Here is a 72089-nt window from a genome sequence, read left to right on the forward strand (position 1 = left end):
TACTATGTTTCTTTTCACCTTGAGTTGATCCGCAGCAGAAGGCTAGGGGCCTCCACAGCCAATCAAACGCCAGTTCAGAGGTGGCATTGCGCGCACATGCCCAAAGAGCGAGGTGACATCACTTCTGAACTTGTGTTTGTTTGTGGAGGACAAGCCTTCCACTGTGGTTCAACGTACACTCTAAGAAATGTCCCTGGGTCATCTTTCCCGCCACGCATTGTGAGAGCCAATCACTGCGCACAAAATAGCGAGCACAGCAAGTGGCAACGCTGATAATATGCTTAGACGCAAAAGTGAAGCTTGAGGTGGAACACTGAGCACGACGTTGCATCGTGCTCAGTGTCCCGCCTCGGGCTTCACTTTTGCGTCTATGCATATTTTTAGCGAAGCCATTTGCTGAGCTTGCTTTTTTTGTGTGCAGTGATTGGCTCTCACAGTGCTCTGTGGGAAAGCTGACGCACGGGCATTTTTAAGCAGATCCGGGTGTCCGACACAGGTCCCACAGCTGTCCCCTGCAGGACATGGCATCCCAAAATTGTTCCCGTGAGACTGCCCTGGGACGTCCCTGGGAACCCTTTTGGACTACGCAGGGAGCTTGCAGAGTCTCATTCGGGACATCGGGACAATTTCACCCAGCAACTTGACGCCGCAACACCAGCAACACAGATCGCCCGCCTTCACACGCAGCAACCGAATTGCTTCAACTTGCCATCATACATAAAATTGAAAGAATAAAACACGAAAGACAAGCACAGGACAACCACAAGTGGTTGTCCTGTGCTTGTCCTTCGTGTTTTATTCTTTCAATTTTATGTATTCATGTTCAACCCGCTCGCCTTCACCAGTCCTTGCCATTATCATGAAATTTGATTTTTCTTGCACCATTTAGACGCACAGCTACGCACTAAAAACGTGTTTTTATATCTTTGAATTGCGTTGAAAATACTAACTTGTCTTTCCAAAAACGATCCATTTCAAACCAGAACCAAGTCTTTAGCTGTCATCATCACCACCAAAGGGGTGTCACGTGAAAATATTGCGTCCCTGATTGGCAGCAGCTGCTTCAAACGTCTTCGAATTGCTCCAAGTTGCTCGCTTGTTCGAGCTGGACCAGATCAGATCAGAACGCAACAAAATGGCGGACGCACGCACATTTTCGCGGCTCCAGATATTCTTGGTTTTCGCCACGATCCTGAAGTTACGAATCGACAACTGTACAAGTGTCGGGGCTCGTGATGGCTCCAAGTACTCTGCCAGCCATCCTCAAGGCGGCCTATCCCACAGTTGGACCCGTGCTCCCTTGTCCCTTTCAAGCTGGGCTGCCGTTAGGTTTATGCCGGCTAGGCCTAGTGGGCCCGATTGCTTTAATCGGGCTGCTCAGGAACGCCGCCGGTACTTCGCCGGTGACTTCACAAGTCCTTCACGTCTGCATCACCTCGTCTGGTGCATTCTGCTCACCGGTGACGTTGCGTCCAATCCCGGTCCCCGGCAATCTGTCTGTCCCTGCTGCACCAAGCGCGTGCGGGATAACCAGGCTGCGCTCTGCTGCCACTCCTGCACAGGCTGGTTTCATCACGGCTGCGTTCACCTGTCATTAGCCCATTATCGTCGGTTGGGTTCTTCCAGCGACCCGTGGTTCTGCTTGGTCTGTTCGCTACCCCAGTTTTCTGATGACTTCTTTGAAGCTCCTCTGCCTCCACCTGCGACTTTGCCCAAAGTCACCGGCCCCCCCCCGTCACCCGCGGCGACGGCGGTGTTCGCCGGCCTCCTCGAAAGGACAGTGGACGTGCGCCGAGAGCAAAAGATGTGAACAAGGCACTCACCCTGTGTTACACCAACTGTCGCAGCCTCAAGAACAAACTGCAAGATTTTCATGCCACCGCAAGTTTACTGCCTGACAATGCGATTCTTCTGCTTACGGAAACCTGGCTTGACTCGAGCGTGCACGACGGTGAGCTGCTAGGCACACCGCATGGCATTTTTCGGAGGGACAGGGAGTGCAGGGGGGGAGGGGTACTGGTCGCCACTCCGTGCGGCCTCACAGTTGATAGAAGGTACGACCTTGAACACCCCGACCTGGAGGCGATCTTCCTCGAGCTTCACTTGCCTCATGGCACTGTTCTACTCGGGTGTGTGTATTGCCCGCCTTCGACGCGGAACTCTGCCTACCAATTACTTGACGCTTCGGTAACTCGTGCCCTGCTGAAACACTATTGGGACATCCTGCTTATCGGGGATTTCAACTCTCACATCGACTGGTGGAACAATGATGAACCGGTTCCTGGTGACACCTTAGACGACCTGCTCCTAAGCGCAACGTCATCAGCTGGACTCTTCCAGGTCTGCCGCAGCCCCACCTACCTGCCACGGAACAGCTTCCTGGACTTGGTGTTCACCACCGATCTCACAAAGATCCTTTCCTGTGACGTCTATCCTGAATTTAGTGGAAGTGATCACATGGCTGTGGAGGTATCGTTTGCCCCCTCTCTGCCCCGGAAGGGCCACTTTGCCCGCACCATATGGAGGTTCCTCAAGACGGATCACGCTCACCATGCCAGCCTGACCCACTTTGCGCCTTGGGGTATGACAACTATAGGCAGCGACTATCTCTCAAACTTCGACCTGTGGTGTGACTTTGCCTGTGCCATTCAGCATGATTCCGTCCCCCACTCACTTCGGTCAACCCGGCGGAAGAGGGCTCCTTGGATAACAGATGACATTATCAAAGCCGCCAGTCGCAAAAGGGCGCTTTTCAAAAAGGCGGCATGGTTGCAATGTGCAGAAACGCTAAAGGCAGCGAAAGATCTTCAGCGAGCACTGAAGTCTTCTATTCACACTGCTCACTCCAATTACGCCAGCAACATTGCTCTTAAGGCCAAAGAGGACCCGAAGCAGTTCTGGTCTTACATGAGCAGGCTGCAGACCAGCAGCAGCAAGCCATGCTCCTTGACCGATAATGGGAGCGTAGCGTCCTCCCATGACGTTGCACAACTGTTCGCTCGGCACTTCTCTAGTGTTTTCAATGCTGCTTCATCTCCACCCTGCATCGACTTTCTGGTACAAGACAGTGAGGAGAGTGTTTTGCAAATCCAACACTAAAATTGCTTGATTTTTTTTTTTTTTTTAATTTGTGATTGTTTGTTTTTTTGGTTGCTTGATTGTTGTTTCTCTGATTGCTTGTTTTCTGTTTTTATTGTTTGTTTCCTGGGGGGATGGCCAGCAGGCGCTCTCGCGTACGGGCTTTCGCCTATCTGCTCTCGCCTCGCACGACCCCCAGGACACAGTCTGCTCTTTGTGCTAATAAAGATTATTCTCATTATTATTATCTCAGCAATTCGTGTCGATCTAGGGAAAGCTAGGGAACAACCCGCCAGAAACCTCAAAATTGCTGGAAAAGTTGCCCCGTCTGAAGCGGGCCGTTTAATTAGGGAATATGCGTAGACCGGCATTTCCCCCTCCACTAGGCCCTCCGCAACGAAGAAGTTGGTACTGCGCCTGCGCGCCGATAGCAGAGTAGACGGCGAAAGCGATCTACGAAAACTCCCTATTGATTTGCGCGGCACACAAGTGCCGCGCAAAATGTGTGTCGAAACCGGCACACAAGTGCCGGTTTCGACTGAAATTCGGGCAACGCTGCCCCAGACGTGCCTGAAACTCAGTTCAATCGCCAGGAAAATATCCGAAATTGCCTTCATTGTCGCTTTAAACGAAACTTATAACGTCGGTACTGTTATTAAAGATCAATAACCACTTATTTGTGCGCGGTATTTTGTTAAAATTTAGACATAAAACTATAAGGTCACGTGTCTAGTGGTCAAAAATGTGACACATGGCGGCGTGCAGCCAAATGGGGGTCGCTTTCAGTTGCCAGTTTAACGAGATCGGTGTTCTTATGTCCGCGCGTTCTCGTCGCCTCTTCTTCCTTCATTTCGAAGAATCGTAAATAAAACTGCGCCCGCTTCGCATGCGGTGGTAAGGAAGTAAAACAGTCACCTGGGGACGGCGAAACAGACGTGGGGGAACGCTGCGACGTGGGGGAACGCTGCGACGCCGGGAAAGTTTTGTCCAGTCCATCTGGCCCTCCAACACGCCAACTTGCGGAATGTCAGCTTCAAGGACACCACATCATTTGGACGCGACAGCACATACCTCGAGCGAAGATTGTTGCAGTCGACTTACGAGCACACCAAATAACCGCAATGTTGAACCTCGCGCCAGATCAACACCGCAAACACGTACGAATTTGCGAAAGCTTGTGCTAAATTCTACGAGGCGGCCAACAGCCAAGAAGACAGCGTTGCCTCACTTCTACACAAAACTTTCTGATCTCGAGGAAAATATATATCATACACTAGTTGCTTTCAAATTTTAAAAATTAACAACATAAAAGCAAGCATACAAGCTTTTATTCGCGCACAAGAAGGGTGGTGAGCCCATTTTCTCCTATGAATTACAACGATCACTTTTAAACGGCGGTGGCAGTGGTGGCGGCGGCGGCGGCGGCGGCGGCGCCGCAACTGCCGCGTCGCTGCCATCGCTGGCTTCTCCCTCTGGCGTCTCCCTCTTACGTCCATCCATAGAGCAGATTCGTTGGTGTACCCCATTGCCGCTGTCCTTTTGAGCGCTGGAGTCGTGTATACCGAAACCGAAACACTCTGGGCTCTTCTGACCAATCATCAGTAAGGACGAGGGCAAACGACCGTTTTTGTCTTTGTTTTTGTTTGCGCTCGGCAATCCTTGCTTTAAAACCGTTCCGCGCGTGTTGAAATATAAAGTGCAGACTTTACGGCAGTACGGAGTACGGAGCTGCGCGCAGATAAGACGCTTTCAGCGAGTCAGTTACTCGAGTTGCCACCAGTCGGCGCGCCCTTCGCGCGCTTTCCGGGCCGCCATAGCCGACCTTCAGTTTCTCGCCGTTGCTCCGCGTTGTGTGATGCACAGGCCACTAACGGAGCTTCCTTTTCGTGTTCTTTTACGTTGCGCGTTGAAACCTTGGATTTTCTTTAGGCCTTTTCGATATTTAGGACTTTCATTTAATCATTTGATATTTATATTTCGACATTAGCTCTTGTATTTTCCTATTTATGAAATGGAATCGGACAGCGAATGAGTCGACGATACAAAACTTTGAGGCTTCAATGACCATGTAAGTTCATCCCATTCTTACGTTTTTGTCGCTAATAAAGGGCAGTCAACACTATTGCGACATATGTAAATTGCAACTGACGCAGTAAGGCTATCACAGATCGTGCTTCTCGCTGCATGTGCGCGCTCGTTTCCGTAAAGCCAACCTGCACGTAAGCGATTTAGCGCGCGACAAGACGAGCGACGGAGTTTTCTCACCGTCGCCCGTCGCATCGCCCGGTTTGGGGATTTCTAGAAAACGCCGCTCACCATCTTGGTTGCCTGCTGCCGTCGCTTCCATGCAGTTTGCCTCGTCGCGCGACTGACTGAGCGACAGCGAAGCGGGTCGCCGTCGCTTATCTGGTCGCTCGCCAAATCACTTACATGCGGTTTATACTCAATTAATTTCCATGCACACACCATTGAACCATTGGCGCCTCGATATTAAGTATAAACCGCATGCAAGCGATTCGGCGAGCAACGAGACAAGCGACGGTGACCCGCTTCGCTGTCGCTCGGGCAGTCGCGCGACGAGGCAAACCGCATGGAAGCGACGGCAGCAGGCAACCAAGACGGTGAGCGACGTTTTCTAGAAACCCAAAAAACCGAGCGATGCAACAGGCGGCAGTGAGAAATCTTCGTCGCTGACTCTCGTTGTTGTCGCCGTCGCTCGTCTCGTCGCACGCTTAATCGTTTACATGCGGGTCGGCCTTACGGAAACTAGCGCGCACATGCAGCGAGAGGCACGACTGGATAGTCAGTTGAAATTTGCATATGTCGCAATGCTGTTGACTGCTCTTTATTACCGAAAAAAACGTTAGGATGGGATGAACTTACATGGTCTCTGAAGCCACAATCTTGCATCGTCGATCCATTCGCTGTCCGATTTCATTTCATAAATAAGAAAATACAAGAGCTATGTTGAAATATAGATATCATATGATTAAATAAAAGCCCGAAATATCGAAAAGACCTAAATAAACCACACGATTTCAACGCGGAACGTAAAAGAACGCGAAAACAAAGCTCCGGTAGTGGCCGGTGCAGCACACAACGCGGAGGAACGGCGAGAAACTGAAGGGCGGCTATGGCGGCAGGGTCACGTGACGTCAAGATGGCGGCGCCCATGAAATGTTGCCTGAAAGGGTCTATACTCTATTTCATCTTATGATGTACCGCAGTAAAGGCTACAAGCGCGAGCTCCTTGCTTTGGGGCACATGTCGGCGGCACAAGCTCTCGTGCATTAGGGGCAGCTGCCACAGCTACGAGCTCGGTCTTCCTAGGGTGCCTTCATGTGCGCTTTGCTTAGGGTGGAGACATCTGGCCATTTTGTCTCACACTTTTATTTTTATTTTTTGTTCAGAAGCGCGTGAAAGAACGTGTCCCTGCACGCGCCCGTGGCGCTGACTGTACTACGGTGACATTTTGTTTTCGTCGATTTCTTTGCATTTTACCCGTGAGCGCGTACTGTCGGCATCGGGTACTACAAAGGGTGGCATCACCCTAAACAGAAGGAAATTGAGGCACCCTAGGTCTTCCAGCCTTCACCGCGGTACAACGTAAGGTGAAACAGAGTATAGTTCGACAGAGATTTTGCCGAGTGTGTTGCGTGCCTCATGACAACTCTTCTTTAAGAAAACAAAAAACAAAAAAAACTTGGAGCGTTTATTTTGTGGGTTTCCAACAACACCTCTATACCGGGGGGGGGGGGGGGGGGGGGGGGGGGGGGGTTGGCCAGGCTGACCCGGTCTGAGAGCCGCAAACAAAATCTCGAGACTTCCCAAGAGGCGCGTGTGTGTGTGTGTGTGTGTGTGGGGGGGGGGGGGGGGGGGGGGAGTTGCGAGCCGCAGTTTGAAACGCGGAGAGCCGCGGCTTGGCCATCCCTGCTCTATATCAAAGTTTTTTGTCAGCGTTCGAAACTGGAAGCATTGAAATATATTATCTTTCTCAATCTTTCCATTAAAGCATCGATATGGATTGCGTATGCACATCGCCAGGACTTTGGAAGCCTGCCGATGAGCAAGCTGCGCCAGTGTCTTCAGTGCAGCGAGCACGCCGGTGCTACCGCTTGTGCAAGTTGTAGGAAGATTCGTTGGCGGAAAAACGCATACCCAACCGTTCTTGTTACGAATCTGTTGCTGCAAGGATCAGTTCCTCCTGGTGAGTTGTCAGAGCAATCTTCAGTTCATTTTACAGCTTCGTGTCTATATCTTAGGATAGAGTATGATATGGTGCTGTTCTGTTAGCTTGTACCAAAGTAACGTTGGCTTGTACATTAAAGTAATTAATTTCGTTTTACATATTTGACAACGTTTGCTGCCTGCTGCAGTTCTTGGCTCCCCTTGGAGGGCGGTGAACTGCCAGCGGAGTTTGTAAATACGTGTTTGAAATAGCGCAACTCATTTGACCTTTAATGAAGTTTGAACGTGCTGATTGAAAAGGTTTACTCCGACTTAACATAACAAATTAATAACAAAAGGTACAGACGTTAACAACAAAAGATACAGACGGGTACAGACGTTAATAACAAAAGATACAGACGGGGGTCGTATACAAAGTGCAGTGCGGGGATTGTGACGCGACCTACATCGGCGAAACGGGCAGAAAGAGGGCAACGAGATTGAAAGAACACAAAAGGGACGTTGCCAAGGCCACCCATGCCACGCGGTCCAAGACGGAACTTGTCGAACACTGCTGGACGACAGGACACAGTTTCGACCTGGACAATGCGACGACGCTGGCCCGAGAACAAAGGTGGGGGCAAAGAAAATTCGTCGAGTCCTGGTTCATTCGCCGTGACTCATCGGTGTGCAACACCAACCGTGGCCCCCTGCCGGACGTTTACGGGGACGTGTGTGATAAGTAGACTGGTCGACCTCACCTCATTTGTGTCAGTGTATACTGAAGATGCCACCTGCATAGGTGGCGAAACGTCTGTACCTTTTGTTATTAATTTGTTATGTTAAGTCGGAGTAAACCTTTTCAATCATGAATTCACCCGGCTTTTGGAACATTTTTGCATTTGAACGTGCTGTTTCTGTATTATTGCACTGGTAATATGACGCGAAGCGCACTTGCTCGTCTGCTCGACCGGTGCCGTGCTGGCACTGCACCGGTCGAGCAGAAGGCACCAATCCAACAAACAAACCACACAAAAAAAAAAAAAAGAAGAAAGAGGAGGAGGAGGCGAGGGGGGCACCGTCCCAGAGTGGAGACAACTCTGTCGTCTGCTAGCGGAGCCGCCATATTGCCGCCTTCTTCGCCCGTCGAGTCTATGTGGAACAGGGCTTATACAGCCGTTTGTGAGCTCTCTACGCAGTTAATGAGCATTCTCACCCGTGAAATGGAGCGCGACCACTTCAAGACACGTAACGTCACGTGTTCAGTAAAGTATGTTTTTGATTTCCCATTTAAAATTACGATTTAGTCCGCATATAGCGCAAATGTGCTCGCAAAAGTTCCGTCGGCTGCCGCTCACATTCTGGTCCACTTCTCACAGATGGTAGATCTCTGCAAGTACATTTGATACCGACTATGTTCGTTATCATCTGCTGCAACCCCTACCCATGTTTGGCCTTCCATTGAATGAGGAAAAGTAAAGCGATCAACGAACGAGGCGCAGATATGAGCATATGTGTTCTGCTTTCTATCGCCTCTTATTCGCCTATATTGTTATTGCGATACGTTCTGGGTTAGCATTCAGAGCTTCTGAAATAACTACACAAGAAGAGACGTCCGATAAGGACCTGTTGTAATTTTTGTTTGTTTTTTAATCGGAAGGAACCAAATTTAGAAACCGAAACTAAGTCAATATCGCTGGAATTCTGAGTATACTTGGACGGGCTGTGCTTCCAAAAGCTCTGAAACAGAAATCGTTCATTTGATGAAAGAAAAAAAAACACTTAATAGTCGGCAGGGTTTAAAGGTAATTTGACAAGCAAACATTTCCATTTTTTTATGGCTCATTTAGAATTCAAAAGTCCCTCACCTGTTGGTGAAGCAGTACTAAAACCCTCAAAACTTACCAATATATATATATATAGGGTGTTTCAGAGAACTCAGGACAAATCGCTCCTGCGAAAACTACTCATCGGAACAAAGAAAAAGGCTTAATTGTGTCGTTTTGGTCCCGGGCCAGGGGCCCATTTAGAAAAATTATTAAAGTCCGGGATAATATAGTTGTTAATTATTTTTGCGTAATTAATTTTTTAATATTGTGCTTAAGGGCATGGTTTCAATTAGAAAATTGCTCAGCATCGTCGAAAAACAGTAAATCAACAAATTGCAGAACGATAGAAGGTAATTAGACATAAGGAAGATACATAGAAAGGGGGACGGACAACGAAGACTTCCAACTAGCAACAACATTTATTGACCCGAAGTTTGCATATATAGGTGAAGGAGGGGAGGGTGAAAGACGCTACACTGGAAAGTGGGAAAGCGATGGGAGAGAGTGCAGAGCCAGGGAAATGAGGGACGATCCCGTGGGGTAGGCATCTAATCGCTCGGAGCCGCTGAAACGAGGGACGTCAGCTCTGGCCCCAGGAAGTTTATCTCCCTCCTGGATAAGCCTATGGACGGGGATCCGAAGTTGCTGTGACTGTAGTGCATGGCGAAGGCCTCCATGATCTCTCGTCCGTATCTTGAGGCGTGACCTCCAATCCTGGTGGTCGAGGGAAGGTCGGCCGAACAGGGTTCGCTGCACTCAGAGGTGTGTTTGGCAATCGGGTGGTAACAAATCTCCGAAGTGTCGGAGGCGGCTTTCTTGATCTCGTTTGCATGTTCCCTCACCCGATCGTTTAGGCATCGGCCCGTCTGTCCGATGTATTTAGCACCGCAGGACATGGGAATCGAATACACGCACTCTTTGCAGCAGGTTACATAATTGGTCTGGTGCTTTTTCTGGCACGGGGGCGCTGGACCGGGGTTGTTGACCTTTCTACAAATAGAAGCTAATTTGAACTTGCAGGAAAATACAACGTTGGTGTTGAAGCCGAGCGCAATAGATTTCAGGCGATGTGAGGTGTTGTGTATGTAGGGGATGCACGCGAAGCGTGACTTAGGAGGGAGGGGTTTGGACTTCTGCCCCGCGACAAGTCTTTTGATTGTTGTTTCAATCAGGTCTCTCGGGTATCCTGCCTTTATGAGGCGACTAATCTGCTTGGATAGGCTGGGGGCGGAAAGGTGCTGACAGGATTTAACCTTTGCCGAAGCAACTAGATTTCGAACGATCCCATTTTTTACATTCCTTGAGTGTGAGCTGTTGAAAGGAAGAACGGGCTTAGAGGACCTCTGCTGGTGAGCCCAGCAGATACCTTTGCTAGTTGGGACCAACCTGAGATCCAGGAACTGTAAGCCCTCAGGGGAGGGGGCCTCTTTGGTGAACGTAAGCCCATGTGAGTTCTTCTGGAACACGGTCTCTATGGCTGCAGAGTCGGAGATGGTGGAGTGTGGGATGAGATAATCGTCAACATAACGAAAAACCTTCGCATCGGGAAAATCTCGTTGAAGGTCCGCCTGAACTTTGGCGTCAACATAAAACAGGTAAATTTCGCTGAGGACGGGAGCCAAGCAAGACCCGATACAAACGCCGGCCCTTTGTATGTACACTTTACCCTCATATTCAACAAGCGTTGATTGGAGATACAGTTGTGTCAATTCGAGAAATGAGGACAGCGAGACGCCACATGAATTTTGAAAGTCTATGACACCTGTCTCGTGGATGGCGTCAGAAATGAAGCCCAGGAGGGTCTTCACGTCTAGGCTATAGTGGAGATCTACAACATCGAGCGAGAACGCTCTTACAGCTTCAGTGCCGGCGTGTAACTCGTCCAGCACGGGAAGGAGATCTTCCGAATTCCTTAGTCTGAAAGGTTGGGGGAGCTCTAACGTGCCGAGATGTTTCTGCAGAAACTTCGCCAAAGGCCTCTGCCAACACCCCGTCTCGGATACAATGCTGCGGAACGGCACGCCTGGTTTGTGGGTTTTAGCGGAAAAGAAAATAGAGAGGTATTGCTTCGCTGGGGCAAGAACGGCACTTTTTAAAGAAAGGAGGTTAGATGAATCGCACATTGCCTTCACCCTGGACCTGAGGGATCCGGATGGCCGCGTTTTGAGGCCGATAAAGTTCTTCTTTAGGGCCTCGTCGGATTTCTCTTGCATTTGTTGTTTGTTCAGGATGACGAACTGACCCGTTTTGTCAGCTTGAAGTAAACGCAGCTCACCGGCCTGAAGTTCTTTGATGACTGGCGTAGAGGCGTTTTTGGCTCTCCTGCTCCCCCCGTGGAAGCACACAGCCCTTGTTCCAGCACCGACGAAGTCTTGACGGCTATCCTCCGGGATCTTGGCGGCGATCTCGTACACCGACGCCAGTTCGTCGACTCTGGAGCTGTTCACGGGCGGGGCAAATTTAGGTCCATGGGCGAGCAGGCTTTCCGTGGCCGGAGACAACGTAACCCCTGACAAGTTGATGGGGGGCTCTGGTTGGGCCTTGGTTGACACGTCTCCACCGTTCCTCAGGTGACGGAGAAAATGGTTCCAGGAGTCTGACAGCAGGGTGCTGGCCGACTCCTGTAGAAACCTGAAGGCTGCCTGGCGATCATAGTTGGGTCCCAGGTGTCCGCACATCACGGAGGGAAGGAGTTGTTGCTTCGGCAAAGGTTAAATCCTGTCAGCACCTTTCCGCCCCCAGCCTATCCAAGCAGATTAGTCGCCTCATAAAGGCAGGATACCCGAGAGACCTGATTGAAACAACAATCAAAAGACTTGTCGCGGGGCAGAAGTCCAAACCCCTCCCTCCTAAGTCACGCTTCGCGTGCATCCCCTACATACACAACACCTCACATCGCCTGAAATCTATTGCGCTCGGCTTCAACACCAACGTTGTATTTTCCTGCAAGTTCAAATTAGCTTCTATTTGTAGAAAGGTCAACAACCCCGGTCCAGCGCCCCCGTGCCAGAAAAAGCACCAGACCAATTATGTAACCTGCTGCAAAGAGTGCGTGTATTCGATTCCCATGTCCTGCGGTGCTAAATACATCGGACAGACGGGCCGATGCCTAAACGATCGGGTGAGGGAACATGCAAACGAGATCAAGAAAGCCGCCTCCGACACTTCGGAGATTTGTTACCACCCGATTGCCAAACACACCTCTGAGTGCAGCGAACCCTGTTCGGCCGACCTTCCCTCGACCACCAGGATTGGAGGTCACGCCTCAAGATACGGACGAGAGATCATGGAGGCCTTCGCCATGCACTACAGTCACAGCAACTTCGGATCCCCGTCCATAGGCTTATCCAGGAGGGAGATAAACTTCCTGGGGCCAGAGCTGACGTCCCTCGTTTCAGCGGCTCCGAGCGATTAGATGCCTACCCCACGGGATCGTCCCTCATTTCCCTGGCTCTGCACTCTCTCCCATCGCTTTCCCACTTTCCAGTGTAGCGTCTTTCACCCTCCCCTCCTTCACCTATATATGCAAACTTCGGGTCAATAAATGTTGTTGCTAGTTGGAAGTCTTCGTTGTCCGTCCCCCTTTCTATGTATCTTCCTTATGTCTAATTACCGTTACCAACACGCTCGTTTTGTACTTAGATAGAAAGTACGCGCATCATTTTACGGCTTTCTGAAAAACCGCACAAATTCGCCGGGTTTTTAAGTTTCGGTTTACTATCGGAGTGCATCTCGGCCAGGGCGGCACCGCGCCCCGTGGAGAAATAGTGCAACCAGCCTCTGCTGCGTCGCGCGATGACAGCGCAGCAGAGGTTGGTTGCACTATCTCTCCACGGAAAGCCGTAAAATGATGCGCGTGCCTTCTATTGTTCTGCACTTTGTTGATTTACTGTTTTTCGACGATGCTCAGCAATTTTATAATTGAAACCATGCCCTTAAACACAATATTAAAAAAATAATTATGCAAAAATAATTAACAACTTAGTTATCCCGGACTTTAATAATTTTTTTCCCGGGACCAACACGACACAAGCCTTTTTTTGTTGCGATAAGTAGTTTTCGCAGGAGCGATTTGGCATGAGTTCTCTAAAACACCCTATATATATATATATATATATATATATATATATATATATATATATATATATATATATATATATATGTGTGTGTGTGTGTGTGTGTGTGTGCTTGTCTATTCTATGTGCGCGCTGGTGCCCTGTAGGCACCAGCGCACACACAGAAGTGCACGCACAAATCCAGACAGATTTAAGTTTTTCTCATACATTCGGCTAAACGACCGCAGTAGGTATCTATAAATTTTGTTTGCTGGCCTGTTTTCTGAAAGGACCTTCCGCAGACAGAAATCAGAATATTTTATTTGTTTGCTATTACAATATTTTTGTTCGCCTGTTCCCTTAAAATGCACTGATGCTGACAGAAATCAATAGATGAAACGTTTACTTCACAAATATCTTTAAATAAGTAAGATGTTAGATTAGGTAGGTTTATACTACTGAGCCCTAATATAAGAAAAAGCTTTATATTTAACATACGTGCTCCCGTTTTCATATGGAAGGTAATTCTCACCACAGAGTATCAGCACCTGCAACAGGGTGGTATTGAAGAACGTTTCACAACATGCAAAAGTCTTATAAAGCAAATTTAAAGTGGAGAGGACGGAGATCATTATGGTGGTGCACTCACTAAAGGATTCATTACAACACTTGTTTAATTGACATTTTGACGGCAAAGATATTGGCAGTTATTAAATTTAGAGCAGTGTTTAGACATGGCAGAGCAGAGACTAAGGAAATGGAAATAAAAAAGGCATAGGATGTGGAGATCTCGAACAACATAGAGATTTATTTGACACAGCAGCTTGATATATACAAAAAAACAGAACTCATAGATGCCTGTAAAGGAAAACACAGAAATCCACTTAAAAATTAAAAAAAAAAAATCAATCACACACTCTCCACAAGACAAGTGGCACCAAACATTAACAAACCAGCTTGCTGAAACATGCAGTAGTGCAAAAATAAATCTGTGACTGCACAACACAGATGTACAAAAACAGGACTCACACTACCAAACATATACATCCCACAAGAAAAATGACAACATATCTAAATAAACCAACTTACAGGAACACTTAGTAGAAAAAATAAATCTGGAACTCCAGGAAACCGAAACTTTGTTGCCATTGTTCAATGAAAGCAGAACTCCACAACACAGCCATCACACACTAAAAACAAAAACAAAAAAAAAAAAAAACACTGGCCTGGGGTCCTAATCTGGACACTTGGCGAAGAAGTCGACGAGAAATCCGGCGCCACGCTTGACCTCGGCGTCGGCCAATCCAGGCTGCCGGAATTCTCGCCGACTTTTTCGCCAAGTGTCCAGATTAGGGGCCCTGCTTGTGCTGCAGCCTGTGGCTTAGAGCCATGCCACAAAGTGACTCCTAAGGCACTCGAGAAAGTTCCATCACACTGTCAATTCAGTTGTCAAGCTGGACCTCTAACAAAACAGAAGGGAATTCAAAAATAAATAAAGGCACTGCGATTGGCGACACGCTGAGCAAGCAGACTAAAGGCATGACGCCAAGGACGCAACCGCTTTGCGGACGCGGATCCGCTTCCAGTGTGGATGAGCGGTTACCGCGGCGGAGGTGGCGTAGGCTCACTCGGCTGGTGAGGCGACGGAGGCGACGGGTAATAAATAATCACCGGACGCCGCTTGAACGAAACTGGAGAAGCGTCGGCGCGCTGGAAGTTGGGGCGTTTGTGCACGCAGCGCTGCCGTCGTCGCTCTGTGTGCGCGCTTTTCAAGTGCAGATGGCGGTGTTCCGTTGACCGCCTGTGGTTGTGGAAGCTCTAACACATGTTTCTATCTGATACTGGTATTAATCAAGCGCTTTAGCGCATGCGGACGGTAGACCAGATAGACGGCGGCTTGAGTCCGTTGGTCGACGCGTGACAGATGACAGGGTTTCATTTCATTTAATTTATTTTCATCCTTTAGGGCATTGCATAAGGCGGGGGGGGGGAGGGGGGGGGTACAATGTGTCGAATTATACGATACTAACACAGAAACAATAAAAAAATATTAAAAAATAAACACAGCAGAAGTTATATATACGCCCACTCAATTAAAAATGGCCTAGTCGAAGATTATAAAACTCCGCTGAATCAGTGGCGCTAACGATAGAGGATGGCGGCTAGTTCTATTCAGCGGTGGCCTGAGGGATGAATGATTCGTGAAACGCATTAGTTTTACCGGAGATTCGTTTAATTGGACATGAGTTTTTCAGGCGGGATGATGTTTTATCCGGAGGTAAGAGGAGGGCGCTTGGTAAAAAAGTCCCTTGATAATGCTTTTATAAAAGCATTATCAAGGGGGCGCTTGCCCCCCCCCCCCCCCCCCCCCCCCCCCCCGGTTGGTACGCCCATGTTGGTTGTCGTTACTTGTATATATATACAAGTAACGACAACCAACATGGGCGTACCAACCCGGGGGGGGGGGCGTTTGCCCCCCCCCCTGAAACAGCCGCCATTGGGCAGGGCTAACACTGGCCGGCGGCGCTCAAGGGATACAAAGGGCACCGCCCCAGCCCCTGGGGGGGGGGGGGGGGGAATCTGGTTTGCCGCCCCCCCCCCCCCTCAAAAACAAGTTGGTACGCCACTGACGACCAATACAAATGACAAAGCACATTCCGCTGGAACAAAATGGCGGCATTCAGTTCAAACCTCTGCTGTGCGCCACCATTCGCTTCCTAAAACCTGCACCGTCACGCGGTTGGCGCTACAAGGATTGTCGCTACTTGTAGGGAGCTCTTATCTATAAGGACTTTACTTGGTAGCTCTGGGCACTGGTAATTAAATGGGCGATGCACTGATATTTGTAGTTTGCGCAAATACCGCTTAGAACGAATCCCTGACGTTAATGATCTGTGAAATACCCGTTCGTTTTCACCACACGCAATTGAAGTCGCAGAAAAAAATAAAGAAAAACGAGCAGCGTTCGCTCCCTCAACTCGCAGCCAGAACAAGCGGCCCCGTGATATGGAGCCGATTATATGCCGCCAATGTTGATCCTATATGCGCTGGGGTTGGCAAAGCGCAGGACACGCGCTGAGTTCCAGACATTGTTATGGTTCGGTTGTTGTCGTCATTGCAGCGATTGGACACAGGACACTACCCGAATATTTCTCGAGCTATTGATTATCACGAGCCCAAATCGAGTGTCCACGCCATGCTCGGGTCCAATCTATGAGCCGTATTCAAATACCGTCACTGGGCGGTACTGCTACCGCCCAGCTACGTCATCAGGTTTTTCGAAGGAGAGATTGAATGAAAACACTCGTTTTTGTCCTCGAAATTACACCGCAACAAAGGAGTTTCTTGCCCAGTGGCGTTGCGTGCAAGTATCAGTGAGTCCCACTAGTGCCAGTAAGCTCGTGTAAAGTGAAAAACATTCCAATTGAATATCGTTGCACCGCCCCTTTAATTTTGTGATGAAGGCAAAGGCGAGAAAACTTCCTCCGAATTTGAAGGCGTACAAGACCAAGTTGACTTTTTAAAAAAACTCCGTTTAGTTCACCCTAAAAAAAAAAAAGAAAAAAAAAGAAGAAAAAAAAGTTTTGTGCATTGTTCATACGCGGCGCGAAGTAGTTCTTAGGAGATTTGCTTGTCGGAGGAAAATGCTATGCTTCTGGTGTTTGGAGCGTGTACGTCTTGTTAAAATAACTTATATCTAATAAAAAATGCACCTGCATATATCTTACTTCCCCATAAAAAGGTGGAACTTAGTAAAGCTCCGAGCCTCACATTTTTTACTTCGGGCCTTAGGTGAAAACGGGTACAGATGGTTGATTGAGTAGACTTGAGGGCTCCATGTGGCGGAAGCATATTCTAATTTAGGTCTTACGTAGGTTTCGTAAGCCGTCTATGATCTTTCGACATGAGATCGTGCGTCTCTTATATTAAGTCTGATGAATGCGAATGTCCGGGAGACCTCTGCAGCAAATGGCTTCGATGTGAGGTTTTCATGAAAGCTTAGGCGTTAGTCTTTTGCCAAGATATTTATACAATAGAATAGCTTCAATGTCGTCTTTGTCAATAGTAAATATTGAAATGTTAGAGAATACATTTTATGAGGGAATTAGATCAGGTTGCACATTGATTTGTTAAGCGACATTAGCCATTTTTTGCACCAGTTGTTCATTTTTGTGAGATCACTTTGGAAGCTTAAGATTACCAGTTGCAGGTGATATGGGGTTATACATAACGCGGTCTTCATCGAATAGACGTATTTTACAAGAAATGTTTCGTGGAAGGTCGTTAATGAAGATAAGAAAAAGGAACGAACCAAGGACGGATCCCTGTGGTGCATTGCACATGAGACTCAAGCAAACTATTAATCTATGAAAATACAAGAGCATTTGATTGCAGGGATGATAGTTTAGAACGGAGACGTTGATGGGGAACACGGTCAAATACTTTTGAAAAATGAAAAAAAAATATGGCGTCACTTTGTACATGGCATGCATATGGTTAGTCTGTAGCTCATGCACAAATTCGAAGAGCTTGGTTTCGCAGGAGAAGGCCCAACGGAAGGCGTGCTGCTGACTAAAGAATAAAATGTTTGTGGATATATGTGACTTGCTCGAGAAGTTTGAGTGCGATACAAGCTAGAGAGATAGGCGATAGTTAGAAGCAGAGGACCGTGTTTCTGCTTGTTGACTGGGCCGACTCTTCCAATTGGAAAGTCTGCAACTTTCGGGGAGAGTCTGGTTAGAGGTGAGATTTCAAATTTCACTGAAATACTGGCTGGCTTCTTTAGTATCTTAGCGTTAGTATCATCTTGCCCTGCTAACGAAATTATTTTTAGGTTCTGAATTAACTTAATGATACCGGGTGAGTTAAAAGGAATGGAAGACATGGGTTCGTAAATCTCTTGGCGTATGGCGCGAATATTATGTGGGCATTCATTTGTAAATATCGAAAAAAGTGTTCGTTTAGCACTTTAGGGCACTCAGTCTCTAAAACAGGTAAAGCAGTATCCTTCAGGTCGATGTTTGCGCGGCCACTTTTAGTGACAAAAGCTTCAAGAATTTGGTTGCGTTGTCATGTAAGGTTGTGGAGAGGTCTTGTGAGGAGTATGTAATTTTAGATAATTTAAGGCTCCTTGTATAATTTCAGAGTGCAGTGTGGTAGGACTGACATACGCCAGATAAGTTGTCTCCTTTTGCCTTTACGAAAAGTCGTTTTTTTTTATTGCTTAATGACTGGATTGTTTGCTTATACCAAGGATTAGATGAATCAGTCTTGATGTTTAGTGTAGGGATTTATCCTTGAACTAGGTTATTTATTTTATTCTTATAAAGCGTTGAGTTTTCCTCTACAAATCTTATCGAGAATTCCGTTACGTAAGTGTTAGGAAAAATTAATAGTTCGTTGTTTATTGCTTCATAATCGGCTTTATTATAATCGTAAATAATTTTACAATTTTTTTTTTTTACAACTACCGGGAGTGACAGGTTAACGCGAAGGATCCTATGATCGCTCAACCCGAATCCCGGAAAAAAGCTCACCGGAGAAGAGCTCACGAGAGGAAGGCTAACTCACTTTTGTGCGGGTCCGGAGAAAAGCTCACCATTGTTTTGACAGGCCCGGAGAAAAACTCACGTCTAATTAAATTTTATGTAAAGTGGTCGTTATCATTGGTAGTGCTGCCAATGTTTTAGGCGCTGTCGCGCAGGCGGTACACTATGCAACCCAGTTAGCTCGAGGCGATTTTTCGCATTTTACTTAGAGGAGGGGTAGACCAACGTCAAACTTTTATCGCATAAGTTTATGTGCCGAAATAGCGAATTTGCAGCGCACTAATAGTTTTAACGGCAAACAATAACACGTAAGAAAAAAAAAAAGACCAATCTCTCGTTTATGTTGACGTTGCCACACAGTGTACTCATTCCACATCAAGTCGGTAAGCTGTGGGCAAAGTAAAAAAAAAAAAAGCTGAAAAGTGATTTTTTTTATTTAATTTTGATTCATTTAATTTAAATAATATTAATCTGATTTAAAATAATCACTGCAGCAAGAAAATATTGATTATTTATAACTATGCGCATTTTTAAAAAATAGCATATTGTTTGATCAATTCTGCCGATCAATGAAAACAATGCGGAAAAAATAATTCCGCAATTTTAACAGTTTTTTTTTGTTTATGAAAACCACGCCATACTAAAACAAAAGCTGTTTTTTTTCTCTAGCGAAAAGGCTGTACATGTTTTTGTTTTTCCTTTCGCTCTTTGATTTTCTTGCAATACGACATTACTTTCGCAGTTTTTGTTTCTATGTCTCGCTTTCTGATGTGATTGCAAGACGATGTGACATAAAACTCAACTCATCGACTTGCTCCGAAGACCACAGATTTTTTTTTTTCGTGTTCAGTCTGATATAAATCTTTATTGTGTGATGATTCTTTGATTTTAATGTTTGTTTATAATTTTATGCTTTCAATATCCTCATATGTTCCATATGCGGATATTTAAAGCATAAAATTATAAAGAAACGGGAAAGGAAAATATAATATATATATATATATAGGTTGGGGATTCTTTTTGCGGGAAAGGTTTGATTGAAATCATGATTTAAATGACGATTTAAGGCATCTGGATTTTTATCTTCCACCATGGCTGTAGCTCTCGTTAGCTTTGATGTCAGCCGATTTTGCGCGAGTGTGACCATATTTAATTCTGACGTAGCCGGGATAGAGGAAATATGACCTTGCTTATATTCTGTTCGAGTGAGGTAAAAATTGATTTTACTGCTTAGGTGGAATGTGGAGATTTGGCAATGCGGTGTCGGTCTACTTTATAAAAGATCATTTTATAAATAAATATTCAGAAACTACTCAAGCTGCAGCCCTCTACACTGATTGTATTTCCCCCGTTATTTTGCTTAATTAGCCTTCTATTGAAATTGTTTCTTTTATTTCGCCTGACATGTTACAAAACGTTTCTATATTAAAAAGAAAAAAAAATTGCTGGTGAAGTCCAGAATGACCGCATGCGCGTAAGGCATCCTAAAATGCTGCAGTGTGCGTTCACTTCAGTGAACGCATTTCACTTTAGTGAACGCTCGACTCTTAGAATCGTAGGTTAACTTTTTTCCGCATCCGTCAAACGGCCGGTGAGCTTTTCTCCGCATCGGACAGTTTTTGGCGGTGAGCTTTTCTCCGGTGATCGAGTTTTTCTCCGCCGACCGCTCAACCCATCACAAGGCTGAATCGACTTTACGAGATTCGTTGATGTGGTTAAAACCAGATCAAGGATGTTAGCAGAGCGTGTTGGTTTGTTAACCATTTGCGTTAGATTAAAAGTTAAACATATGCCAATGAATTCTGTTGATGTACGTGACCCATCAGATGATAAACTGGCCCGATCGGTTGGCGGAAAATTGAAATCACCAAAAACCAACAAGTCAGCCTTTGGAAACCGGCTTCTTATCTCGACTAACACCGAAGAAAGATGAACGATGAATCACAGTTGGCAGGTCTCTGATTCTTAACAACTTATTGGCAGGTAAATATTTAGATCCAATATCACAAAATTTTAGCTCTATAGTATATTAGAAAAAAAAAGGATTAGAGGAAAAAAACAGTTTGGAACAGTAATTTGGATTACTCTTAAAGTAATAAAGAAAAAAAAACGAACGTTCATTCTTTAATAAACCCAATATTATATATTTATCTTCTTTTATAATACAGATTGAAAAAAAAAAACTCGTCGTCGTCTCATCCAAGTAACAATAATCAAGAGGCACAAAACTAAATGGACGATATTTTAAACTACGCCCATATTACCTTGCTTTAGACTCGACAAAAGCCCGCTGACAAAATCATAAGCGCGTACCCGATCTAGCAGTTTTGCTGCTTCCCTGTTTTTCTTTGATGATTGGCTTTTAAATCAAAATTTCCTTTTTAGCCATATTAGACCCTATTTATTTATTTTCAATTCTTTTAAACGTGTTATACGCGTGCCCTTTGGTGACGCAGGTAGAGAGACATATTGTATTTCTTATTCATTTTAGCTCTCACTTAAAAATTGGAAATGGGTATTCTGGTGTCTCTGTCACCTGTTCAAGCGTAAACTGCAGCATACATACGAAAGCCGCATTAGGAAAGAATGCCAATTTGGAAACGTCTTCGTCGTTTGAAGGAAGCGGGCTGTTTTTTTGTATATGTACTATCGGGGAAAAATGAATTGCGAACAGGGGAGCGCGTGGCTCGCGGTACAGGCTGCGCCACCTGGAAGTGAGCCTAGGGCGAGGGTGCGTGGCCTACTCCGATGTGTTCACGCCCCTCGATTGGCGCTCCCCAAGCTTCAGCAGTGCGCCTCTTAGTGCGCTGAAAGCTATCACTGCTATCTTTGCTGGCTCAGCGCGTGCGGTGCAAAGAAGCTCGCCGCACTCGCCGAGCAGGCAAAGATAGCGGTGACAGCTTTCAGCGCCCTGAGAGGCGCACTGCCGAAGCTGGGGGAGCGCCAATCGAGGGGCGTGAGCACATCGAAGTAGGCCACGCACCCTCGCCCCTAGGTTTACTTCCAGGCGGCGCAGCCTGTACCGCGAGCCACGCGCTCCTCTGTTCGCATTTCATTTTCCCCCGATAGTACCTGCTACTGGGGAAAACGACTGAGGTATTCCCCTGGTGTGTTTTTTACGTGTGTGACAACCTCGGTTCCTTGCGTGTGCGTGCCATTTCGAAGACGTGTGATCAAGGGGTATGAATTTCAAGACATCACTTCCGATCAGCTGATCAGCGCGGATTCGTGTGCGTATGCTTTGGAGATTTATTTGGGAACGTACGGTACATATTAGAACCGTATTTTTACAGTACCTGCTACAGCCAGCCGGCAATGGCCAGGCGGCACCGCGAGGTGCTGCATTCAGCTCCACGAGCGGAGGCGTGTGTGTTACTGGGGCGGCCAGTCTGCCCGTCGGGCCGTGGCGAGCGGCGGCGACTCCGATTTCAGCAGTCCTCGTGTGTACGTGCGCGCCGTGTGCCTGGTTCTTCTATGCAGTTTTTTTTAAGACCACCGGGAGCCTTGATAGGTCGAAGTGTTTAGAGCATATTCTAGAGTTGTCATTTGGACACCAGTTTGAGTTGTCTTCACCACTATATAATAATCGGCGCCCGATCGGTATGTTCGCTTCGTTCGTCTTCCAGGAAGCAACAAGAAGGCAGCGCATCGGTTTACTGTACTACCCGGTTGCCCGTCTTCGAGAGCCGGCAGTCCGGACCCGCCGACCCTAGTTGTCGCCCTTCGTTCTGAGCTCGCAGTCGGAGTCCGTGTCCAGACCTGCGGATCGTCCTTCCCACGCCAGTGTTGCGTAGGCTAGCTGTTCCGGGCTATCACAGCCAGTGTCTCGCTGCGGAGCCCCTCCGGGATCGTGATAGCCCGGGCCGGTATGACCAGGGCTCGCCGCTTCCGCCAGTCCTGATCCGAACTTCGCTGGTGGAATGCTCGCGGGAGTCGCCATAGGCCAGACCAGCCAGAACTTCTCTATCGTTCCTGCCCGGTCCCAGCCTCGTGCAGCAAACTCTTCCTCTTTCCTCGCCGGCTGGCCCCCGCTCGCGCCTTGCTCGGCTGTCCTCTCCTCCCGACGCCCACATACACTAGAATAAAATTTGGGTAATTAAAACCAAACTCTGCATGCTACAGAACCGTACGCACATTGCAAAGCCTGGTGTTTTTCTAAAGAAAAACTTTAGTATCCTGGTTTCTGTACGCCGTCACATTTGTTACCAGGCTCAGCATTAAATTTGGTTGCTGAAACAAACAAAATCTTTGTGCTACGAAAATCCACTATTTGAAAACTGGCAAGTTTGGAAGGTTTTGGTTGCGACCACGCGTGCCAAACGGCATTAGGAGTGCCGGAACGGGCCGACGGGCCTTTCGCTTGAAGACCTGATCGCCCAATTCTCGACGTCACAGCGAAGCAACAATCGGCCCGGTTGTTCCTATCGTATTTTCCTAATGTGTCTGTCAAAGCGACTCGCAATACAACTTATATCAATGCTATTTCGCCGAGTAGTCTGCAAAAAGAGTTCGTCCGACCACTTGCCAAGCAAGACCATTCCACTTATAACGCTCTCTGGGCGGCACCATTTTTGCTTGAAGTGAGGCGCCAAAACAACGAGGACACAAGGAGAGAAGCAGACAGGACGAGGTGCACTTTCAACTGAACTTTATTTTAGAAAAACACAGAAACGCAAGCTATGCCCAATGTACACGTGCGCATGGGTATGTTCGACAGCAGCGCCCTCTCCATACATCCGGGAATTTCATCGGGTTCGGCTGGTTCGGTGGGGTAAAACGAGAGAGAGGGCATGCGCCCGACTCCGCTAGCAAACGACAAACCGGGAAGTTGCCATTCTCCATCTTGGGGCTGTATCGGCGGGCTGTACGGAAAATCGAACTCTCGTTCGTGGCTGCCGTTGTGAAGTGGTTCGCGTTTTAGAATAGTTGTGGCTACTCCAAAATCAACCTAGAGCTTTTTGTTCTACTTCGGTAAATGATCAACTGACATATCTTTTTTCCGTTACTAAAATAGCAGTTGAGTCAGCCGGCAGTACTGCCCTCAACTACTGCGTTTATTGCGGCACGAGAGCACTTTTCTATTTATTATTTCAGACTTCCACTCATGGTCGATAAAGGCCTGCACTAGTACGAACTTTGTATAGTAGAAGAAAGTACAGCAACCGGATTTACTTTTCGCCGGAGAGACCGGCGAATCTGACACAGTTTTCTCTGTTTTTTTTTTTTTTTTTTTATTTGCACGCATTTAACAGCGCAATTGGACTATGTTAGTCTTTTGTATCTAGCATAGTATTACACGAGATCTGGCATACCAAAATCTGCGCATCTGCGCTTGAAATTCCCAAAATGACGCGATTTTAAACTGAGTTTGTACGCCAGCCGGATGCTAGGTACATCCACTCGGCGGAGCAGACGACAGCGGGTGAGAGGGGGAGGGCATTTTTTTCTCTCTATTACCCTCTCTGCTATAACCCTAAAAGTTCACCCCTTATAGACCTTTCCAGCGGCAGTCTCGAACGAAGCGATTTATAGCGTGCGTCCCTGGTTTTGAGAGTGTACGTCAGTGTTGCCCGACTGCGCTGAGCTGTGGAGTTTCTCGTCAGTGAGCAGTGGCAGCCTGCGTAGGCGCAATTCCGGACGCTGGTGGAGGCTAAATTGCCGCGTTTTCTTTTTTTATTTTGTGTTCTGTGGCGAACATAATTTATAGAGGTATTTAAGAAAGCATGCAGTGCTCTACTTTTGGGAACAGAAACAAAGAAATGAAAGCTGTTTTGGTGAGTCCGTGCGCGACAGAACAAATGCAACTGAAATGTTTGTTTCATTTTATGTTCATCGTTTTACGGCACCGTACACTCAGCCGTGTCAATCTATAAAGGTCAAAATATTTGACCACCCAGGATATCCGAACTGCATGAATATTCCCCGCCCACAACATGAAATTCAATGAGTCTCATCAATCGAACAACATATATTGTACGTACCGCACGGTGCCGCGTTATCCGAACAGAACTTGAGAAATGTCTCAGTGTCGACGATAGTCTCAGTGTCGACGATAGTCACTTCACGACACTTGGACGGAATCCGGCGCGTTTTGGGGAACATGTAGAAGACAGCAGCTTTTTTGCACAGCTCCAAAGCAAATGAACGAACGTGTCTATTCTGTCCCCACACCCCGGACCCGACCCTATCAGCTATTTTTCGCGAAGACCCGGAACACAGCCGGGAAGGCTTTTTGGAGATTACCTCAACGGAAATGATCCTCCAAGAATGTCGAACTGCCTGTGTCGCGGGCTGCTTAACGTTCGCTCTCTTCGTTCGTTTCCTGCAAAGGCCGACCAACCTACGAGCCCTGGTATTCTCTGGTTCTCACAGTGGAAGATAACATACAAAGGGTTAGCACCCTAAACAGGCGAATAAAGTAAAAGCTTCCAAGAAAAGCCGGCGAACTCCGGATGCAGAATGCAGGTGGGGAGCCAGGCTGACCGGGTTTCCACAGCTCAGGCGGGTGCCAGGAATTTCTGGCTTATAGACCTTTCCAGAAACAGCTCGCTGGCCGTCGCCATTTTGCGACTCGAGCGACCCCAATCAGCCAAAAAGTTCTGCCACCCGCCTGAGCTGTGGAAACCCGGTCAGCGCGGCTCCCCACCTGCATTGTGTGTTCGGAGTTCGCCGGCTTTTCTTGGAAGTTTTTACTCTATTTGTCTGTTCAGGATGCTTGCGTGTGTTTGTAATCTTCCTCTGTGAGAACCAGGCAATACCAGGGCTTGTAGCCTGCTGGACCTTCGCAGGAAACGAACGAAGAGAGCGAGCGAAGAAAGCGAACGTCAAGCAGCCCGCGACGCAGGCCGTTCGACGTTCTTCGAGGATTATTTCCGTTGAGATAATAGGGAGTTTTCGTAGACCGCGCTGCCCCTTCCGCTAAGCGTTCCGCAACGAAGAAGTTGCTACTGCGCCTGCGCGCCGATAGCCTTGACTGTGGAGTTCCCGCTATCGTAGCGGGTTGCGGAGGGCCTTGCGGGACGGCGAAAACGATCTACGAAAACTCCCTAATCTCCGAAAAGCCTTCCCGGATATGTCCCCGGTCTTGGCAAGAAGTAGCTGATAGGGTCCGGGGTATGGGAAGTTCTAAATAGACACGTTCGTTCATTTGCTTTAGTGCTGTGTGAAAAAAACATTACTTTTCAAAACGTACCCCAAGACAAGCAGGATTCCGTCCGATCGTCGTGAAGTGACTATCGTCGACACTGTATATTGGATATGCTGTGTTATTTGAGACCTTTCTCAAATCCTGTTCGGATAACGCGGCACCGAGGGGTACGTACAATATATGTTGTTCGATTGATAAGACTCGTTGAATTCCATATAGTGAGGGGGCAATACCCATGCAGTTCGGCTGTCCTCTGGTGTGGTCAAATATGTTAGACAGTTAAGATCTTTGTAGGTTGACACGGCTGAGTGTATGGTGCCGTTAAAAAGATCAGCATAAAATGAAACAAACATCCCAGTTGCATTTGTTCTGTCGCGCACGGACTCACCGAAACTAGCTTTCATTTGTTTGTTTTTGTTCTCAAAAATAATTCAACGCTTTCCTAATAATTTCGAGAAATTATCTTCGCCATAGAACACAGAAGAAAAAATAAAGCGAGGCGATTTTGCCGCCACCAGCGTTCGAAATTGCTCGTACGCAGGCTGCCACAGCCTACTGACGAGAAAACCCACAGCTCAGCGCAGTCGGGCAACACTGACGTAGACTCTCAAAACCAGGGATGCGCGCTGGAAATCGCTTCGTTCGAGACTGCCGCTGGAAAGGTCTATAGGGATCGCTCGATTCGCAAAATGACGGCGGCCAGAGCGCTCTTTTTGCAAAGGTCTATAAGTTTTAAGGTTTTTTTTTTCTTCATGATATCAAGGAAATTTGTCCCTGACAACCCAGCGGGTAAGCAACAGCCGCACGCACCGCTGACGTATGCAACCGAACGTCGCAATGACGCCATCACAAGTGACCAAATCGGTTCTCACGAACGACTCCAAGAGGTTGAAAATCGGGAAACTGTCCGGTCTTGGCCGGAAAACTTTAAACGCAGGGACGAAGCGCTTCAGTGGATAAAAGAACGTATTCTATAAAGAGAAAACCTCGGGATGGCTAATGAACTCTGACCTATAAACTCCAAAATGTGATCGTGATCCGCAGATTGCGGTTTCTGAGTAACTTCCGTTTATTTCAGGAGGGAATACGTACACGAGCACAACGCAAAATGGAGAAGGTCTGGCCCCTCAAACGGACCCTAAGAAATGCTTTGAAGTTCGATGTTACTTAGTAGCAGTAGTAGTAATAAGTACCTTTTACTTAAAGGCCGCTGTACAAACGGGACGTTCTGCAGGGAAGAACCTTCTCTCCCGAAGCTGGAGACGGGGAGGGAAAGGGCCAGCGTTGGGTGGAAAGGGCGTCTAGAGAATGGGATTAGCCTTGGGGCGAGGCCATCCTCTCGAGAGGGAGTGGGGACGGAACAAAGCTGCCGTTGGGGTTCCGGCTACCAGGTGGAAGATAAGCTTGTCAAACGGCGACCTCGGATGCGAGGACGGGCACGTCAGAGAATTTGAAAATAGCTGCTTGATTAGCTGGACGACCCAGTGCGGTCTACTGGCTCTAGAAGGTGACTCGGATGAAGAACACTCGTTTTGCTCCAAAACTCTAAAAGCATTCTGGAACGTGAATTCTTGCCACAAATGAAAATAACACATACATGGAAAGCTACGAAGGCACCTAAGCTTTCTCCTATGATGTGAAAATGCGCGAGCATTACAGGCAGAGTTATGTTGGCGCAACTTGCAATAAAGAAAGAAAAAAAAAAGTTATGTCGGCGCAACTAGGCGCAACGAATAGCGCGCTAGTTTCACGATCAAGAGGGCCTAGCTTCGAAACCGGGCAGGGGATGATTTTTTCTCGTGTTCTTTTTTATTTCGTTTATTTTTTTTTTGTTCGATCACGTGACAATAAAAATCGCATGAACAGAATTTCTTTTTTGGCCACGTCGCCAGAGATTTTTTTTATTATTATTACTTCTCCTTTTCTTCTGTCTTTCTTTTTTTTTTTCCTTTTTTTCGGTTTACGCTCCCTTTTGCATAACTCTTTGCACCTATTTCGCGTTACATTAGCGTTAGCCAAATCATTTTATTTATGGCAGGGAATTCTGCCGTACGTATCTTATGTTACTATTACCAACCCTGGCTTACAATACGCATAGAGAATTTCGTCCGGCAACCAGTTTGGGAATGACGAGGCCAAATTTGTGTTATAATTTTTTTGAGGTATAAGCATAATTTCGGCCTCGTTATCCGTCGGTCTCTATGATTGGCTCTTCAAGTATCTTTTGGGAAGGCAGACGACTGGCATTTTTAGTGTGCACGTGTGTCGACCAGAGAGAACATTGCTGAAGCGCCTCCAGCGTGATTTTGGCCGTAAATAACTGGAGGCCCCGGGCAAACCCACCCAATGTAGAAAAGTATCTACCTTTCTCGTTTCATAGAGAGCTATGAAAGGGACGAATTCCAGCCGAGTCAAACTAGAGGCTTGCAAACGCAATCGTGTTGACAATAGCTCCAAGGAGTTTGTATGACTCTCTCTGGCAGTGTGCAGAGGGCAAAGGCACGGAGGTAATCTATGCTTTCACCTAGTCACCTCGCAAACGGTTGTGTATTGGCTGCAGAGATCCATTTCGCTTTGTTTTATTACCGGGATTATAGCTTGATTTCTGTGTTCCTAATTTCACAGACAGTACGAAATCGCTTTTCTCGTGTGGCGTCACGGCGGTGAGACAGAAATGAATCAGTGTACCGGAATTCGACGCGACGACAACCGTGTGATCACGGCTGTCCAATTAACGTCAACAATGCATAAACTGCAGTTACTTGTACTCGTATTGCATCGTGAGGGAACGACTATGACTGGGTAAACAGGAATAGGGAGAATGGGTGCGTGTGATTTGTTGAAGTTCGAATCAACAAATCAAGCTTCAACGAATGCGATAGTATTGCAATCACTGAACCAGCTATATGAGTTTTCAGACGGTATATACCTTCCAAGTATGCGATTCGCGTTCTGCCAGTGGTGCCTCAGCTAAATTAAAAAAGCAAAATCCACGTTAAAAAAAAAAAAAAAATATGTTTACGGTGACTTGAGCCGCTCCCGTGCCGAATCATGTTTCACGTAAGCGTAATCTTGGGGTAGATGCATGACGAGTTGTCTTCAATCATAAAAATAGTTTGATTATGATTATTGGCAGCGCTAAGAATTTGAAAGCCAAGCAGTGAAGACAACGGTGTTCTTAGATATATTATATACATTTTATTTTACACTGTTTGACTACGCTGCCGTCGTTATGTTCTTGAATTATTGGCTAGCTTGTGGCGGACAGGGAAGTCTTGCAGGACCATATGATAGGACCTACACTAAACCTGCCGCACTTCAAAAAATGTTAGTCCAATGCATACAAGCTTGTTCAAGGCGGACGGAGCGTTGCGCATCCGGCAAAGCGCATACGGTCGCTGCCCGCGGCGTTTTTTTTTTTTTTTTTTCGAGCAGCGAAATAATTTTTAGTCAAGCAGCAGGCTCCCTCTTCGGCGGGTTAAGCCGGATTAACGGAGGCGTCTCCTAATCCATTCTCCATGTTGTCCCCTCGGGGGAGGGCGGTAAACAGATGGGGGAGGGCGGTGAAGGAAGGAAAGGAGAGCAGGAGAGGAGGAAACGCAGAAAAAGTGGAAAGCGCGAACTGTACGGCGGCCTTTAAGATGTTACTAGTAGTAGTAATAGTAACCTTTCCCTAACTTTAATGCAATAAATTCAATAATCACCTTCTCCCCTCTTCGTTTACAATATTACTACGGCTGCCCTTGTCAATCTTCACTCATTCCCATTATATATACGGTGCAGCCTGTCCCTATCGGGAGGAGTGATTCCCTAGATATCTTGGAAGACGGGCCCTTTCCGACATTTGCAAAAGCTGAGATGACGTGCCACGTCACTGCCGCATGTCGGAAACAGCGCGGGCCTTAAATCAGCAACGATTGTCGTCTACCAAGTTAAGCAAATTCGAAACTAAACAGTACAGAGAGAGCTGGTCAGAAATTGAGTCCGCCGAAACCAGTGGCCGGGATAGTTTAATCGGTTAAGGCGTGGCCCCGGACAGGCGACGGTTGCGGGTTCAATCCCCGCTCCTGGCCCAATTTTTCGCCAGCTCTCTTTCCCTTTCCCTTTCCCTAACTTTGATGAAATAAATTCAATAATCACCTTCTCCCCTCTTCGTTTACAATATTACTCCGGCTGCACTTGTCAATCTTCACTAATTCCCATTATATATATATATATATATATATATATATATATATATATATATATATATCTTTTTTTGATGGTAGAGGGCTGTAAACTATAGATTGTTTTAGGTCAGTTCGAATAAAGGTAAATTTCAGGACCTCATTCTTAAAAAAGGAGTAAAAAAAAATCATTTTGCCAAAATTTATTTAGGTCGTTGAACAAAACAGTGGTCACTATGAGTCGAATTATACACGCTTACATTAGACCTGATATCCAATTTCCTTTTGTAACCAAAAATTCAAAACATGCAAAAAAAAAAAAATCACGTGGGGAATAACGTAGCAGCTCAACACCGAGCACGCGTGTGAATGGCAGAAATAATTGCACTGAACAATGAAGTTGACATTTTTGTCTCTCAGAATTTCTTTTTATATCTACGAACGCATTCGCACTTGACTGCGTGGTTGCTTACCGTTCGAAATCAGAAGCAAAATGGTTTATGTCCCTATCTTAACCTGTACGGTCTTTCGGTCGTCTTCAACAACAAATCGTTTTTGTCAAGGGTCTCTAGACAAGTATTTCTTAGAAGCACAGCTGGCCAGACACGTGGAGCAGAAATTGGGGTAATTAAATTCTGTCAAATATAAATATGTCCTGGTTTCTTACCAGTCGGCGAAATAAAGCAATCTTCAAACTTCCGTGACTGCAGACAATGAAACTAATTTTTTTTTTTTAACACAGTGTTTTTTTTTAGACCAACACAATGCAAGCACAGCAACGTGAACAGCAGAGGTCAGAGATGAACGAATGCCCCATGCGGTCACCCGTAAAAGCAGAATACATTACTTTTTTTTTCTTTTGAAAATAAATGTGCTGGGTGTTTCAAGGAGCAGCAAGGCTCTTTAAATCGACCGCAAAATTCGGTTTCTTAATCTATCGCGCTACGACTTAGCGCAGCGTTGCCCACAGATGATGCATTTTTTTTTGTAAAATTTACAAAGAGCGAATTTACCTGAGGAAAAAGTCAAGAAAGAAAAAGGCTTAGCTCCTATGGAAATGCGGCGAAGCCACCGGTCTTTAAACAACCCGGCGCCGTATCGCACGGGAGACAAGAGATGGCGCAAGCGGTCGTGACGCCAACTGCCGCCAACGAACGAGCATACAGCGCCGAAAGCCGGCGTCTTTAGCAGACGTTCTTTTCGACTCAAATGTGGTGCACGTTCCGCAGGCGGCGACCGTCCCAGAAAAAACAAAACAAAAACAGGCGTGGTAACAACAAGGATCTGCAAAGCAGACGACAGCAGTACCCCGTAAAAAAACAAAAAAAAAACAGTAAAAATAACCCGACAATTCATTTTTTCATCGATTATGTGTCCAATCAATGTGTTTTATTAGTAAGGATGATAAAATAACGCATTGGCAACTGATATCAGAAAAACTCGCGCCACTTTTGAGTCGAAAAGATCGTCTGCTAAAGACACCGGCTATCGGCGCTGTATGCTCGTTCGTTGGCGGCAGTTGGCGCCGCGACCGTTTGCGCAATCTTTTGTCTCCCGTGCGAAACGGCGCCGCATTGTACACCTAAGAATGGGGTATAACAGCATTCCCAATAAGTGAAGAGTGTGTGGAAAAGAGAATGCATGTTCACCCTAAGAATGGGGTGTATCGGTATTCCCAGTAAGTGAGGAGAGTGTGGAAAACGGAATATATGTACGCCTAAGATTGCGGTGTAACAGCATTCCCAATAAGTGCAGATGGCGTGAAAAAAAGAATATATGTACACCTAAGAATGGGGTGTATTGGCATTCCCAGTGAGTGAGGAGACTGTAAAACGGAATATATGTACACCCGGGGTGGGGTGTGTCTGTACACCCGGTGAGTATGGGGGTGTACGGAAAGGTGCACATATGCACCTCAAAATGAGGTGCATATGTGCACCCCTTTCTGGGGTGTAGCATATATACCCAGGGGGGTGTCGTATATATGACAAGTCACATACACCCCAGTGGGTGTAAGTACTACACCCTTTTTTTAAAGTGAGGGGCTAGAAAACGTCGAATGCAAAACCGCAAAAACGCAGGTAAATAACCGCGCAGAGCGGGTCTTTACAGTCCAAGAGAGTGACAGAAAATTTCTAGCTGATAGAGGGCGCGAGAGTCGCACCAGCTGCATCAGCATCAGCAACATGGCGGCGGCCTAAGGTGTATACAAAGCGTGTGCCAGTGGCTTACACCCTTTCAGCTCCTTCATTTTGAGTAATACACCCTTTTCGTATCGTAAAATAGTTACTGTTGTATGGAACATGCTTCATTTTTGAAGCATCTAACAGGTTTAACAGGTTGTGGAAATTGTGCTGCCTCTGTCGCTCTATATCCAGATGTCTCGTCTAAAATTTTAAAATCATTGAAACAGAGGGAATTACCTCTTCATTGAAAAAATGCAAACCTACACGAAAGTGAAGACAAAACAAAAACATCTAACTATTGGCCTATATCTCTGACAAATGCTTCCTGCATCGATAAACTATGGTAGCCAAGTTGATTGTGTCTATTTAGACTTTCGTAATCCATTTGATTCGGTATCACACACTTTGTTGCTGCAAAAGTTATCCACCATTCATATTCCAGATGCACTAAATAAATGGCTTGAATTAAGCTTATCTCGTTGGAAGAAAGCAAATTGTGGTCCTAGGTAATGTGAGTTCGTCTAATGCAAGCGTCTTATCTGGTGTCCCGCAAGGATCTGTCCTTGGTACCCCCCTCCCCCTTTTTTTTTAATACACATAAGTGATTTAACTGTGAGAATATTTCTAGTCGCGTCAGACTATATGTCGATGATTTCTGTGTTTACTGTGATATAACATGCGAAGCGGACTCTGAGCTCTTGCAGAAAGACCTAAACTTTATTTTATCGTGGTGTCAAACATGGACGATGACTCTGAACTTAAATAAATGCAAGCTAGTCAGATTTACTAACAAACGACGATATCTACTCACAGAATATTTCCTTGGTGGCACAAGCTTATCTGTTGTTTCAAAATATAAGTATTTAGGAGTTTTGGTTACCAACGAATTATCTTGGAACGCTCATGTTAATTATCTATCCTCTAACGCTAGCCGCTTAGACGTAACTTTGGGCAGACACCCACAAAACTCAAAGAAACTTTACATATGCGAACGTATGTCTGATTTTAGAATATGCTTGCACCGCGTGGGATCCTTACATCAAGAAAAGTAATGAGCTCGAACGCACACAGAAACGTGCAGCGCGGTTTGTGTCAGGCGAGTATGATTTCTCTAAGAGCTCGTCTGCTATATGCAATATGTTAGGGTGGCCTTTCCTTACTAACCGCCGAAAATATCTGACATCGCTTATGCAGCTTACTAGCTGAAATTGTCCCTGCTTCACTTTTTTTTAAATTTTTTTTACAACCCTACAAACTTTGTTATTCAATTATATATTTTGATTGCTGTTAATACTTTGTTATCGTCTTTTCTTGGCGTCTCTATTGTAAAGTTGCTGTGGTGCTGGCATCTAGATATTTTGCCATGGCTGTAATGGGCTTTTTCCGGGGTTTCCACGGCGCATGCGCGGCAGCAGCAGACAGGAGTCCGCCATTTTTGGTGGCGCGGTACGTCCGGCTCGGGGCTGCAGGAGGCAGTGGTGGTCGCGCGTTTCGAAGCTCTCCACAGACCCTAGCGCTATTTTGTTGTTAAGCGCAGCAACGACAGCGAGCGTTGTCGCGGTTTAAGCTTCTTTGGGTTTCCTTCTATTAGCCTGCACTCGACGAAGCGGCAGCTCTAGATTCGGGCGATCCAGCGATACAATGCGTACGGCTCGTAAAGGCAGCCTTGAAAGCACTCCCGCGTTTGCAGTTGCCACTTCAAGGAAGGTTCATGTTATTGTTTCCTCATTTTTTATTTGTGTGTGAATACAAGTCAGCAGATTGGTTAGGTATGCTGTCGTGAGGCTTATGTGCCACGCCGAGCGAGCGCCTCGGAGTTAGCGTTTCTGGGATAGTGCGTTTCACTGGCACACTTTTTTGTTTAACAATGTGACGGTCTCGTGTTGCTACGCAAACTGCCTGTCTGCTTTTTGGTTGTTGTAAACATTGGAATAACCCACAGTTTTCATATATTTATAAATCATTGGGGTAAAGTGGCTATGCTGCACAGTTTGTTGCTACGTGCACACCCAGGATGGGAAATGGGAGCAGATCTATCGTATACCACGACCGTATCTGCTGGTCTTGCGGTTAAGTAAGAAAGAGGAAACAATCATCTTGATCTGTTGTCCTCGTGTATGTATCGAGTAAACAAACAATAAGCTTGCAACATTGTCTACAGGCGGCGGCGCTCAACTAAAAATAAAGAAAAAAAAAAACGAAAACAGGTGTGGCCGATTTTGTGTTTTTTCTTCAGGATCTACAGTCATACACAGCTGTAGCCTGAAGTGGGGTGACATCAATGACGAGGCTCGCTCAGAAATCGGTGGCTGCACGTATTAATCTTAGATATTTATGAAACATGTATTTTAGCGGTGAATTTGACCTTGTGAAATTTCAAAGTGGTGCTTGTTTCCAGTACAAAACGAGACCAACAAACTCGCCAGGGTCAGCGGCGCTCGCAAACGACATGTAGTATAGTCGCTGAACAAGTCTGCCGTTGACCCGGCCAAGTTTGTTGGTCTCATTTTATAATAGAAATGAAACGACGGGTTGAAATTTCACAAGGTAAAAATCCACCACTAAAATACACATTTGATGAGAATTACATTGGTACGTTCAGGCGCCGGTGTTTTTCGGACGGTTTAGAGTAAGCTTTCACATTTATGGGAATACATCTTGCCAATTGAAATTTTCGAGCAAATTAAACAAATAGATCGCAATTAAAAAAAAAACAAAAAAAAACTTTCCTTAACTGTACCTTGGTCTCGAATATTTTATGAATTTACTGCCGGTACTGCATATGACATGAATCCTAGTTTAATGTAACCGTTTGTACTTTCTCATAGGTCGAAGAGAGCTTCGACGGTGGCGGCAGTCACAACGGGCAGCACGGCGAAATCGATCGTCCATTCATTCGAAAAAAAAAAAATGTACAAACTGACGAAGTCGTTCGTAGTTAACGCATTAATTGAAAACAAATCTGCTCGTCGATTGTGTTGGATAGAGGAAAAACAAACGCTGAGCAGTGAGCGCATTTCCCGACCGCGTTCAGACAGCCAACATAGCTTGGAGAGGGCAGAACCGGAAGCAAGGCAGGCCATCAAAAACGCCTCTCCTGCTTGCCGATAGATGGCGCCCAACATTTGCGGAAAAGGCCCATTGTGAATCGTCCCACATCACAGAGTCTTCTGTGTTTTTATAAGTACTTTGCCTTTGTGTAAATTCTGTACTGTCTTCCCCCCCCCCCCCCTCACCCTACAGTAATGCCCCAGCAAGGGCGCTGTAGGTAACTGAATAAATAGAATAGATAAATAAATAAATAAGGGTGCTATAACGATGAGAACACCCTTCCTTTTTTAAGGGTATTTGAAGTATTGCATCCCTCTTGAAACACTTTGTTTCGGTTACTATGTCAAATATTTATTGCCTGGACCAATGCTTTGTCGTATATATATATATATATATATATATATATATATATATATATATATATATATATATATATATATATATATATATATATATATATATATAATTCAATTCCGTTTTTTTTTTTAAGATCAGGTCATACAAAATAAAGAGCTGGCCCACAAAAGCAGCATTCTGCTTGTATGTGGGGCTGCAGGCGACCAACTAGAATACATGTTGTTACAAAAAAAAGAAAAAAAGTAAGCACTCCGCAGCACAAAAAAATGAAGGGAACACCAAATTAGCAACACAAATAAATACAAAAATGGAACACGTTAGAGCATGAAATATAGGTGCTTATAGCCAAGTCTACTCACGTAACCATGCAATAAAAGTACGAAATATCTCCAACGGTCAGGCTACGATATCTACAGCTGAGATGCTTGACACCAATTCCTTAGTTTCCTTTTTAGTACCCCAGTGGAATCCATATTCATAAGGGACTCTGGGAGTTCATTAAATAAAGAAGGAATGTAATGATTTCTGTTTTTCTTTCCATACAGTGTGTATATTTTCGGAATGACGCATCTTTCAGTACGTCTCAAATCTCTATTTTTATTTACGACAGTTTTGTAGGAATTACTGAAATAATTATTTGTTATTTCTACGTATGTAAAAAAGCTTTTAAAAAACAGGATGTCCAGCTCTTTAGCTGTCTCTTGAGTTTCCAATACTTGATATGAAGTTCCATGTGATATGTTGTTTACCATCTGTTTTAGTATCCTATCTATCGCTCGTGTTTTGTATTCTGAACAATGACCGTACAGTGTAATACCGTACCGTAATGTAGCTTCCGCCAAAGATTTAAACACAAGTAATCTTATCTTCAAGCTGCACACACTTTTGAGTTTATACAAATACGCAGATATGACTCGTAGTTTTTTTACAACAGATTCCACCTGCGCATTACACAGCATGTGTTCGTCAACAAAGACGCCTAAATATTTAACTGAACTGTCGTATGTTAAAGGTTACAGCTACAATCCAGACACTGCACCGAGTGCGAGCAAGTATTTGGAGATGTTACTATCTGTTTGTGCGGATTTCGAAAACACATCAGATTTGTTTTTGCAACATTTACACAATATATATATATATATATATATATATATCATAAGGGTATACTGATGACCACAAAGCAACATACGTGTAACCCTTATAGACGCTTTGCAGCAGCTGTGCATGGACGCCGCCATAACTGACCTTCAGTTTTTGTTTCCTCTTAATTCGTTTATTTCACTTCATCTTTACCATAGAAGGCCAGGTTATTGCCACATTAGATTCAACTGTGTCCTTTTCTAAAGCATCGGCCTTTGTAGAGGATCGTCAACTACCGTTTCAGTTGCTCAGCATCTCGGTAAGACAAGAGAAGGTCAGCAATGGCGGCTGTATTTTGGCGCGTGTGTAAAGCGTCTATACCTGCGGAGAAGGTCAGCTGCCATTGTGCCATTGGGCGTCTTTGGATGTTCGAGTATAAAGCGACGGTGCATTTAATACAGTCGTGATCCCTATGTCGTGCGTGATTTATTCAGTCTGTATTTGGCACTTCTGCGCATGTGAGACGTCGTCCTTGCAGCTTGCAAACCCCGAATTATCCTTCGAATTATGTTAAGATCGCCAGCATCCCATTTAGAGGGTGTTCACCAGCGTTCTACTGGTGTTGCTATAACATCCTTCGGGTGTTAGCCTCGGGACAAGTCTAACAACCTAAGGATGTTGCAGCACCAGGAAAAAATATTACGTCTTTCAGGATGTTATATATATATTTTTTTTTTTTAGAGTGGAGCGCATACTGGACGTTGCTACGCAACTCTGTACGGTGCGCGCTACGACAGATATAGAGCACGACGCTGTGACAAGATTCCTTACGTACAGCGTTCCTCCTGCCCTCTTTGTTTGAAAAGAGGACAGGAGGATATTTTCGCTGTGTCTCTCTACTACTTGACAAGCGGGACTGGACCCCGAAACAGAAAACAAAGCACTCAGAAAGAAGATGCACCGAGCCAGGCCCAGCACAGATTGTTCATGCTAACAGCGTCGCAGGACTCCCAAGTCCGCTGTCGAGCGAACAGCGTCTGCTTTTCTTTATTTTATTTTATTTTATGTTTTCCTGGCTCATCTTCAAGGGCGGAGGGATCCCAGTCCGACCGAACGCACTTGCGCTCTCGTGCTCGTGGATACGGTGGGGGAGCCACCCTGTCTGGCAAGTTCGGGTCGAGTTGGGGAGGGACAGAGAGGGGGGGGGGGGGGGGATGAGTCGAAGCTCCACGCTTCTGGTATATCTAACTCGCAGCAGGTCACCGAGGAAGCGCTCTCTGCTTCGAGACTGTCCTTTCCCCCCTACTCCCTAGATGCACGACGCCGCCAACACCGGCAAGAAAGCGCTACAAAAGCGGCAATGTTCCCTCCCTGGGGCTGCGGGAACAAGATCAAATCGCATTTGTGCCTCGGTCTTTCCTGCTCCCCTCCTCATTTCCCCTCCTCCCTTTTCGGTTGCGTGACTCAGGGCTTTTTTTTTTTTTTTTTCTTTTTGCCCGCGCTCGCTCTCTGGCGAATTACCGTTTCGTTAGAGCGCGCAAATTGGGATCGAACTGGGCAAAGGCTCTAGGGGGAAGGGACGCAAATGGGGCCTTCCATTGGCCGGTTTTGGGGGAGGCGGAACTGCAGGGGGCGGGCCAAATTAGGGAGGGGCTTTTGCGGTCCCTGCCTCATCTCGGCGTCGTAGCAGTTGCCCTTTCCCATGCGGGCTTCACCCCTGGTGGAGGACTGTAGAATCTGAGGCGGGAACTTCAAAAGTTTACTCGGAGCCAAACGAGGAGAAAGGGGACGTTTTGTTTCAACTTTGTACTATGTTTTATTTATTTATTTATTTATTTATTTACAGATACTACTACATTTTCATGGAAAGCGTTGTAGGAGGGGGCCCCGTTTTGGGGGTAGAACATAAAAAATACAAAGAAAACAAATAAAAAGGGGAAAAAAACAGAGTGGATAAAAAAGGCACATTTGAACTTCGCATATTGATACAAGTGGTAAAAGCAGTACATTTTGAAAAACAATAAAAAAGAGATTTTATAATACAAACCAGCAAGCACTAATAATAGGAATAGCCAGGCGGTTAATAAGCAAACACTTACATCTCACACACAAGTGCATTCAAATAGTGAAAAAGAGGCAATTTTACATCATACGTTGAAACAAATTTTTAAACGACAGGGTATGCTAAATTTTTTTCTTTGCGAAGGAAAATTTTTTGTCTTCTTTTTGTATTTAAAAATTCTTTCTCTACTCACAAGAGTCAGTGTTTCATTTGTATTGGCGCGACATCTTAGAGCTTAAAGTTGGTTATTCACAAAAGATGGTCGATGGCGACCACGCCCGCTTTCTACTTTTCTCTTAATCTGCGGACTTCGTTCATTGCCACAGCAAAACCATGTGGTGATTCGGTTGAAATCATTAAGCAAGAGTGCCTTGGACATGTGCACAAAGAGATAAGTGAAAAATTGCAAAAATTGAAAAAGACAGCAAAGAGAAGAAGCTGCCAGACGAAAAAAGCCTCTCAGGTAGATGGCGACTGACTGATGAGAAGCTAGGCAAGCTTCAGACATACTATGGCTTGGCTATCAGGAGGAATGTTGGAAGCTTGGAGAATATGCGCAAGGCTGTCTGGGCAAACTGCATTCACATTTCGTCCACTGACAGCAACTCAAGTCATGGACTTTGTGCAAAGCAGGCTGACATGAGGTGAATGGTGGACCCTTTGTCCACAAGGGAGCTCTCTTATAGCATCCTCGATCATCCGCACCGGGGCACTGGGGTGCGCCCCTTCATCTTCGATCAAGTGCACCGGTGCGCACCGTACGTCCTCGATCAACGAAGCGCACCCTCCCGGTGCGGCTTTTCGTTGCCCCAACGTGCACCAAGAAAATCGGCGGTGCGCCGGGGTGCAGTCCCATCAGGCATTGCGGCCGGGAGCGGGAATCGAGAAGATGGCGGGAGTAGCAGACGCGCAGTCTATCGAGATGGCGATCTTGCAAAAACGAACACGCCTTGCAGCTGCACTAGATGATTTCCTCGGGTCTTCTGACGGCGAGACGACGAGCTTCTCACCATCGCCGCGATTACTGGCGATTGCTGCGGTGGCAAGGAGCGCCCGAAAAGCACGAACTTCGTGGAAAGCGGCGCGAGGCGTTTCGATGACAGCGAGGTACGGTATTATCCGTATTATCTGGCGTTTCGTTTTCTTGAACCAATAATGATGGCCAACATATACATGTGGAATTGTCACCCGCTTCGTGAACCCATCGACAATCACGTCCACGATGTTTATTTCTGTGAGACCGTCAAATCCGCGAGTAAAGAAATAAAAGAAATTGACAGCAGACGGGCATCGTGCGCTGACCTAGGCAAGAAAAAACGAACAAAACGCGAAGTGACGCAAGGTGGAGCTCGCCGCGGTGCACCGGCGCGGCGCAGTTTGTCCTCGATGTTGCACCGACATCGCGCTGCACGACCGAGGAGCGCTGTGCACTGTGCTGGTTTCAGGGCGATTCCGGTGCGAATTGATCGAAGATGCTATTAGCAAATATTCTTGAGGTACTGAAACCAGCTTATCAGCAGCTTTCAAAGCCCAGCGATTCGAAAAATGCCTCCATGGGTTAAACTAAAACCCGAACGAATCCTTTAACAATGTTGTCTGCGAGCGTGCAACGAAAAATGTGTTTGTGGGATTAGAGACATTCAGAATGGCCACCTAAGATGCTGTCCTAAGACTTAATGATGGCGCCACCGCCAAGTGAACATCCTCAAGTCGTTTCACTTCTCTCCAGGGCGCTACACTGTGAAATGGCTAAAGTGAGGTCGACCGCCGTCGAATTTACTTCGCGGACAGAGCCTCACGGCCGTTGACAAGAAAAGATCGGAAAGCAAAACGGCCGGCGGAAAAAAAAGAAAGTGACTGTGGTGATGACTACCGGCCAGATGGCTATTGAAAGTGTGACTCTATGATCCTCGGTTTAGAAAGAAGGTCATATAAGTATTTTCCAACTTTGGAGCCAATTGTCACAAGAATAAAAGTTTTTATCACATTTGCTTCGTTATGTCAAAAACTACAATTGCTATCAAAATTAATTTTTGTCCAGTGGGAAGTGCCTACATTGAGAAGTCTAATGAACTAGCATTCTAAGTTTTCAGAAGTGGGTTTTTATTATACATGAAATTTAATGCGTTAAAAGAGCTAAATATTTAATTTTGAAGAAAATTATAAAACTGAATTTAGGGCCCGCAATAATACTTCTAGTTCAGTAAAAAGAACTGGGAAGTATGAACAAAATTTTATAACTACCAAAGTTAGACGCCTAAAACTCTATATGAAAAGGAATCCTAAATATGCCCTAAAATACGTGGGAGGTATGTCCTCTTAAGAAAGACGCTGAAAATAATTAAAATCAAAAGCAACGCCAATGAAGGCATCATCAGCTTTACGCATGTAAGCAATTGAAAAAATTCTTTCTACAGTAAAAAGAGTATTGCTTTGTGTGAAGAAAAAATCTCAGCAGACAGAATTACAATCTTTAACAGTTTTTGGGAAAACTTACACTACATGAATACATGTTAAATTACATGTATGCAGGAATTTCATTCGGAAACAATAGTCATTTCTAATTTCACAATTCACAAATATTCGCCAAGTTTTGGCCCCCTCGATTTGAATTCTCAAGTGCTTGCGATTATAAAAATTAAAAACGTGCACAAAACCATGTTTCTGATGTCACGCCGAGCAGCCCTCTGTCTTTGAAATGGGACATCCGTCGATGTTCCATTATTTAAGTAGAAATTATCAACACCCAAAGTATACCTTCAAGCAAACGGGCTTTCTCAAATAATACTAATAAAACGCATAAAAATATTTATGACTATTTGAGAAAAAAATAGCGATAGATTACTATCAAGGATCGGAACTATTGTGATACAAATGCATCGCGACATTATCTCTCAACTACATCGAAGATAGGCGCCGAAAAAACAAGGACAAGAAGAGGCGTAAACACTAACGCCAGTGATTACGTTTCTTCTTGTCCTTGTATTTTCGGCGCCTATCTTCGATCATGAACCAACTGGCCCAAATTGCCATCTGAATGCAGTTTATTTCTGCGCCAGTGTTTACGTCTCTTTTTGTCCTTGTTGTTTCGGTGCCTATCTTCGATAATGAACTAACTGGCCCAAATTGCCCTTTTAATGCTCTCAACTACATTTTGTGTTTGTAGGTCTGTATCGCAAACCAAGCTTTCTAAGAAAATTTCGGAATGAAATTAATTTTTCGATTGCATTTCTGGGACTGTGATCCTTCTCTGGAACGATCTATATTGCCGGAATTTTTTAGGTATACCGCTGCCCTCCAAACAAAAACTAAAACAGACCTTTTTATGTTTTTTTTTTTTTTTTGGGGGGGGGGGGGGGGTGAGGAGGTTTGGAGGGTGGAGGATGCTGTGAAGGGCAGCCTAGACTTTGTCTTGGCCAAGATCTGCTGGCGATATTTTGTCTCTGATCATGCGTGACCTCCTTTTGTATTCTACAAAGATAAGAAATGTTTTCGCCGGATATAGACAAAAAAAAAAAATACAGACACTGCCAGCAGCACGAAATTTACAGGTAAAGCGTTGCCTTATGCACGCACGAACACGTTGTGCACAAACAAGCGCGGTATTGCCATGGGCAGTGCGCGAACGCAAACGCCACTCACTTAAAGTGAAGCGCGTGCGCGTGCGTATTGCTGACAGCAGTGCGCCCGCGGGGCTAAAGTTTCGGTGCAGAAGTCCGGCCAAGAGGTGACACCGGTTAATTCCACCGTGCCGTCGCGACATGGCAGCTAAAAAAGGCGTCCGAATCGAGAAAAAGTCCGATGATCTCTTGAGATGAGTTGACGAGGGCGGGGGGGGGGGGGGGGGGGGGGGTATAAATGTGATTTTAAGATTCGTGTGACTTTGCCTCAAAACAATTAAAGGATCGAACAACAAGAACAAAAACGCTCGATTTTTTACGTAAAGTGTTCTTAACTATGCTCGGCGACAACTTTTCTCGGCAATGCAGTGGAGGGTACAGGCTCGCGTTCCCTATTCCTTTTGAGCGCTGAATAAAGCTGTGCGCGGGCTCTCCTGCTCTTCCCTGCATTGCCAAGAAAAGTTGTCGCCGAGTATGGCCGTGACTTGATCCCTTCTAATGAGTACCGTAACCTGACTACTTTTATTAGTAGCTTTGGATTTATTTAGATTAATGCTGTTATGAATCACGAGAGAAAATTTATTATTTTTGAAAGTATAACGCGATCATGTGTGACCGTCACTATTTTAATCCCTGCCTCCTTGGTTTTCAGGTTTACAACCACTTACTCAACACATTTCGAGATAAGGATGCTGCGATACGTCCACTTTATCAGCTTCCAAATTTCGCGAACAACAAAAAATAAACCATTTGTTACCGAGTTGTTCGAAAGGAAGCCAGTCTCGTTGTCTGGACAGTATACGTAGGTATTGTGGGGTTTCGAGCTGTGTTTTGTGCAGTATGAGATCTATACAAAAGCCTTTCATTCGAGGCTTGGTGGTTACTGTAGCATCTTCATTTTTATTAACCATTTAGACAGTTTACCCCTGTCTCCTCAAACAAATATATTTATCAGGTGCAGAGCACCTCTCCACTCTTCTTCACGCAAGGTAACCAAAACCGGATTATGTGGAACTTAAGCTGTGACACACAATGGAGTTCTTTGTGAAGTCCAAGACAAGCGATTTGCGTTCTACAGTAAATAAGAAGATTACTAGTTGGAAATCCGGTTATTTCGATCCAAAAATGGACAGTGCAAAAGGTTTGGTTTCAAACCGATGTAAGAAGTTTAAGTAAGCTTCGTGTTCTTAATGTTGCAAGCTTTTCTTGAACTCTGTTCTTTGATGTTCCAAAAGAAAATGACATGAAGTTGACTAAATAACCGAATTCTTTTTAAAGCAATGGTAAATTACTTTTCCTTTCATGTAATCATGTGATATGATCGGATAACATTAACTAAGAGTAATTGCTATTGCAATTGATGACCTTTTTGAGTAACATGTACAAGACTGTTTCCAACCGATTGGAGTTCCGCTTGCTTCCATTACCAATACGCGAAACGCAAAATGTTAAAACGGGGCACCAAACTTTTACACTGGAATACAGGCGGCACCCTACAGTAGATTCTAACAAAATATTCCTACAAAACACGCAAGAAACCTTGGCAATACTCTCCCAACAGCATTCGTTTTCTTGTGTTTTCCTCCTGTAGAAATTTCAGTAAAAATATTCACAATATGTCTTCCTGATATCTTTTTTTTTTGTAAAAATAATTAACATTCTGATGCCCACTGTGGAAAAAAAGCGGCTTCAGTTTGTAGAAAAGTAACATACAGAAAACTGGGTTTGTCTGCGAATAAGAATTATATTCTCTTCTGGTAATTTCTTAAATACGGTTAATATCGGGGTGTGCTCCGACTGAGGATACTGTACTAATGATAACAGCATTTTGTTACTTCATCACTATAGTGTATAACCACTCCTCTCTCTAATGCCTTAGGCCCTTAGGGTATATTAAGTAATATATCAGTGATAATAAAGTAGTATTTAATTTGGACCTTCAGGATCCATAGGCAAGAAACAGCGGTTTATTGAAAAAAGAGTACAAAAAGAGAGCACCGTCGAGGCTGGTCGCGCGAACACAAAAATAGTGTTCCAAGAAGTCCTTTCTCACACGCATACTTGCCTTTCTCAAGTAAAAATTTCACTCCACTGGCGAAGTTTGCGAAATATTTGGCGAAGTTTGCAAAAGTTTCGTTTGAGCATTTTTTGCGGACATGAACATTTTTAGATTTTGAGTGATATACCCTGCTTTAATTACAGGGTATTGATTACAGGGTTATTGTGATATATTTGCGCGATACATTTTTCGCGATATTTTCCGTGTCGCAGTTTGAGAAAATTGGGTCCTAGTAAGAATTGAGGGATTTACGGTGTTTGCTTCAATGTAAGATTTTTTGGGGAATGTACGCCTCTACAACATAACGCATTTGGCAAGTACAGTGATTGTAAATTATTACTTTGTTGATGTGTAATTCAGTTACATTATGTTTTATGTCTATAGCTTAAAACCCACGAATGTACTTCCGGGCCCTGCATACAAGCATCATATACTTAAAGGGACGACACTGACAGGGTATTTACGCTTGCGCCAAGGTTTTTATTCGTGCATGACATATCAGAGCCCAACTGCTCAGGGCACAATTTGGGGCTTGAAATTCGTTTTCCTTGCGCCCGAAAACCACCGATCGAGAACTGCGTGGCCAGTTTGAGTCGCGCTCACTCTCTTCTCTATGGTCACGTGCTGTTTTCTATGGTAGAGACACCACCACGAAAAATAATCAGAGCCGTGGGCCATCAAAGGCACACACTCAATACTAAAAATGCACAAAAAGCATGATTCCCATTTTTTTTTTGCATCTAAAAGAATGCAAATACGTTGATTGAAAAAAACAAAACAAAAGTTGCACAGCTACGTGATTTTTGGTAACCTTTCTCCTCCTTTGTATTTCTTCTTCCTTCCCAGTCAAGTTTCGGTATCGGCTTCGAGCGATTGCATTATTTGGCTTTATTAAAAATATACGTGGCGCTGTAGCAAAATATTGATTGGGTAGTCTTCTGGCACTATAATAGATCGCCTGGCAAAACATAAACATAATTTTTAGGGAGTGTCAGTATCAATTTAATTTACACCTTTTTTTCTGAATAAACCTGATTTATATATTTACTCGTGAAACTGCCGTGAGGAAAATGACGGGATAAATGACAAAATACTGAACCTATTAAAAGTTTTACCTTCCTAAGGCTTCGGTAAATCTCTAATTATAAATTCGCGGAATTTTCATGATTCCTCTAAAAATTGCACACAAGTAATGACCTTAACATCGCAAAAATCGAATTCAGACTATCAGGGTTAGCAACTATCCGGAAATTTGCAAGCATTATGAAATATTTGACAGTGGATGCATGAGCGGTTGGAAGCCCTAGTATTAATTTTTTGCGTTCCCGAAAAAGATGGGTTTTGTTAATATATGAACGCCTTGCCTGCCTAAATTAGCGGATTAGCACTCACCAAACTTTGATGGCCAGTGGAAATATTTGAGTTGTAGCCTTTCTAGATAATACAAAAGGGAACTGCAATTGTCTCAATAGCGAAAATCGAGCGGAATTGGCCTTTAAGAGGGGATTTCTAATGATTTAGATTGAATAAATACTATGAAACACTAAAAACTGAGTGCACAAACTAGAAATGTGGGCATTGGTGGAAAAGGGAAGGCACGAGTTTTCTGGCCTGCATGCGCTTTTAGAAGAGATTGAGGTTTGTGTCAGAATTTGTGGCTCTCTACGAGTTCCTGAAAAATATTATATTTTTATGACTCATACAACATAAACTCAGTACATGCGGAACCCTTAATTGTAGCAAAAATACAGATTCTGTCGTAGAAATTTGAGCTGCACCACTGATGTTCTTTTAGACCTGTTGATTATGGTTACTTGCAGAAAACGCCTATACAGAAAATCCAATGACGCGACTCAGATTCTTGAGACTGCTCTCTCGGATACACCGAACCTGTAAACATACATCATGTCATGTTTGAGATGAGTAAGCACAACCACTATTCACTGCGGAATTCGAAACCAGTATGTCATATAGGCCTGGAATGTTTGGGTGATGCAATTTGTTATTTCTAACCTTGAGATAGTTCTGTATATACCACAAAGGAGCACCGATAGGGGAATTTATGCTCACCGAGGTTTTTATCTGAACCTGACCTATATGAGCCCACCTACCCAGAACACAATTTGCGGCTCGAAGTTTGTTTTCTTTCCGCCAGAAAACAGCAGGTCGAGAATTGGTTGTTTTCAGTTCCGCTCCCTATCGTTTCCACGGTTGCGTGGCGCTCAAATTCGCGTACCAAATATATTCAAAGTCGTGGGTCATCTAAGGCACACAGGCAATATAAAAAATAGTAAAGAATACGAACATCGTTTTTGCGGCCTCAAAGAAGGTGCAAATATGTTGATCGAAAAAAAAGCGTTGAACAAACCACATGAAGTACATGTACACGTCATTCTTAATAAGGCGACGTACCGCGAGCATGGCGCCGTCTGGATGACGAGATGGCGACGCACGACAGACCAACGCTGCGATGGGCATGGGGCCGCTACTTTGGAACCGTCGTTCGTCGTACCGGCCAATCGATCTTCAAGCGCAGGACATCGAGCGGAAGGGATATAAGTGCGAAACATGCGCGCGGCAAACAGTAAATGCGACTTCGTTGTCTGCTTCACATGCCCGAGAAGGGGAGAGGAAAACAAAATAGCAGTCAGGTGTAGCCACGTGACTTCCGGCCGTGAGCTACCATGCTCGTGTTTTGGTCTCGAGCATTTTTCTTTTTGTGGTTTTATTAAAATACATGTTACTCTGTAGCAAAATATTGACTGGGTAGTCTCCTGACACCCTGCTAAATCGCGTGGCAAAAAAATCAAAACAATTTTGTTGGGGTGTCAGTGTCCCTTTGATGATGTGTGGTAGTTAAGATTGTGCTTAAAAGCTGTGACTACGTTATACATTTTTTAAGGGCTAGTAATAATGACCTAAAACATTTATTACGCATTGTTCTCTCAATAAAGTTCGACAACCTCTCCTGATGTCCTACGAGAACTGAATTAGGATACGTCGAGGCGTAAAACGAGCAGTATAAACCCTTTCTTCAGCACGAGGCAGATCTATGAGTAAGCATGGCATGCCTAACTTTAAGAAAACTCCGCTCTAGCTTGTATTTTCTAGTTAGGCCGTGGTAATTTAGTTAGCTACGGTGTGCATTTTCAGCTACACTGAAGCAGACGGCGCAAGCAAACACAGGGAGGCTGGGCTACGTTTGTTCACCTGCGGACATCTGCATAAACTTGAGTTTTTAAGCGAACCTTCCGAAAGCACAAAAGTTCGGGCACGTGTTTTGGCGTCAATGTTCACAACTGCCTTCAAAAGTGTATGCATGTCACTTGACAAGAGCACTTGAGATGTACAAGGTCGGCAATGCTGCTGTGTTGCTGGCCAAGGGGTTGTTTGCAAGCATATTTGTGGTGTGATCTATAGTATAATAAACATAACAACTCCTGAACTAAAACTGGTCCCACTAGAAGTGCCCTTCACGGAAACAGAACGGAAGTTATATAACCCTATAAACCCCCGAGGCAGTCGAACGCAAGTTTGGAAGCTTGGATTAAAAAAAAAATACACATCACAAACCCTAAGTTGTGCGCCAGAGCACCGCATTAAAAGAAGGCGCTATGCATCTCTGCCTGAAGATTACGCGAGCTTGACTCGACTTGGCTTGATCAATTTTCACACCACGCAACAAAAAAAAAATGATCTGGGGTGCCTAGCAGACATGCTTAAAAGTAATGATTTCACTTCGGTGCCTCGTGTGGACATAGTTGGAAAAGGCGACATAGGCCTTGAACATATACCACCAACCTGAATGAAGCTAGTGCAAGTAAGCGAAAGTCGCAGCTATACAAGAGAAGAAATGGAATTGGTTGAGGCAACAACACAAAACCAGCTCAAAAGTAAAATATGGCACCGCTAGCGAAAGGGTCTCATAACGGCCTCCGTGGCTAACAGAGTTTTCACATGGGTATTCTCATACTAGAAAAAAACGCAACCGAAGTTCAAGGTGCTTATTAAAAGTTCTCACAGGGAAGCCAATTAAGCAGAACCCTTGAATGAAAAAGGGTTGTCTTCTGAGGATCCTGCTAAGGAAGCTTTCGTGCAAGACAAGCAGTCGCACACAAACATTTCACTTTCCGACTGCGGCCTTTTTTTCTCAGATGAGTTCCTCTTCACTGCAGCAACACCAGATGCCTTGATTAAGTGTGACTGCTGTGTAGTCAGGAATTTGGAGATAAGATGCACAGAGGACATTCAGATTTTCACTAAAATAGATGGACGATAAAGTACTAAAAGAAAAGAGTAAATCCTTTCCATATGTGCAAATGCAGATGGATGTAACAAAGGTGTCTTCAACTGTACTCTATGTTGACAGTGGCGTTTCCTCTCCAGTATAGGTTTTGGTTTCCTTTGACCCCGCTTACTTTACAGATCTAGTGAGCCATCTGAATTGTTTTTCGACAATTTTTTTTGTATTTTAGAACTCCACAACAAAATGTGATGTCTCTTTGTGGAGAGTTCTGGACCTCGGGTTTCAGCGCATTTTTCAGGGTTGTACTGAACTGTTGCTCAGTCTCTAGTGAAACAAACTAACGAAAATGCAGCACAGTTTTGGCACATTTGTACAGATAAAATGCCACGAGGGAAGCGCTTTTTGTGAGTATGTTGTGTGCCCATTCTCTTCTAACGGCTTAATGATTTTTCTTAATTTTTATTGCTAATGGTGCTATGTAAATGTCTGCATGTGTACCAATAAAACCAGATGTATGACTAGTGGTGTGTGTAATTGTGAACACGAGAATGAGCTTAAATTAAGAGCAGAAAGTAAACAAAAAAGCTTTTTACGAAGCAAGATGTCGACAAGAAGATGTCGGTGACAAGTCAAGAACAAAAGGCGAGGGAAAGGAATGGCGGGGAGGAGGAACCAGGCGGGACTAGAGAGGAGAGGAGGCTTTATTTTCCACACTCCAGTGTCCCGTTTGGTTGCCTCTCCACACCCTTCCTTTCCCTCACTCGTCGTTCTTGACTCGCCACCGACTATAGACATGACGCGAACCTCCCGAGGTCCGAGTTCGAAAGGTTGGACAGTTCCTAACATAGCGGAGGTTCGGTTTTGCAAAGTTCGCACCTTCTAATTTCACCGAGGTTCGTGTTTGCAGAGTTTCCAACTTTCTAAGTCCACCGAGGATCCAGATTGCAAATTTAGAAGATTTACAGATTCCTAAAAGTTCGAACTTCATGGTTTGAAATCAGAAAATTCTGAGAGTCGCCTTTTCAAGTTGTTTCCTACGACGGCCCGTCGCTTTTTCTATGGACTTCCCCCAGGACAGTAGCGTTCAGCAAACGTGAGCATCTACAGTTGTATATACTCCCTCCTATATAGAGGGCATTTCAAAGGCCAGTCACATCGAATGATAAGTGAAGAAAGGTATAAAACACAGCGAGCTGGTGAATGACATTCATAGTAACCCTGAGACGTAGGAGCAATGAAAAACGGACAGAACAATAAAGTCTCTATCACAGTTACTTGTGTTAGAGGCTTCGTTGAAGTTGTGTTGTGTTCTTGAAGCTGTGTTAAATACTTCGGTGTTCTGCCAGTTGTTTTTCTTTATTGTTCCTAAGTCTCAGGGTTACTCTTGATCAATCAAATCGAATGCCCCTGATGAGTTGGCGAACCAGCACACGTCGAGTGGCATGTGGGATTGCGAGCTGAATTGCCACTCGCGTTTACTACTTTGGCATAAATTTTATTTCAAACGCTCGTGAGATGATGAGGGGTCCTACACTGTGAGCTCGATAAACATAATACGCAGTTAGCTTAGTTTTCGACCTGTATGCTAGGTGTGTTCCATCCAGAATCAACCTCCGGCGAACCATAGTGAGAAGAAACTGGCCCTCCGTGGGCGGGGCAACCTTCTTTCGCTTTCAGTTATCATGGGCCTCATGCTCCAATACTGTATACAGTTGGATGTGGGGCCGGAAGAACGACAAAAAGCCATCAAGGTGTGCTTGATTAGCACACCCTGTGTAGAACTTGAGCTTCCTGGGACCCTTGAGCAGTTCTTCACACGTGAACTGCTAGAACCTTTCTTTTCGTCGCTATTTTGACTGTGCTTCCTCCTACTTTCAGAAATTAAGCTGGCTTGTCAGCTTTTCATTGCGCTTTCCGAGCCACCTTAATATTTTTTTAAAGACCGTACCTCCCTCTCTTTCTTCTGCTTTTCTACGTTGACAGCTGTTATTTTAGCCACTTCCAGCTCTCTTTGCAGGTTTACCAGATTGTCTCTTTGATTGAAGATCATCTTTTTAGCTCTTCAACGATGTCAGTGGGTAGCGCATAGTCACGCTGAAGCTGTGGCGGGGCGGCGCAGTCCGTGATGGCGACAGCTGCAGGGCTACTGGCAGAACAGCCAGGATCATCCACTGGAAGGCTATTAGCGGAACTTATCCGACGGAACTGGACAGACACTCTACTAGAGCATTGCACGGATTGGAATTTCTAAGCCCGGTCCGACCCGGCCCGGGCCCGGCAGAATCTTTAGACAAGCTGGGGCGCAACCCGAGCCCGACAAATTCCTTTTTTTGTTTTAAATATAAGCCTGAGCCCGGCCCGATTCCGACAGATTATATACATGCGCCCGAAAACGTTTGCAGGCTTTAACCTAAAAAGTTTTTAAGCATAAAGCGAGCATATTTGATTTAAAATTCTTTTAAACTTGAATCGAATTTTTTTTTTTATACGATAAAATAGACGATGTATTTTCGAGAATATGGGTGAAATTACTTCACGAATGATTTTGAGAAATGGGAAATATTTTATTTACTGTATGCATTTCTTGAAGAGATATTGAACTTTTTGTTGTTCACGTTTCACAGAGAACTTTCCTCGCTACATGTTGTTGTGAAAAAAAAAAAAGAAAACAATCAAAATCATGCTAGTGCATCTTCAAAACGCTGTATAAGCATTAAATTATCTATGGTAGTCAGCTGATCTTTGGGGCATAGTAAGACCCCCTGCCCAAAGTGCAAAGTCAAGATCACGTGTTTTCTTTTATTTTTTTCTTGAAAATCAGATGAAAAAGACACTTACATGTTATACCCTGCGACTAGAGTGCTCTCGTTTTCTTCATCGCACTTTCCCACTATGCTTTTGGAATCATATACGTCTCCTTTTATCCACGCAAAAGCTTTCCAAACGCAAGACTTTTCTTCTCTCTTTTTTTTTTTTTTTTTTAGCGGCGCCGTAGTGATCTTGCACTACGATTGTTCTAGAATTTTCAGCACACGACTGCCCAACCACGGCCCGAAAATTTATTCGTTCAAGCCCGGACCGGCCCGGACCCGAAAAAATGCGTGCTACCCGGCACGCCGGGTTGGGCTCGGGCCTTCTGTCCCCTGCGTTGATAGTTCGGCCTGAGGCTTAATAAAAATCGTGCATTATTACAAAAAAAAAAAAAAAAATAGGCTGAGGCTCGGGATTAGAGGTGCTTCACATGTTACCCTTTTCGTACTACAGGCTTAAGATTAGATAAATAAAATATAAGTCCCCAAAACTCAATGCTAGCAACATTTAAAAACATCTAACATCTTTGAAGTTGAAGCAAGTAGGCAGGCGAGCTGGTTAAGGGTAGACATTCTTGGGCAGCGTGCGTCTTCTTGGGGGTTTGTGGGCCTATTTAAGGAGGTGTTCTGAAATAAATAAACCTTTAGCTGTGCTCGGAGTTTCGTGTCTGTCCGTCCCTTTTTGTCCCCTAGCTACAGGGTTATTTTGTCTAACATGTTGTGCAAAAACTTGAGCTATTGCAATCCGGTAATGAAATTAGTGATGCCGCGAACTTTATACAAAAGACACGACCTTATGATGGCGTTCACAAAGCACAAATTTACAATTCCTCTCTTAACAAGTTTCGAAGGGGATGAATTCCTCTCAAGCTTGCGGACGAGGTACCTGTGGACAACGTCATACAGTTTTTAGATATCAGGCTCACACTTTCGGAGGAACATGTGTGTTGGAAATACCAACCAAGAGCAAATAAGCCCCTGTTGCCATTATATTAATCCCATTCGAAACTTGTTAAGAGAGGAATTGTAAATTTGTGGTTTGTCAACGCCATCAGAAGGTCCTGTCATCATGCGATGCCTTCAGGTCTGAAGGAGCAGTCAGAACGCTTGGTGGCTGCCGGTTTTCCGGGGACGCTCCTGGTGTCGGTTGCAAAAAAGGTTTTAAAGAAGCTACGAGTAGTAGCGAGTCCAGACCAGGATGTGGCCCAAAAGAAACAAAGAGTGGCGGTTGTGCCTTACATGCACAAAACCGCACACAATCTCAAAAGGATAGAAAACCGCGTAAATGCTCGGGTGGTTTTTTCTGCACCGGAAAAACTTGCCAAGTTGCGCAATATTACGGACCCTTACCGCCAAACCACCGGTTGGCTGCGTGAACAAGCATCGCAGCCCGTTTGTGGACTGCGCAGGAGGCGTCGTTGATGAGATCCCGCTGACGTGCGGCAAAAAGTACGTTGGACAGACGGGAAGATGTCTAAATGAGAGATTGCGCGAGCACAACCAAAAAGTGAACGGACAGCGTGACGGTCATTTGTCGATGCACTGCCATGACTGTGGGTGCAAACCTGAATTTAATTTGTGCACTGTCATTAGAAAACATAGAGATAAGACGGTAAGGGAAATTATAGAGGCAGACCGGATAAAAAACTACGGGGATCGATGTGTCAGCGTGGCGTCGATCGATTTGGCCGACAAAGAGACACAGTTCTTGCGACCAGTGGCGTGGCTTGGGATTGGTTCAATGGCGCGATGATGCAGAGTATTTATACCCTTGATTTTCCGACGATTTAACCAGTTGAAGTTAGCGCATTGTGTTGTCTCGTTCCTACTCTTTGTCCCTGTCGTGAAGCGCTATTATGTTCTCCAAGTTTCAGTACCAACTCGCCCAAGAATCCGCAGGACTCAACACGTTTGGTCTACGACTGCGGAGAGAAAGTCGTCTGCTTCTACCAGAGGAATTCCGGTGGCGTCCAGAACGACGTCGAGCTCTGATTGACTTTGGTTGAAAAAATAGTGGGTAGACCTCAATGCTGGTCGCCTCGGGGTCTACCCACTATGTTTTTTTGTTTTTTTTTTCAATCAGCCAATAAGAGCTTGGCGTTTTGACATCATCGCCACTTCTACAAAGAAGCAGACGAACTTGCGCTCCGGCCAGCCGCTGCGCTCCATCCCTCCAATCGTTGAATGTTCCCTAACATGGTCACAAAGCGAATATGTTTTGCTTGTTTTCTTTTTTTTTTGTAAACTCAATTTGTTTATAGCTTTCAAAATAATGAGATTATCCAGAAAAAAAAAACGTTTTTCCTCAGTGTTTTCACGTTCCATGAACTCAACTTCAGCGCAAATTTCAAACCGGTCTAAAAATTATTGGAGGGTCGCTTTAACTTCTATAGCCAGTTAGGTCAATAATATAAAACAGAGTTTAGGGATCTTAAATTATTATTGGAACCTGCTGATTAACAAAGTGCATTTTTTTTATTCGTTAATTGAAATGTTAAAAAAATAATTCATTTATTCATTCATTTATACTAAGATATTCTTGTTCCTGATCGCAGTAGGAATGGTACATAAACAACAATGCATAAGGAAACACGTGGCAAAAATAAAAGACAATGTGAATTTTAATATGATATCATGTCATAAATCTATAAAAAAACAAATAGTAAAATAAAGAAGAAACAGACAAGCAAAACAACGGTACTATTCACTCAACGTCGAAGTGTTTTCTTACACAGTTTGAAAATGAATTTAAAGCGGCACTGACAACCCAAAGGTCGTATTTTTGTTGACTAAAGTGATGCAAGTTGTATCCTAGACACAAAAATATACCACAATGCCAGAAAAAAAAAGAAGAAATCCTCACCCCTGCGCGTGTTTAGTTATCTTCGAAGCCCTTCTCTCCCTCTTCTCACCTCCTGGCTTTTTCTTAAATTTGGGACGTAATCGATTATAAAATTTAGAAGCTTCGTAATCGATATTTCTATAATATTTAATGACGGCATTCGTAAAACATGTTTTTTAACGCAATTGCGAACGCACTACGGCCCTTCTTTTTGAAATACCGAAAATCGGAGTCCGCAGTGATGTCGCCTTCTGGCTTTTTATCCTCCCTCAGAAAACATGGCGGCCATCGGCACATGTAGTACGATCGGTGAGTCGGGGAACCGGACGAAGTTCTCTTTTTTAGGTGTCCGACGACCTCTCAGGCTTCAAAATGGAAATCGTCAAATGGTCAAAACAACTAGGTTTGGTGTCTGTGTACAGTAGTTCCGGTTGTTACTTGGCGTGGCAGCCATTCACGCAAAACAGGTGCGACGTGGCCCCTCACCTCGCTCACAAAAGTCCTCTGCGCGTTCTCTTCGACCTCACACCGTTTCAAAGAATTTGATATCGTTGAAAGGGCCCTAAAATAACTTCAAACTCGAAAGTGAAGCGTCGTCTGCTCACCGCGATAGGCGGCACATAGAGAGAAGAGCGGTTGATCTCGGGACGGTGGACGAACAGGGCAATTCAGGTCGGGACGGCTGGGAAGCGTGAGAGAAACTCGGTTTGCAGGACGACTCAATCTTTGACGTCACTGCGCTGGCACGGACGCGCGGGAAATTCAAATTCGGCTTTTGGAAATTGTTTTCTTACTTCACAAATACTGAGTTCCGAAGTTTGGAATCTAGGGCAATGTCCGGGCATCGTTTTCAATCGTTCCGGATAATTAAAATAAATTATTTTGACCTATCAGTGCCCCTTTAAAGGACAAAAGTGTGTTATTTCAGCGGCTGTTCATTCCAGTTTTTGAAAGTATGAGAAAAAAATTGAATACCGGAACACGTCATGCCGTGGCCATGGCTCTGCACTGTAACACTCCTGTTGATGTGTTGCAAAGCGTTCATCGAACGGTAATTGCTTAACAGAATAATAGGTCCGTTAATGTACATGACAGCAGCCACAAGTTAGGATGCCGTTACGACAGAGCGCCACTTGTGTACGCTCGTAACTTTTCAGTAGAACTTCTGCAATCAACTGTCGGTATGACAACATCCGACTGCAGGACACGGAAGCTTCCGTGAAGATACCTTATTTCAAGACCGCTTCTTGTTTATGGGCGGGATAGGACTCTCAACACGTCAGTCGAAGACGCGCTCCAAGCACCATAGTTTGCTAGTACAGTTATCTCTCGTTAATATGGACACCTCCGTTCTCCCGCCAAAAATTGTCTATATTATGAGTTGTCTATATTAACGAAACAAAAATAGACGTATCTGCACAGTATATCCCCGGAAACGCTGTCTATACAGCGGGGTACTCACATTAACGGGGTCTATATTAGCGAGACATCACTGCAAGCTTGCTGACAGCTTTTGGCTAGTAAGAAAAAGAAAATAAAACGGAACAAACATGCGATCACGTGTTCCTGCTATCTGCGTCGCGCTCTAACATTCAGTCGCCCCTCAGCACGGAGTTAATTTGATAATCGCACGCGCGAAAATGTTAGGCTGCCGTCACCCTGCTGATACATTATAGATAAGGCGGTCTTCCGACATTATCTGTGACGCATTGCTTGCTCGTGTGACATTGGTCATGCAAAAAACTGTCTGCAGATAGGATGGAAGCACACATGCATGAAGCGAAAATGGTTCCAGCATGCTTGTGGAACATTCGCATATAATTTTGTCATTGCGTCTGCAGCAGATCGACGCTGTGTTTCTCCATGTTTTCTTTTTGTATGACGAATCAGAAGAGCGACTGGAGCTTTCTGCCTTCCAGAACCAAAAGTCGACTTTTGACTCGGAACGGGCCTAGCCGTACTTTACGTCGTAATGCCCCGCTTTCGATCGGCAACCCTATTGAAAATTCTCATTTGTATGAGAAATTTCTTGTGTCCAATAAACACATATGAATCATACAAGATATATAAGGACGTATAAGAACATATAAGAACCATATAAGAGCTATATAAGAACTATATAAGAATTATATAAGATATATAAGAACCATATAAAAAAGCTTATAAGAAGCTTCCCAACAGTTTCTTATAAGTTTTTGATATGGTTCTTATGTATCTTATACAATTCTGATATAATTCTCATATAGCTCTTATATGGTTCTTATATGTTCTTATACGTTCTTATATATCTTGTATGATTAATATGTGTTTATTAGACACAAGAAATTTCTCATTCAAATGACTTTTTTCACTAGGGAACGGAATCCACTCCAACAACGGGATTCGGGCTTGGCCACGACACAAAAGCGACGCAAATTTGCTTCAGGCGACGGCCATTGATCACTCGACTATAGTTCACCGATAGGTTCTTTGTGTTTTTGTTAAGTTGAGATTTAAAACACTTTAGCTTTGGTACACGGGAAACAATATTTTGACCGAAGTTAAAACTCTACACGGGGCAAAATGTTTATGGTGATGGAGGGAAAGATAGGGTGTGGCGTGCATAGAATTGATCGGCGATCAGGAAGCGCGAGCGATAGCTAAATATTGATGTGTGCCTTTCAGTGACGCGGGCGAGCGTTCAAGTCAGGAAACCTTCGGGGAGAAAAATTACCCGGGGTTTCATTATCTAGATTACACATGTCTCATTTCCCGTAACGCCTCTCCACTTTATCTTCCTTCAACTTTTCCTTTTTTTTCCCTATAATAAATATTAAGATAGTCTGTCTGAAGACATCACCAATACCTGTGCTATTTGCATGGATGACATTTATCAATAAAAGAATCCGCTGCCAGAAGAAGCAAAAAGCATCGATCGCGCTTTCTCATTTTCCATGGGCCGAAATTCCGCCCCCTTCAATCGTGGAATTATTTGCTTTCATGGTGAGAGATGACAACCCCCGGAAATCCAAACACTAAATAAAAATCAGCACGAAGCCTCAAGGCTCTCACTTGAATTGGAGATTTCTGAGACGTCTTTGCTACGCTCTGCGGTTTAGTTCTCGGCTACCAAAGACGCCTGTTGAAGATGCTCGCATATCTTCTCATCGCCTTGTTCGTTGTCCCTATGCCCGTTGCACCGCTGGGCTCAACAAAAATCGGAGTGCATCTTCTGCTCCAGAACAACACAGACGTCGACGTTCTCTGCGCAAGTGGGAACATGAACGGCTTTCTCTTCCTACGCAGAATCGGCACCCTCGTCAGAGCAAGGTACTGGTGCGGCTCCTGGTCAGTGTACCTGAAGCGCCTCCGATACAGCACTGCCGACAACAAAAAGACGGTCGCCGTTATTTCTGAGTCATTATGAAACGACAGCCTCTCGTGGTTACTCTCTTCCGACGACCTTTTTCTCACTTGGTTTATTATCTCTGAGACAAATCCTTTAACATGCGTTCGGGCTCGTGGATACCCCAGCCAATTTGTTTATACCCCATTGGTGAATGCAGAAAGCCTCGACATTAAAGAAGGCTTACTATGGAATTGCACCAACAGCGGCGACAACAGCCTGATGAATTCAGCAGTGCCGGAGCAAGGCTTCCCCGCCTCCCAAACCTGGCAGCTTCTTAGGAACCAGAGCTTCGTGCTTGGTTGTTTGTCTCCTGAGTGCGAGATCCGGGAAAATAACATTATATTAGATATTTTGTTGTTCCTCGGTGCCGATTGTAAAACAGTAATGGTGAAACAAGAGAATTGGATTGCTGATATGCTGAAGCGAAGGATAGACATTTTGGTCCAAAGTATTGTGCCCACCGCAGACTACCGGCGTCTGTTCTGCTTTCCACGCTTCTACTGCCACGGAAAGGTGGTCTTCTACACGGCTCGTAAGCCTTCACGCCGTGCAGATGCGTTTATCCGAGAAGCACCGACGGCCTTCTTCACAATTCTTTTCCTATCAATGGTTACCTGCACACTAGGCTTCTGTCTTATCAACTACTCCTCTGGAAGGGAGCTCCTTGATGGCATCCAAGACGTGGCTTTGTTTCTAGTCTCAACGGCAATGCTCTTCTCGCACCCCGTACCGGAACGGTTCGAACGCGTTCTGGCTGGACGCATCGTGCTCTTCTGCTGGATGGCTGGCGGATTCTCGCTCGCCGTCTCCTTCCAGAGCCTGTTGACGTCCAGCCTGAGCTCCACATATGGCTGGGACGCCGACGACACCATAGAGAAGCTCTACCCCAGGCTCGCCTCTGGGAAAGTGCTACCATGTGTGACAAAGGGCACATACTACGAAACTCTTCTGCTGCAATCAGATGACCAGCAGAACATCATCGGTGCCATGGCGGCTGCTCGGAGACGATCGTCCGACCGGGACTCCACCGTGAGCAACACAGACGAGGGCTGCGTGGAGAAGGTTCTCGGAAATAGTCACGTGTTCCTTTCGCATAACATGCACGAATGTCTCATAGCGAAGCACGGCAACACGATGACTTCTGGGAAAGACACAATCCACTGGTTGTATGCAAGCACCCCGGTGCGAAAAGACTTGCCGCTGAGATACAGCTACGGCCAGCTGGTGGCGAGAATGTTCGAGACTGCTTTGCTGTCCCGCAGAATGGACATCGGCCTTTGGAACTGTTACCGTTTTGAGGATATAAAGCTCTCTCTGGTGCCCTTCGACGCCACACAGTTTCTCGGGGTTTACTACTTGTGTTGCGGAGCGGCTACAATTGTATTGGTGGTAGAGGTAATAATTTTTCGCATGTTTCAAAAATAATATAAAGACTATTTCTTGTTGACATCTCAGCTTGGCGTGGCGCCGTGAGAGCAGCGCCGATAGACATGAGTATTGTGTAGCTGTGATTAAATATACCCGCACTCAGTAACATTGTATTGTGCTTGCATTGCTTTCCTTTGAAATATTAAAATAAAAAAAATGAAGAAGTCATACATCGGAGTGAAATCCTTTTTTATTTTTTTTATTTTTAATGTTGAATGAAGTTGCCCGTTTCTGCAACTAGGTATTCTATGTGATTATCCCATTGCATATATTCAAAAAAAAAATTACACCTAGCGTTTTGTGCTGTTTGATTGTTTCAATCTGGTCGGTACCGACCTTTTGATTATAACTACTAGTAACGTTCTTATCTACAGGTCTAAAAACAATTTCTTTAGATTGCACAGTATTTATTTTAAGACGATTAATTGATGACCACGACACAAACATTTCTAAAAGTACGTTTCCCTTGATTCTGAGTTCATCCATATTCGACGCAGACAGATATACACTCGTGTCGTCTGCATACATGGGAAAACGTGACTGGTTGTAAATATTGACTAGATCGTTTATACACACATTGAGCAACAAAGGACCGAGTATGCTTCCGTGGGGCACCCCAAACTTCAAGAGTTGCAAACAAGAAACATGATCATTCACTGGGACGCATTGCTTACGATGTTCTAATAATGAGTGAATAGGTATCAAAGGCATGCCACGTATAGACCGACGCGCGGGCTTGGCCGGAGCTGCGGCGGCGCTGCGATCGCGCCGGAGCCGGGTGGTGTGGGCAAAAGGGCACACGTTTCGCGTGGGCGTCGTAGCATTTCAGCATGCCGCGAAGCTCTGTTGCCTCTAATTGCACCGAAATGTACAAGAAAAGTAGCGGAAGTAGCGGAGTGAGTTTCCACAAGTTCCCTGCAGACTCTGAAAGACGCAGAAAGTGGATAATATCCGTCGATCGAAAAAGAATGGTCGCCCTGCGTGAACGACCGTTTGTGCGGCAAGCACTTGCTTGAAGGCAAGTGCGGCTTCCATTTCAATCTCCGTCCCAAGGCTCGCTTATGCGCAGGGAAACCGTTGTCTGATCGAGACCACCCGGATTTTGTTCTCACGGTGTTCGCGCACAAAGCACCGGCCAAGCACTCGTCGAAGGCTCGCTACGCCCGTGCTACCAAGCAGGAGGGATCGGCGATAGGACGGCAGTGTTGCACAGGCATTAGCAAAAAAGGTAACGAAATACGTCACTCGTTACTTGTAAATAAAAGGTACGCGTTACTGAACTACGTTGCCTTAAAATAAAAGGAACGCGTTACCACTACCGATAAACAGTAGCGCACGTTACTTCTGCGTTACTTTTTAAATTAGGATTTAACACGTTCGCGCTTTTGACGATACAGGTATGCATAAGCTCATATATCAAGAAACATTATGTTCATGCAGAAACTGAACATAATTACTTTATCTCTTACGGTTTCACCTAAATACTCACGAGAAAAAACGCGAAGAAAAACATGGCTTGACGCCTAAAAACACGGAAAAAATTGATGTGTAATTGTAGTAACGAGTAACGTAACTACGGTACTTGAAATAGTAGGGCGTTTTCGTAGACCGCGTTTCCCCCTCCGCTAGGCCCTCCACAACGAGAATCCGCAACTGCGCCTGCGCGCCGATGGCCTTGTCTGTAGATAGAGGTCCGGGTATCGTAGCGGGTTGCTTGGGGCGTTAAGGGACGACGAATACTAACGTAAGTACGTTACCCGTTACTGTGTCGAAAAAGTAACGAGTAGGTTACTACGTTACTGAAAAAAGTAACGCGTTCCTGGTAACGCCGTTACTCGTAACGTGTTTCCGCCAAAACTGCATAACGGACAAAGCGTTACTGCTTGTCATGCCTTGTGGTCATGAGAGTAGGAAAAATATACCGTGATTTGAAGACGCTGTGTGTGTTTCTTTAATAAATAAATGCACTTCCGCAGACCCACAGTCTGCTGATCCCGCCGGCAGCGGGGAAACCGACTCGGAGTAATCGTAGGCTTCGAGAGACTTGTACGCCTGCACCGTGTCGGCCGTGAACTGGCTTGGCGAAAAAACTAAATAAACGACGACGTAAGCCGGTGGCAGCAACTTCGGTGGCAGCAACTTGTTTAGGGCGTGCGGATCCTCGCAGGCAACGCCGTCTACGCACAGTTTGTTTCGATACCGCTGCCGTTCAGTCTCGGGTAACGAGCTCAAATAGTCGGGCATAGCATACGATTCACAAATAAAGCTAGAAGTGTCCCTACAACGTCAACAACGAGCGCACGCCACACAACGCAATGGCGAAAACACGGAGAGCCGGGCCGCTTTTGCCCACATAGCTACCGCGCATGCGCGGCCTTCCGGCCGTGTTGGTAAACAGAGCTGCTCCGCGTGTCGGTCTATACCATAACACGGAAGTTTATCAAGGAGCGTTGAATGGTTAAGACAGTCAAACGCTTTCCAAAGGTCAATAAATATTCCTAATGTCAACTGTTTACGATCTATAATATGTCATATTATTTCTTTGAGCGATATCAAAGCGCATTCTGTTGACTTTTCCTTGTGAAATCCGAACTGGAAGTCAGTTAGCGCCGAATGCTAGGTAAATAATTCGTCTAAACGATGGAATATAATTTCACCAGCACTTTAGAAAATATTGGCAAAAGATAGATGGGTCTATAATTTGTAACTAAATGTCTGTTTTCACAGTTATGCAAAACTGACACTTTCGCGAGGCTAATGCTATCTGAAATTTTGCCACTTGACAATGCTAAGTTAAATATAGATATCAAAAGTGGGGTCTCCACATCGATTACAAATTTAACGGGCTGCATTTGTATATCGTCTGTGTCATGACTTTTTTTTCTTATTCAATCTCATAAATACACGGAGCACTTCCAATTCGTCTATCGACTGCAGGAAAAGTGCGTCTGATACGCCGTGCGAGATAAACGAGGAAGCATGCTCATTGTGCGCCTTAGAAGGCAGGTTCCGGACACACTTTCAGCAGAAAGTGAAAGTTCATTCATTGATATTGTCTGTTTGTTCCGTTCAGTGGCGTGGCCAGGATTTTGTTTCAGGGGGGGGGGGGGGGGGGGCTCACTGGCATGAATCCCCCTCCCCGCCCCCCAATGGCGAAGCAGGGTGACCTCGGCGGTACGGCCGCTCGCGCAAAGATGAGCGCGGCGCTGTTAAGATAAAACGGGGAAAGCTGCATTGTCATTTCTGAAAACGGAGCACGCTTCATTTACAGGAATACGGGCGTGGTGCCTGACTTTTATACTGTCCTCGTAGTTGCGGCCAAAGAGCTTTAAAAGCTTCCTCACAGCGCACAACTCCCTCCACTTTTTCAGGTAGCACAACCAACGCGTGAAGGCTTGACAAAACACAAGGATAGCTATAGACCAGTGTCTGCTCTGTTTTATGGGCGCCGCCACGTTTGTTTATGCTGGCGCAGTGACACAGTAAAAGGGGGAGGGGGCGCTTTTTGCGAGACTCCCTTTTTTGTTATTGAAACCTTTGCGGATAACGTAGCGCAGGAACGTCGGAAAGGCATAGTCACGAATCTTCAAGAACAATACTAACGCCAAGAGTGCTGTAAAAAGCAGAAACCTTTTATGCGCAGCTCCTTCCTTCTCAAGAGCCTGCGCTTGAACTTATTATTCCACATTTTGATCGCTGGGGGCTAGGATTTCGGACACAGGCCTATCGGCAACCTGGAGTGCTGTTTGGTTTGGCGCTATCTAGCGACTGAAGCAAGAAACATTGGGTATGCCTGGGAGTGGCAGCTGCATTGTTCAAACGTGAGCTATTACTCTAGTAGCGCCGCTATAGCCTAGTGTCTGAAGCAAGAAATACTGGGTAGGCCAGGAAGCCGTGATCGCATAACATGCAAGTACTGCTCAAGCTGCGGCCTGGCGGGCCAATTGGAACGTGGCTACGTATCACCGGAGTGCGCTTTTACTGCGAAGTATTAAGCTTTTCGCTGAGTCATGCTCCAATATGTGTGCGTTGCGCTCGTATAGACCGTTCCATTAGGGTCATAGCAGAGAGGGTAATAGAGAGAAAAAAATGCTCTCCCCCTCTCGCCCCGCATGTCGTCTGCTCCGCCGAGTGGGGTGTATACCTAGCATCCGGCTGGCGTGCGAACTCTGTTTAAAATTGCGTCATTTTGGAAATTTCAAGCCCAGATGCGCAGATTTTGGTATGCCAGTTATTGTGTAATACTATGCTAGATAAAACAACTAACAGAGTCCCATTGCGCTGTTACCTGCGTGCAAATAAAAAAAAAAGGGAAAGATGTGCCAGGTTGGTTGGTGTATCCGGCGAAAAGAAAATCCGGTTGCTGTACCTTTTGTACTATACAAAGTTCGTACTGGTGTAGACCGTTAGAGACCATGAGAGGAATTCTGAAATAATAAATAAAAATGTGCTCTCCTGCCGCAATATACGCAATAGTTGAGGGTTGTAATGCCAGCTGACTCAACTGCAATTTAAGTAACGGAAAATTGCGGTTAGCCATTGGTGCAGGTCCCGGGTTCACGGATGGCTGCCCAAGCGTGGCATTTAGACCTAATTATGCCGCGTGTTCTCACACATGATAGAAATACGAATTCACGCCACTCCAAACCCACGTGTAGCCAGCGAGTTATACCGCAACCCAAGTCTACCTTAAGATTTCGAAGCTCGAGAACGTTTCTTAAGCGTGCACGAGGCGTTGATCCCAGTCCTCATCACGACTGCTCTATTTTCCTCGGACGCTCGATCGTTCTACGCCGCTCCAGCGATGGGACGGAGCGATCGAGCGGTCGTGCCTTCACGAACAAGCAAAATCAGAGCTAAAGTTAAAAGTCTCAAATACCGTACTTTACGGCCTGCATGACGAATCTTGACGACCAATCTTTATTCTCAGCTGCCGGTTCTTCGGGAAGCTGTGATATCCCACGCCTTTTTGACGGGTGCTGTTGTTACACCCAGGAACGCAGCACGTGAAACGCCCATAGCGACGGATGGGGGGAAGATAAACAAGTTCAGACGCACAGCGCCGCGGCGTCTCTTGAGTTGTGGAGCACAACGACATGGCGTAGCGCCGCCGAACTCGCCGAGCAGAAAAATCCAGAATGCTTTGCGACAGCGGCGGCGTAGCAAAACTGGCCGATAGGCCTCCTGCGCTGAAGCTTTGAACAAACTGCAGCGCCCTCATTTTGGGTAGTAATAGCTCACCTGAATGAGCCTCGCACTACTTATGGCATGTTGGTGGATCTTTATTAATTCTGTGTGGTGCTGAAGAACGAAAAAACACCTTTGGACGCCAGAAATCGGCCAGACTCAACGTTGCAAGACAATCGAAAGGGCCAACTTCATGACACTACCGTTAGGGCACGCGTCTCTTATCTCTAGGTGGTAACGTCAGAACACTCGTGTCGCGACGCTTTCATTTCTTTTTTTTTTTTTTTTTGCTTTTTTATGTCTACTTTGGAACGCGTGAAACGGCATCTCTTGGCTCACGCTCTTATACGTCATAGCTTTGACGGCGTTCGAATTTTCGTTGTTTCTTTGTATTTTCATCGTGATCTCGCGCGCCGCACCAGAGCAGGCACGCTTCTGCATGCGTGACAGTTTGAGACGCTAAAATTTGTACTACCCAAAACAAGTCGTAACAAGCCCCTTTTCGCAGCACCCCCTGGGCAACGCAGGAGGCTGATGAGATCGCCCTGTGCGTCTGCCAAGTTTGTCTGCTTCTTTTTGCAGGGGTCGTGGTGACGTCAGAACGCCGAGCTCTGACTGGCTCTTATGGAGGGATAGTAGGTAGACTTTAATGCCAGCTAGCTTGAGGTCTACCCACTATCCTTCCAATCGAAACTAATTAGAGCTCGGCACTGTTTTGCCGTCACCGCAACTCCTGCCCAAGAAGCGGACGACTTTCTCTCCGCATTCGTGACAATCGACTTCGACGTGCGCAATATTATGATATTCCACCGACATTTCTGCGACATTCGGGAGAAAAGAAATGCGTATTTGGACTCGTTATCCCCCATCACTTGCTTTCTTTTAAGCTACCACGGCGCAGCTAATCCCTGCGTCCAATCGCTGCTTCGATTACACCGATCGCATTTGTACCGATCAGCGGAAGCGGGGAAAAAAAAAGTGAAGCAGACCAGTCTGGACCGCGCTGGGCTCAACATGTTTGGTCTACGTCCTGCTTGTGGTTTGGTCGGGTTCTTTTCAGCGTGAGAGGGCCAGCTGGGCGCGGTGTATAGTGAACGATGTTTGCACGATCGCGTTCGGAGCCTGAATCTATACACACCTTAAATCCAGACGCAGCCGACGCTACGAGCTAATCGGACCAATCGGACAACATCAAAGGCACACGCTACCATGGTGTTCGTTATGTTTCTGTACGTGTTCTATCATCGCTCAACCAATCATGAACCAAGCAGGCCGTTTTTTGCGCTTTTGACGCTGCGTGATGGGTCTGATTAGCTCATAGGGACGTCTGCGTACGCAGCACGTAAGTTCATAGGGACCTCATTGAAAGACGCCTTGAGGTTTACCCGCTATTTTTCCAGTCAGCCAATAAGAGCTCGGCGTTGTGACATCATTGCCACCCCTACAAGAAAGCAGACAAACTGGCGCTTGGCATTGGCCGGCCGCTGCGCTCCAACCCTCCAATCGTTGAATTTTTCCTAACATTTCCCGGAGTGGGAATGTTTTGCTTGTTTTTTGTAAATTCAATTCGAATATTAATTTCAAAATGATAAAACTATCTGAAAAAAAAAAAAAAACGTTTTTCCTCGGTGTTCCTACGTTCCATGAACTCAACTTCAGCGCAAATTTCAAACCAGTTTAAGAATCATTGGAGGGTCGCTTTGTCTTCTATAGCCCAGTTAGCTCAATAATATAAAAAAAGAAGTTAGAAATCTTAAATTATCGTTTATTTATTCATTATTCGATAATTAAAGTTTTAATTAAGTAACTCATTAATTCATTTAGTCATTGTCAGGTTCGTTCGGGAAGGTGAGAGAGAATCATGGGAACCAGAGCCAGCGGGAGAACTCAAACGTACTTTACTGTAAGAAGAAAAAAAAGAAAAAAAAACAGAAATACGATCAAAGCGTCGGATAAATGAAAAAAATCTTGCATTTAAAAGTAAAGATATGTACTGTCAACACAAATAGTCATCACTCTGCATAATCACCATGTGATGTGGCGGGTGGATCGTCGTTGGGCGGATCGTCGGAGAATGATGCCCGCCCCGCATGGTGCCCTTCGGACCAAGATGACGATACCGAGCGCGGTGATCCAAGCCTTGCGAGGACGGGACGTAGCCGACCCGAGCTCCGCAACCCCAGTAGACAGCCGTCAAATCTCGCGCTTCGTCGGATTGCTTCGAACCCGTCTCGCGCCTCTTCCTCCTTCTTTTTTGGCGCCGCCGAAAATCTCTTTTTTATTTCCCTTTTTTATTTCCTTGACTCCTAATCATGTCAGTCATTCATTTAATTATAATATACATTCTTGTTGAGGATCACAGTAGGAATATTACAAAAACAACAATACACGAGCAAACCATGCCCAAATTAAAAATAATCTAAATTGTAATAATATAGCACGTCATAAATCTATAGAAGAAACAAACAGTAAAAAAAAAAGAAAAAGAAAAACACATGCAAAACAAAGCTACTATTCACTCAACATCGTGTTTTCTTCACAGTTCGGGAGTGAGTTTAAAGGGGCATTCACACGAGGGAGAAATCCCGGGGATTTCTCCCCGGCACGCGCATCCCACGACGAAAACGTCAGGCTTTGCGATGTGCAAAAGCCTCGCGATTTCATCTCGTGATGCGCGCGTGCCGGGGAGAAATCCCCGGGATTTCTCCCTCGTGTGAATACCCCTTAAGGGGGCGCTGACACCCCAGAGGTTGTATTTTCGTTGTCTAAAACGATGCAAGTTGTAGTCATAGACGCAAGAAAAAAAAAAAACACAATGCGAAAAAAACAAGTACGCACGCTAGCTTAATTAGTTATCTTTTACGCCCTTCTCTCCCTCTTCTCACCTCCTGGCTGTTTTTTATTTAGGACGTAATCCGTTATGCAATTTAGAAGCTTTGTAAGCGATATTTCTATAATATTTAATGACGGCATTCGTAAAACATGTTTTTTAACGCAGTTGTGAACGCACTACGGCCCTTCTTTTTGAAATACCGAAAACCGGAGTCAGTGCTCCTGGCTTTTTATTCTCCCTGGGAAAACATGGTGGCTCTCGGCACATGTAGTACTGAGGATGATCGGTGAGTCGGGGAATCGGACAAAGTTCTCTTTTTTAGATGTCCGACGACCTCTCAGACTTCGAAAAGGAAATCGTCAAACGGTCAAAACAACAGGGTTTGTTGTCTGTGTACATTAGTTTCGGTAGTGACTCCGCCGTGGCAGCCTTTCACGCAAAACCGGTGCGACGTCGCCCTTCACGTCGCTCACAAAAACTCACTGAGCGTTCTCCTCGACCTCACACCGTTTCAAAGAATTTGAGATCGCTGAAAGGGCCCTAAAAGAACTTCAAACTCGAAAGTGAAGCGTCGTCTGCTCACAGCGATAGGCGGCACACAGAGAGAAGAGCGGTTGATCTCGGGACGGTGGACGAACAGGGCACTTCGGGTCGGGACGGCTCGGAGGCGTGAGAGAAACTCGGGTTGCAGGACGACTCAATCTTTGACGTCACTGCGCTGGCGCGGATCGCGCGGGACCTTCAAATTCGGCTTTGGAAAATTGTTTTCTTACTTCGCAAATACTGAGTTCCGAAGTGTGGAATTTAGGGTAATGTTCAAGCATCGTTTTCAGTCGTTCCGGATAATTAAAAACATTATTTTGATCTCTCAGCGCCCCTTTAAAGAACAAAAGTTTGTTATTTCAGCGGCTATTCATTCCAGTCTTCAAAAGTATGAAGAAAAATTCAATACCGAAACACGTCATGCCGTGGCCATGGCTCTACAATATAATACTCCTCTTGATGTGGTGGAGAGCGATCATCGAAGGGTAATTGCTTAACAGAATAATAGGTTCGTTAATGTACATGACAGCAGCCACAAGTTAGGATGCCATGACGACAGAGCGCCATTTGTGAACGCTCATCCGTTTTTAATAGAACTTCTACAATGAACTGTCGGGATGACAGCATTCGACCGCATGATACGGAAGCTTCCGTAAAGGTACCTTATTTCAAGACCGCTTCTGGATAGGACTCTGAACAGACCAGTCGAAGTCGCGCGCTCCAAGCACCGTAGTATGCTAGTACAGTTATCTTTCGGTAATTTGAACACCTCCTACCCCCCCCCCCCCCCCCCCCCAAATCAAAAGAAAATAGTCCATATTATGAGTTGTCTATATTAACGAAACAAAAATAGACGTATCTACACAGTTTGTCCCAGAAATGGTGTCTATTTTCAGTCTCGGGATACTTATGTTCCACACTTTTCAAATGATGTTGAATAGTTGCCGAAAGCAGGAAAGGGCTTGACGTGGTTGCAAATGGAACTCGTTTCATGCGCCAGCATTCCATGGGTGGTAAAGATCCAGAAGCCGGCGGAGTCGTTTCAAACCATAAGAAACGAAGCGCATCTCTGTCTTTTTGGACAATTTCAATTTGTAAAAACGCTTTCTCTACATCCGCCACTAGGGCTATCTTGTGTTTTCTGAAGTTAAGCAGCAAGCTCACGAGGTCCGCGGTTAAATTAGGTCCACTCTCGAGGTTTGATTCAGTGATTTTGCTTCGTATGCATGCGACGAAGCATCGAAAACCACCCGGAGCTTTGTAGTGTTGCTTGCTTCCCGAACCACGGCTTGGTGTGGCATGTAATAGGTCAGTAATTCGTTCTCGTTGTCACTCGGAACTATGCGTTCTGCCATGTCCTTCGCCATGTACTCTCTTATGACGTTATCGTACGCCTGTAGGTACCCAGGTGTCTTTCTTAGCTTACTGATTAGCTGGTGCAGGCGTTTTATAGCGACCCCGTTGTTGTCCCCAGGGTCCACCATATTCTTCCAGGGAAGGGCAACTTTGTACCGCCCATTTACTTGTGTCACAGTTTCTTCAAAATTATTTATCACGGGATCGTTCCCCAGATCGTTATTTTCGAAGTCATTGACGCCGATGGTCTCCAGTCTCCAGAATTTCTTCAGAATGTCTGTCGTAGACTCGGTTACTTCAGCCTTGAGTGCTGTGATCTGATAACAAGGAAGCTCCTCTGTGGCTCCCTCGACTGGTCCTTGAACGCTCCATCCAAAGACAGATTCAACTGCCCTGAGCCTTCCTTCCAGCTTACGCGACCATCCAGTGGTCAGCTCCCAGAAATGTTCAGATCCGATCAGAAGATCGATGGTTGTCGGACCCTCATCGTTGGAGAGGTTGTCCTGGAAAGGAAAATCCAGCAGACCTGATGACACGCGGCATAAGAGCCAGTCGACTAGTAAATGACCAACTCTGGTGGTCCGGACCCGAGTGGATCAATAGCCCTGAAGACTACTGGCCTAAGTTGGCTACATTTGCGGACTTAACAGAACAAGACGCGAAGGAAAGACGGACAACTGAACTTACACAAACAACTACACTTCAGGCAACAGCACTTCCAGTAGTAGACATAAACCGCTTCAGTCCTGCCGACAGAGCATTCAGAGTGACAGCTTGGATTCTTCGCTACGTAAATAACTTGCGACGGACAGAAATAAGAGACATATCTTGTGAAAATCTAAGAATTCTTTGGAAGGACAGGCAACGGGCACTGGACGTGTTCTGGCGTAGATGGACAAAGGAATATCTCAACAATCTTCGCTCGACGTCGAGCACCAGAACGTCTGAGTGCAAAACGATTAAAGAAGGAGACATCGTGCTCTTGCGCGAAACCATGATACCACGTCAACTATGGAAGATGGGAAGAGTTATGCAAGTGTTCCCAGGACGTGACGGCAATGTAAAATCCTGCAAGTTAAAGCTTCCTGGAGGAAACATTGGCAAACGACCAATTCAACTTCTATACCCCTTGGAAATAACGCAATGAAATGACACTGTCATTTCATTGCGTTATTTCATTGCCGACACCGTACAACGCATAGTTAAACATTTAATTGCTAAAGTAAAGGTAAATGACACTCAAAGAAAAGGAATGCGCTCACAAGGTGACGACGCCATCGTTCCGTCTCTTCGTGCCCGTTCCAGCCGAGCCTTCTTCCTTTTCTCCTGATCTCGGCGTGCATACTTTCTTTTCTTCTCCCTATATGGGTGCTTGGTAATATTGTCCCTTTCGCACTTTATGGTTTCAACAGTCTGTACTGCGGGGTACTCACATTAACGAGGTCTATATTAGCGAGACATCACTGGAAGGTTGCTGACAGGTTTTCGCTCTTAAGGAAAAAATAAAACGGAAGAAACAGGCGATCACGTGTTCTTGCTATCTGCGTCGCGCTATAACATTCAGTCGCCCCTCAGCACGGAGTTAATTTGATAATCGCACGCGCGGAAATCTTAGGCTGCTGTCACCCTGCTAATATATTATAGATAAGGCGGTCTGCCGACATTGTATGTGGCGCATTGCTTGCTCATGTGACGTTGGTCATGCAAAAATACTGTCCGCAGATAGGATGGAAGCATTCATGTATGAAGCGAAAATGGTCCCAGCATGCTTGTGGAACATCCGGATATAATTTTGTCATTGCGTCTGCAGCAGACGCTGTGTTTTTCTATGTTTTCTTTTTGTATGATGTATGAGAAGAGTGACTGAAGCTTTCTGCCTTCCAGAACCAAAAGTCGACTTTTGACTCGGAGCGGGCCTAGCCTCACTTTACGTCGTGGTGCGCCGTTTTCGATCGGCAACGGAATCCACTCTAACAACGGGATTCGGGCTTGGCCACGACAGAAAAGCGACGCGAATTTGCTTCAGGCGACGGCCATTGATCACTCGACAATAGTTCACCGATAGGTGCTTTGTGTTTTTGTTAAATTGAGCTTTATAACACTTAGCTTTGGTACAGGGGAAACAATATTTTGACCGAAGTTAAAACTCTACACGGCGCTAAATGATTATGGCGTTCAAGAGAAATATAGGGCGTGCCGTGCATTGAATTGATCGGCGATCAAGAAGCGCGAGCGATAGCTAAATATTGATGTGTGCCTTTCAGTGACGCGGGCGAGCGTTCAAATCAGGAAACCTTCGGGGAGAGAAATGACCCAGGTTTTCATTATCTCGATTCCATGTGCCTCATTTCCAGTAACGCCTCTCCATTTTATCTTCCTTGGACTTTTACTTTTTTTTTTCAGATAATAAATATTAAGATATTCTGTCTGAAGACATCACCAATACCTGTGCTATTTGCATGGATGAGATTTATCAATAAAAGAATCCGCTGCCAGAAGAAGCAAAAAGCATCGATCGCGCTTTCTCATTTTTAAAGGGTCGAAATTCCGCCCATTTCAACCGTGGCATTATTTGCTTTCATAGGGAGAGATGACAGCCTCGGGAAATCTAAACACTAAATAGAAATCTGGAAGAAGCCTCAAGGCTCTCACTTGAATTGGAGATTTGTGAGACGTTTTTGCTACGCTCTGCGGTTTAGTTCTCGGCTACCATTACGCCTGTTGAAAATGCTTGCATGTCTTCTCATCGCCTTGTTCGTTGTCCCTATGCCCGTTGCACCGCTGGGCTCAGCAAAGATCGGAGTGCATCTTCTGCTCCAGAATGACACAGACGCCGACGTTTTCTGCGCAAGGGGAAACATGGACAACTTTCTCTTCCGGCGCAATATCGGCACCATCTTTAGAGCAAGGTACTGGTGCGACTCCTGGTCAGTGTACCTGAAGCACCACCGATACAGCCCTGCCAACAACAAAAAGACAGTTACCGTTATTTCTGAGTCCTTATGGAACGATAGTCTATCGTGGTTAGTCTCTTCCGACGCCATTTTTTC

General features: G+C 45.3%; 1 protein-coding gene across 1 annotated transcript; it reads right to left on the reverse strand.

The window, feature by feature from the left end:
- Positions 1-9676: 9676 nt before the first annotated feature.
- On the reverse strand, positions 9677-50702 carry LOC120846975 (the record flags this gene model as incomplete). Its single annotated transcript, XM_040218889.1, has 2 exons — positions 50601-50702; positions 9677-11773 (listed from the first exon to the last, which is right to left on the reverse strand). Coding segments are annotated over exons 1-2 (2199 nt in total), but the record flags the coding sequence as incomplete, so codon positions are not given.
- Between the last annotated feature and the right edge of the window lie 21387 nt (positions 50703-72089).

This window comes from Ixodes scapularis, unplaced genomic scaffold (assembly GCF_016920785.2).
Source record: "Ixodes scapularis isolate PalLabHiFi unplaced genomic scaffold, ASM1692078v2 PGA_scaffold10__122_contigs__length_95168666, whole genome shotgun sequence".
NCBI lineage: Eukaryota > Metazoa > Arthropoda > Arachnida > Ixodida > Ixodidae > Ixodes > Ixodes scapularis.